This window comes from Camelus bactrianus, chromosome 25 (genome assembly GCF_048773025.1).
Source record: "Camelus bactrianus isolate YW-2024 breed Bactrian camel chromosome 25, ASM4877302v1, whole genome shotgun sequence".
Classification (NCBI taxonomy): Eukaryota; Metazoa; Chordata; class Mammalia; order Artiodactyla; family Camelidae; genus Camelus; species Camelus bactrianus.
The window spans coordinates 4,846,178-4,917,704 of NC_133563.1; the positions used below are offsets into that span (position 1 = coordinate 4,846,178).

The 71,527-nt window shown below is 43.8% G+C and overlaps 1 protein-coding gene, 1 long non-coding RNA gene and 1 other non-coding gene across 15 annotated transcripts; 1 reads left to right on the forward strand and 2 right to left on the reverse strand.

Annotated features, from left to right (window-relative positions):
* The first annotated feature begins 7,682 nt into the window (after nt 1-7,682).
* On the forward strand, nt 7,683-26,467 carry LOC105079600 (uncharacterized). Of its 6 annotated transcripts, none has more exons than XR_012502330.1 (4): nt 7,683-7,841; nt 18,490-18,779; nt 24,257-24,318; nt 25,098-26,467. It is a non-coding gene; the product is annotated as an uncharacterized LOC105079600 (long non-coding RNA). The 6 variants fall into 6 exon arrangements; XR_012502333.1 differs by having other exon boundaries at nt 25,291-26,467; XR_836279.3 differs by having other exon boundaries at nt 25,348-26,467.
* A 1,218-nt stretch (nt 26,468-27,685) lies between these two features.
* On the reverse strand, nt 27,686-53,250 carry CFAP418 (cilia and flagella associated protein 418). Of its 8 annotated transcripts, none has more exons than XM_074353216.1 (8): nt 52,964-53,250; nt 48,172-48,259; nt 42,405-42,469; nt 41,844-41,909; nt 39,512-39,553; nt 34,600-34,695; nt 30,260-30,279; nt 29,776-30,157 (listed from the first exon to the last, which is right to left on the reverse strand). In XM_074353216.1, exons 1-8 carry the CDS (start codon nt 53,119-53,121, stop codon nt 29,922-29,924), a joined length of 771 nt encoding a protein of 256 aa, XP_074209317.1. In that variant the 5' UTR covers nt 53,122-53,250; the 3' UTR covers nt 29,776-29,921. The 8 variants fall into 8 exon arrangements, with proteins under 8 accessions (XP_045361395.2, XP_010966670.2, XP_045361396.2 ...); XM_045505441.2 differs by having other exon boundaries at nt 29,781-29,918; nt 30,195-30,279; XM_045505439.2 differs by lacking the exon at nt 30,260-30,279 and having other exon boundaries at nt 27,686-29,918.
* Nucleotides 53,251-53,586: 336 nt separating this feature from the next.
* TRNAS-AGA (transfer RNA serine (anticodon AGA)) lies at nt 53,587-53,668 on the reverse strand. The gene has a single exon. It is a non-coding gene; the product is annotated as a tRNA-Ser (tRNA).
* Between the last annotated feature and the right edge of the window lie 17,859 nt (nt 53,669-71,527).

Sequence of the window (71,527 nt, forward strand, 5' to 3'; positions counted from 1 at the left end):
CTTCCTTTCTAAAAGCGGTGTTTGAGCGGGAAGCCCTGTGTAGTCACTCGCTTCTTCAACAAACGTGGCTCCCGCGGAGGGACGCTGTGCCGATTGCCCTGGGGCATGTCCAAGATGAGATCGGTGTTGGCTTTGACCTCAAGAATCTTACAGTCCACCGGTGACAAATGCCACCATGCACGGAGGTGGCTGTCTTGGCGCATGGATGCCATATGACCATTGTCACCAAATTCACAGCAGGACCGCAGACACAGCCCTCAGGAAAGCCTTTTCAGGGGAGCTGGGGGATAAACAACTGTAGCACAGAGATCCCTAAACACAGCAGTCTATACGAGGTCAATCTTAAGAGAGAATTTTATTTCTCTCTCCCACAACAGTGCGGCTGTAGGCGGCACTAGGCTGGTGGGACCGCTCGGCCCTGCGGGGTCATCCAGGTTCTGCTCTAGCCCGTTGATTTGCTCCACTGACCTGCTGGGTATTGCCTTCAGCTGTATGGTTAGAGCTTGGTCATTGCCACATCGACCTTCCACCTGGTGGCAAGGACGAAGAGAGGATGGAGAAACAAAAGGATGTTTTAAGGCGCAGACTCAGAGTGGCTCATCTATGTTGTTGGCCAGAACTTGGTCATTTGGCCACATCTAGTTACAAAGGAGGCTCGGAAATGTAGTCTATAGCCCAGCAGCCAAGTTTCCAGCCAGAAGTTCAACGCAGACAAAAGGGATAATTAGAGGGGGAGGGGTTCCAGGTGGAGAAAACAGCAGGGGTGTGGGCAGGTGCAGGATGGATTTGGAGAAAGTGAAGGTCCAGCTTCCCTGGGGTGGAGGACTCAGGCAGAGGATGGCGCAGCCCATGTTTGGGCAGAGACGGGACAGGCTTCATCTCTGTAATAGGATGCCCCGCCTTCCCAGAGAATGTGATCCTTGTCACCTGCTATCCAAAAACAAACCTCCTCTAGTCAGCCGCACAGGATGCGTGCACCGTCAGCCCTACTCAGGAAATCTAATCTTGAACGGACAGCACTCTAGATTCGATCACAATCTTGGCTCCCAAAGGGAGCTACTTTCAACAGTGATTCTTATATCACATGCTGACTGCCCTTCAATACACGTTCCATAAAGGACCCCGCCAGCCTGAGGGCCTAGCCAGAGACCTTCCCTGTGCTGGATTTTGTGTTAAGCTTTTGGAAGCAATGACCGCATGAAGAACACTTTGGTACGTTTCGATAAAACATTAAGGATGTTGCCCACGATTTTGTTCACTGAATAATATGGAATTTTTATTTGTATAAGAATCAACAAGTTATATGTCAATTATACCTCAATATAGCTGGGAAAAAAACTTTAAACATTTTAAATGTATTTATAGAGACCCTATATGCATACCACAGACTACATTTGGAATTCTTCGTTAATTTTTATATTGGTTTTTCCATTCAGAAGACATATATTTTAATAATAGTGTTCTTTTTAAAATTTCAACCTAATTTATTTTTTTATTTTTTTAAAGTATGACTTTAAAAAAATTATTTAATAATAGTGTTCTTGCTTTAGCTCATACCTTGTCTTTTTGTTTTGCTTTTCCAAAATGGCCACGTTGTCTTTCAGAGTTTTCATGATTTCTGCTGGATGTGTGTGTGATTTACTGAACAAAGGGAATTTTTCATATGTAGACATCTCTTCAATATGGAACGCTAAAAACAAAAATCATAAATAAAAAATAATCAACCAGCTGTATCTCTTAATATCTTGCTGCTCTGTGCTCGGCATTCAGCACTCCAAATGTCTGTCAAGGCGCTGTTGACAGGTACTGTGCCAGATGCCGGCAGTACAGGGAGAAGAGAGACAGTCCGGGGCCGGGGGTGGGGTGGGTGGTGTGTGTCACGGACTGATGAGTAATAAGCATTTATGATATAACGTGTAAGTGTTGTGGGAGACACTGGGCAAGATGCTGGGGGAGCCTGGAGAGGGAAGATTGAGAAGGTCTTCTGAAGGAGCTGAGTCTTGAAGGTTAAGTAAGGGTTAATAATGTGAGGCATGGATAAAAGAATGTTCCCAGCAAAGGGAACAGTGTGTGCAAAAGCGTGAAGAACTGAGAGAGGGCGGGGAGAGGTGCTTCAGGAGCCCAAGCAGGTGCACAGGGCTCTGGTTTACTTGCCGGTGGGAGCACGGCTGGAGACGTCACTGGGGCTGGTCACATGGGCTCCTTAGAGGGGTGGTCTTTGGCCCAAAGCGTCTGTGTAGTCCTGGTATGTGATTAGATCTGTGTCTTAGAAATGTCAGGCTTGTCACTGTAAACTGGGCAGGGGAGGGATAAAGAAGGGAAGTAACTGTTTCATTATTTCAGGGGAGAAATGATATGGCTTTAAAAATGTGAAGACAAGGCAGATGTAAAGAGGTGGAGGGAGACTCGAGGAATATTAAGGAAGAAGGACCATTTCCACTTGGTGACTGACTTGGGGGGGGAAGGAGGGACACCTGGGAGAGGTTTGGGTTGGGGGCTACTCACACAGAGGAGGGTTACAGGGTGAGGAGCAGGTGAGGAGTGGGAGATGCAGAGTTTGACGGTGGAAACACTGAGATGGGGATCAGGCAGGCAGGTGTGCAGGAGGAAGAGAGATTGAGGAGTTACCAATGTGCAGGTGCTCATTAAAGACAGGAGTGTGTTCAAACCTGGTGACCACTGAGAGATGAACCTGCTGTGTTGTCAGACACTTTTATTCAGTTAAAAAAAAAAAAAGGCTTAGGGAAGGCCTCCTGTGGGCAGGAACCTTCACACTTACCCATTTAGCCCATTTGGCCTGCGAGGAGGGGTCTGTTTATTGGCACCTGGCCTGGATGCAGAAAGGATTTGTCTGTGGGGATTATGATCAGTCTGACTGCACAGTGAGGTTCCAGAGAGTGAAATGAGCAGCTCAAGGTCAGGCTGCACAGAAGGTGGCAGAGGGGGGTTTGGAGCCCGTCTCCTGCGGCCTGGTCCTCACCACAACTGCCTTCCATGATGTGGGTGACCTCTGAGTGGGAGATGCTCAGATCGGGGTGGAACATGATGCCCACTCATGGGGGTGGCATGAGTCAGAGAGGCGCGGGCAACCTGACCGTGGCCTTGACCTAGGTTTCTTTGCTGGGGTTCTGCATCTGGTGTACCTTGGGGGAGCCTCAGACCAGTGATCTCCGGTGACACTCGGAGAGGGCTTGGCCCTTATTCTGCCATCCTTGTCAGAGTGGGAGGCTCTCTGCCTCTCTCCGTCCTCCACATCCCCTGCGTGCTAGCCGCTGGAGGGGAGCCTGGCACCAGGGCACACCTGTCCCAGGTAGAAGGAGAGGTTCACCAGCAGTAGATTTTGAAAGGTTTGCACAAGGGAATGGGAGGTGGGGAACAAGGTGGGGGTGGATACTTAATCATTGACATTTATTTAGTACAAGGCTGGTGGAGTGGGTTGAATTGTGTCCCCTTTGCCTTATGACAAATATGTCCAAGTCCTAACCCCTGGTCCCGGTGAATGTGACCTTATTTGGAAGAAAGGTCTTTGCAGATCTAATTAAGATGCTTGAGACGAGATCATCCTGGATTTGGGGTGGGTACAAAATCCAACGACCCGGTGTCCTTATGAAAGAAAGGAGAGGGCAATCCGACCGCATGGAAGGCCATGAGAGGCCGGAGGCAGAGACTGGAGCAATACTGCCACAAGCCATGGGACCCCTGGGGCTACCAGATGCTGGAAGGGGCAAGGACAGATTCTCCTTGAGAGCTTTTGGAGAGAGCACAGTCCGAGCAACATCTTGATTTTGACCCAGTGAGACTAAGTTTAGACTTCTGACCTCCAGAGCTGTGAGAGAATAAATTTCTGTTGTTGTAAGCCATCAAGTTTGTGGTAATTCGTTGTGGTAGCCCCAGGAAATGAACACAGCTGGCCAACACGTGCCCCAGGCGGACGTCAGTAGGCATTCTCTGCGTTCTTTCCCATGGAAACTGACACTGCCTCCATCCATCTGCAGGGCCCTCCGGGCAGCTGCCACCCACCGACCAGAGTTGACAAGCTGGATGAAACCTACCGGCATTCTTGGTTCAGCGCCGACCACCCGGCAAGGCCCTGGCAGTTCAGGAAAGGGTCTGCAGGGCCACTGTTCTCAAGGGGCTCAGAGTCTTGGCCGGTGCCGGGGTGTGGGGGTGTGGGGGTGTGGGAGTATCACCTCTGGAGCATTGAAAGCTCGTGTTAGTCTCTGAACATCTGCTCAGCCCACCTGCACTCCGCTCAACAGCTGGGTCTCCTCCAGCACCCTGGCTGCCCAGCTGCAGCTCAGTAGACAGCAGCCAGGGAGTTGTGGCTTCACCCCCACAAGGTGATTGATTTACCCACAAAGCATTAAGCAGTGAAAACCATCACTTGAGCCAACATGATAAGGAAAATGCAGGGTGCATAGATTTAAAGGCTCTGAAATTCCTGAGGGGGGCATCCTTGACTCTGGAGCCACAGAGGAAGACAGCACAGAGGAGAGGTGACAAAGGAGCTGGGCCTTGAAGGAGGAGTGGAAATTATCTAGGTGCGGAGAAAGAGACAAGAAATCCTTAAGGGTGCAGTACCCCCGCCTCCTCCCCACCTTGGGGCCTTTCTTATCCTTCTGACAAGGGCTGATTGCTCACTCAGGGCAATTTTTCTACTTTACTTCATTCCTTCCTTCACTTCTTTTTTCTTTTTTAAGTAGAGCCCTTCAATTAATTTGCATCAGAATCACTGGCTATGCTTACAGATTCCTGCATCCCAGGACAGGACCTCGGTGTCTGCATTTTTAACACCTTCCCCAGAGGATTCTGGGGCACCATCAACTGGGAATGATTGATCTGAAGGTACTTCCAACACGGCCCACCATTGCTGGCCTGATCCAAAGCACGTGTGTGTGCGCTTTGGGGAGGAGCCTCAGTCCCAGCTTGGGAAACTGGTCGTGGGATATGGAGGCCTCCTGGCCCCAAGCAACCCTGAGTGGGCAGGCCGGGCAAGGGGGCGCAGCACTTGGTGGCTAGTCTAGGATTCAGTGAGATTGACTTTGCTCCTCATTAGCTAGATGTTCTTAAGCAAGCTATTTCCTCACCTGTAAAGTGGGGCAACAACAGAGCCGACCTCGGGGGTTTGCTGAGAAGACTACGTGGGGGTCAGTAAAACAGGTGTCTCACCTGGTGCACAGGACAGTTCCAAAAGCAGAGCTTTTGTTTTTATTAATTTTTGATTTTAAATAATGATGATGAAGAAAATTAACTTGTATCTTATCCAAAAGAGAGAAAACCTGATCGAAATCATCACACAGCTCAGCTGAGGTTTGGCTTTTTTGCTCAAAGAGGTGAAGCCAGGCTGAGGAGTGCCTGGAGCTCAGCAGTGATTCTCTGCAGCAGATGACACGTCAGAGCCACTGTGTTCAAAATTATCCTTTCTAACCGGGTTCCACCTGCACCCGACCCCCATCAAACTGGGATCTCTAGTGAGGAGGTATCCGCATTAAAAAAAAAAAAAACTTTCCTAGAATCAAGAAAAAAATCACTTGTAGAAACTTGTAGAAACATTTTCCCTGACTTCTGGAGATTCTGCTGTAGGGAGTTGGGGACGGGTTCTGGAATTTGCGTTTTTATACAGGTGCTTCTTTGGAAAAGTTAGGGAAACACTAGTTTAAAGCGAGCTTGCCCTTCTGCAGGCGCCATCTAGCTAGTCAGAAGCCTCCTCCTTTACTGCCCTCGATTCTCCGTGATGCTTCCATCTCCAGCCAAGCGTCTGGAAACACCGTTCATGGTGAGGAGACCTGAGAGCTGTGTTTGGGGATTACAAAGCATAAAACCTTCGTTAGTGTGTATATGTGTTTATATACACCCAACACACTTCTGAAAACCCCCTAAGATGATGGTAGATGTCAGCCGAGGGAGGCTGACGTGGGGTTCTAGGAGGTGAGCGGCCCAAACAAAAAAATGCACGAGAAGTTGCCATGCCACCAGACAAATTTCAGCCGGAGACACCATGGGGTTAACAACACTTTACTGCCACAGGGAGATGCACACCTATGATGCACCTGTCCTGCTTTTATCTGTTTTCTGTCAGCACATGCACAGTCTGAGTTTCTTTGTTCATTAGGCTTACAGAATATCTCTAGCACATGCGTACTTCTATTTTCTTTGTTCTAAATCTTATATAATTGACGCATGCGTGGAGCAATTATTTGCTGCATACTATAAACACGCTCTGATTGTGGCCTTGGGTCCCAGGGCCTTAACTCATCTCAAGACCAGCTCACAGTAGAAAAAAAAGAATTGGCTAAAACTGTAGAAATTGGGGGCTGAGATAGCGCTCAGAGAAATATTATCTCCAACACTTAAAAAATCCCAAAGCATAAGGGGATATCCCCATGGGGAGAATTTAGGATGCCATCCTGGATGGAGGGTCCAGCAACTGAAACCCAACAGTCCCTACTTTGGTCACCTTCCAAGATGATGCAGCCTCTCAGGCTGCTTCCCCCTGGGGAGTTCTGGGAGCGCTAACCTTCCCCATGAGCGTCAAGCCTAGAAAATGCTGGAACCTGTCCTACCACTTGTGGGACAAGGAGAAGCCTGCTTGGCCAACCCTAGTGAGACATGAGCTCAGGGGAGGCTAAGGCCTTCACTCTCCCCACACCCTCTCTTTCCCAGGACTTCTCTTCCCGTTCCAGCCCCTCCTGTCCGTCTCCTCCCTGGGGCTGGCTGCCAAGGGGTTAGCTTTGCTCGCTGAACCCCTTGCTTCTGGTGCCTTAGCTTTGCTGACATGACTTCTGTAATAGGAACTTAAAAATAATTTGAACGATATCATGCTCAAATAGTCACCTTTTGTGGAACCATCCAACAAGGCATGTTGATGTTTGTAATGAACCAGTGCTGGATCAACAGCATTTTTCCAAGACCAGACAAGGATCACCAGATATGGCAGGAAATGAACAAGTCTTTGGAAAGTGATTTATGAAAACAGAGCAAAAACAGTGAGAATATGCCACTGAAAGCCATGGAGCTGTGCACTTTCAGTGGGCCATCATATGGTATGAGAATTATGTCTTAAAACTGTTACCCACCCATCCTCCCTGCAGAATTAAAAAAGTAAAATGTGGATAATGACTTCCCGAAAAGGTAGTTTCTCATTTTCAGACATGATGAGCAGCCTGTGTGGGACTTGGTTTTCTCTCCTATCCTGTTTGGAAATGCCAGCATGTGATCGTTAGCACCACAGAACCTGACCCACCCCACCTCTACAAACCACGTCAGTATTTAAGAGGGTGAGATTTGACAAATCCCAAAGAGCCAAAGAAGCTAACTATTATTTTTCAGATTGGGTTTGCAGACTGAATCCTGGCTGCTATTAATAACAGTGTCTAGGGCTTGGCAAAGAGCTCTCACATGCCTACCAAGCACGCGCCAGCCTCACACGGGAACCCTGTAAGGACGGGCTACATTTCACACACAAGAAAGCTGAAGTCCAGTGTGAGTAAACTGCCCAAAGTCACACAGCTTTATGGCCGAGCCAGAATCCAACCTCAGGTCCTAACTCTGGCTGCACAGTGCAGATATCTGGAGAGCTTTGCCATCTGCTGGTCCCCGGTTCCTGGCGCTGGAGATTCTGATTTGATGGATTGGGGGTGTGGCCTGAGCATGAGGCTTTTTGCTTTTATTTATAGCGCACAAGTGATTCCAACAAGCCCTGCCCTCCAGAGTCCAGGGTCTGTGTGGGAGAGGCGGTTCATTCCTCATAGGCACCAGGGCAGTGACTTGGGCAGCTGTCGCCGGTGGCATGACTACATTCCTCCATTTGGGGTCAACAGAGGGAAGAATATGAGTTTCAGGTTAGTAGCATGGCTGTGAGCTTGGCAAAGTCTATCTGACCCTTGACCTCTTGGCCTCCCCGCCTCACAGCTGGAAACCATGAGCTCACCCCCAAGTCCAGCGCCATCCCACCCCGAGTCCTCTGTCCACATCCCACCCCGAGTCCTCTGCCCACATCCCACCCCGAGTCCTCTGCCCACGTCCCACCCCAGTGGGGGGGAGCACACGCGGCGTCTTCTGCTCAAGAGTGTGTGTCAACAGCGAGCATTCCTGGCTGTTAATCCACCCAACCCTGTGCTAAATTCCTGTAACCAACTTTTGGACTTTGTCCTGGGTCTGCACTGTGAACCGGTTAAGGTGTCTACCCATCTGCCCAGTTCCTCTGTGAAGTCATTTCTCATGTGTGGCCCCTGCGCTTCACTCAGGGGATCTCTCTAAAGTCTTTGATCCTTTCAGAACTACAGTCGCAAGTCCGTGCCCGGCCACCACCCCGAGTTCGTCTCCCTGGGTCTGGTTTTGCACTGGCTTCCTTTGGAGCCTGGCAGGCTGCTGTCTAGGAAACGGTCCTCTTCAAGACCCCGCGCCCCCCGCGCCCTTGCCTAGGATTTATACTTTCACCTCTGTTTAGGCGTTTGCCCTTCAAAATAGAGTTGTATAGCGTCCTCTGAAGTGAAGACGAAAGTTGGGCTCGAAACACATGATTAAAATTTTCGAGGGAAAAAAGTGGGAAACTCGGTGCCCCACCATCAGGACCGCTCCGCCCAGGGCCGCTCCCCTTCCGGCCCCCCTGCAGCTGGGCCGCCTCCCCGCCCTGGGCTGGCTTCCTGCCCATCTCTCCCCAGTCAGGAGGCGGCTGCCAGAAGGAAGTTGAGGCTCCCCAAACGCACAAGTTCAGCAGGAGATGGGCTAAACTCTACTGAAAAATGCGAGCCCGTTAGACCCTTGGTTCTTGTTGACCTGTCCTAAATAGAGACCCCCTTGTGGTCCACCGCACAACCTCTGACCCTGGGCTCCCAGCCCACCTTCTCCCTGAGAGCTCCTTTCTGGGCTTTTCAGCTTTGCCTTTTAGAAACCCTGTTCCATGGATGACACCCTCTCCCAGGGCTCTTGGCAGAACCTCCTGCTCCTTGTCACTTGAGCAAAGGAAGGAACACGCTGCCCTGGGGACGGAGGCTGCCTGTTCTCACCCCCCAATTTACCTCAGGCCTGGGAGCCATTGCTGAGATAACTGTAGCCTCTCCTTGCTGTTTACAGGCAAAAACGCGTCACCCTCCTCTAGACAATGATGCTCCTTTGAAATCTGTGCCATTTCCCACACAAGATCTGTGACGTTCAGGATTAGTTTCTCTGTTGACAGAAAGCCTGAAATAACCGTGTCTCAAACATTAGATTTTTAAAATTTTTTGTACTTTTTTTTTTTAATGGAGGTTCTGGGGGTTGAACCCAGGACCTCATGCATGCTGAGCATGCACATACCACCCTTTAAGACTTCATTTTTTAACTAAAAGAAGTCTCAGAGGGTAGACGGTCCAGGGCCAGTAAGTTGGCTGCATGAAATCTCAGGACCCAGGCTTATTCCCTGTCACTGCTCTTTCTTCGATGGGACCATCGTCCCCAGTGCGCTGCACAAGCTTCAGTCATCACACCGGTGTTCCAGGCCAGCCACAGAGGGAAGGAAACAGGAAGGACTTCCAGAAGTACCTCGGGGTGGTCACCTGGCCACTCCAAGCTGCCAGCTGGGCTGGGCAGAGTGATTTGAGTGTGATGTCCTTTACTCAAGGGGAACCATCCGGGGATGGGGGTGGTACAGCACCTCACAAGCAGAGCAGGCCTCCTCTGGGGGGATCTGGGCAAGAGCAAGTTTGTAGAGCTTAGAAGCGGAAACAGGGCCAGCTGGCCAGGAGATCGGAATTTCCCTACAAGGCCAGCAGGTCCTGTTTTCCAGGGCAGGGGAAGCTGGCACTGGGTTATAGGATGGTGACTGGTGTGTTCGTTTCCTTCAGAGTGAAGGGTGTCCCATAAGTGCTGGATGACTTAGATTTGTTAGATTTGTGACCAGGGTGGCCCCCAAATATGAATTACCTTTATCCACACAGAGAGGAAGAGCAGATGGTGCCAGAGACAGAGAAGGGGCTCCTGGAGAAAGAGGGGCCAGGAAGCTAAGGGAGCAGAGAACTGCAGGGGCAGAGACGGGTGGCTGGCTGATTGCAAGTCCTGCCCCCAGGAGTCACCAGGGGAGCCCTGGAAAGACCACGCCAGTGGGCACTCTGGGCTGCTGTCCAGGAAATAGTCTGAGCAGGAGTGAGGAAGGGGAGAGGGGGGCCAGGCAACTGTGCAACACGGGGGGCTGTGAGAGGGCCTCCAGAGGCCAGTGGTCAGAGCCAGGTGCACGAGGGCTTTCTCAGTCTGGGAGAGGTGCTCACATTTATATCCAGGGAGGAAGAAGCCAACGAAGAAGACGAGGGTGAAGGCACTTGAAGTCCAGGGGCTACTCATAGGAGTGGTAATCCCCGGAGTGGGGAGATTGGACGTATAACTGCCTGCGGCCCAGCTGGCGGGGAGCTGGGGCAGAAGGGAGAGGCTAGCCCTGGAGGCTTGGAAGGAGAGGCGGGCAGAAAGTGGAGGAGGCCACACTGAGGACCTCTTTTCTAAAAACTAGGAAGCAGGGTCGTTACCGGGGGTTGGGAGGGCCTGCGGAGAGTGTTAGGCTTGAGCCAGCTGTGAAGGCAAGTGGAGGAAGAGCTGCCCAAGTCCCTGCACGAGGCTGAGGGCGGCGTGCAGGCAGCTGGCCCCGGATCACCGGATCCCGCTGTGTGGCCTCCGGGCCTCTGCCAAGGAGCAGGCTCTGAGCTGAATGCTGGAGGCTGGAGGCTGGAGGCCGAGGCAGGCAAGCGTGGGAGGGGCTGGGAGCGCCGGGAGAGAAGGGCAGGGTACCCTGCGGCCTGCAGGAGAAAACTGAGCGTAGTCAGTGCTGAGGATGCAGGGAACTCAAGGTCCCAGTGAGGTCCCGGAATAGACATGGAGGAGGTAGGAGAGTGCGGGGAAGGATAAGAGGCTGTGTTCAGAGGACACTTTGGAGGCAGGATGACAAGTTCCATGCTGTGACCGCAGGGAGGGGAGGCCGCTTGGGTCGTGGAGAGATCAAAGAGTGGGTCTCCCATGATGATGGTAAAGCTGGAGGAAACGAGCCCTGATGTCCTCAGGCTTGTGAGGGAGACCCTTGTCTTGGAAGGCAGCAGTTGGGACGGCAGAGGACGGCGGGGGAGCCACTGAGAGTTGCCTCCCAATTTCCATCCATCCCTTCTTCCTCGGTTACAGGGTTAGATTTTTTAGCTTGTTCTACATCACACTTACTAAATTGTTTTACTGTTGTCACTCGACAGTGCCTTCCTGCCGCCCCCTGCCCCCCTCCCCCGCTCTTCTCAGGGGCCATGTTCCCCAGCGATGTGTTTCACACCCAGCGGTTCAACCGCTCCCTGCATCTCAGCAGGACTCCCTGGTTTGAAGGAAGCAAAGTCTGCCCATTTCTCAGGCACGTTTGGGCCCGTCCAGGAGCCCGGTGGACAGACCCGCCCAGGTCTATTTGTAAGGGAACTAGGAGTCTCCAGGGAAGATCCTGTTTCATCCTCTTAGTCACAATCACCCAACAGATTTACCTCAGCATGTGTTCACGAGCTCTTTTCTAGGCACTGGGTGGAGGGGTGGTCAGAGGAACAAAGCAGATGGCATTTTGGTCTTTATGGAAACAGACATAAACCAGATCAATAAGTGAGCTGTGCTGTGAGAAATGCTAAGAGGGAAACTCGAGCAGGTGAAGAGGTAGGAAGTGGTGTGTGTGTGTGTGTGGACTGGTGCTGACATGTGAGGTAGGGTAATCCCTGAGCCCGTGAGCAAAGACTGAGAGGGGGGTGGCGTGTGGCCACGTGCAGGGAGAACACTCCAGGTCCAGGGAACAGCAACTGCGAAGGGCCTGAGAGGAGAGCAGAGTGAATGAGGAGGGGCATCGCAAGATGTGCGGCCAGGGTGGGGTCGGGTGGGGTGGGGTGGGGGGCAGTGGTGGTGGTAAGTCTAAGAGCACAGGGCTTTGTCAGGACTTGGGTTTTACGCTGAGGTGGGAGGATAGGAGGGGTCTGAGCAGAGCGCACCGGGGTCTGATGGAGGTTTTCCTCAGGCTACTGTGTTACAACAAGGCTGGAGGGCAGAAACAGGACGACCAGTGAGGAGGCTGTTGAGGTAACCCAGGCAAGAGACTGCGGCGGGTCTGGGCTGGGAGCAGTGGCGGTGACGAGGAGCGGTTGGAATCTGCATGGGTTTTGAGGGTAGCAGCAACAGAAAGGCGACGCTGGGCCCGCGGACCGAATGATCCAGACTCTGGGTCATTGTTTCTTGTCTATTTGGACCACGCCTTCAGATTGCACAGTCTGGGTCAGCAGTCTTCCCTCAGCGTCAGTGGTTATGGAAAGATGATAATCTTGGGGTAGGAATGGAGGCAGGCTTGGACTGGGGCTAGGGTGTCAGTGGGGCCTGGATTCCCACATGCAGAGATGCTGGGGGCACTCCTGGTGACGGTGGGTGGTGGTTGGGGTGTTGGTGGTTTTGGTGATGGTGGCGGTGGGCGCTGAGTGAGTTAGGGGCCTGGCCGGCTGAGGGACTAGGGTGCAGTGAGTTCTGTTGATTTTCAGAGAAGCCACTTCTTTTTTTATTTTATTTTATTTTATTTTATTTTATTTTATTTTATTTTATTTTATTTTATTTTATTTTATTTTATTTTATTTTATTGAAGTACAGTCAGTTTACAACATTGTGTTAATTTTTGGTGTGCATCATAGTGATTCAGTTATACATATATATTCCTTTCATATTCCTTTTCATTATAGGCTATTACAAGGTATTAAATGTAGTTCCCTGGGCTGTACGGTAGGACCTTGTTGTTCATCTACTTTATGTATAGCAGTTAGTATCTGCACATCCTGAACTCCTGCTTTATCCCCCCACCTCCCCCTTTCCCCCCAGTAACCATAACTTTGTTTTCTATGTCTGTGGGTCTGTTTCAATTTGTAAATAAGTTCATTTGTGTCATTTTTTTAGATTCCACATAAATGATATCATATGATATTTTTCTTTCTCTGTCTGACTTCACTTAGTACGACAATCTCTGGTTCATCTATGTTGCTGCAAATTTTTTATGAGAAGCCACTTCTAAGAGTGGTCATACTTCAACTGCTTGTTGAATATTTATTCCTTTCAGTGCAGACACATCAGTACCCTTGCTGGTGGGCCCTGGTCCCAGTGGGTCAGAGCTGGAGCCATAGCTCTCGGGTGGGCATTGGGACCCAGGCATGGCTCAGAGTGGTTGTTCCCCATTGAGCAGGAGCAGGGAGCGGGGAACCATGGCCACCACATGGCAGCAGAGTCTAGTTCAAGTGTTCTAGGTCTATTCCAAGTAAATTCTTATAATACTTCCCGCCCCGCCCCGCCCCGCTACACACGCCAGGGGTGTGCCCAGCTCCCTGGGACATGTTTGAGAGGGGCCGCAGTTCCCCAGGAGTGGGAAGAGCCCGAGGCAGAGAAAGCCAGTCCGGGTGACTCAGTGTCACGTTCTTCTTCACTCTGGGCTCCTGTTGCCTGGGCGGGTTGCCTTCTTGTCAGCTGACTCCTGATCCCTCTCTCCTGGCCAGTGTTCTCCCCTGACGTCCACAGCTTCTGGGTACATTGGCTTCCAATACCCAGGATCCCCAACCCCACACGTCCTAGAGTGAGCTCCTCCCCTTGTGCCCTCCCTCCCTCCTGCTCTCTCGGTCTCCAGAGCCTGGAAGTGCAGCTCGGCTCCCTCTTTCCTTTCATCTGTGACACTCAGTTAATCATCCCACCCTGCGTGTCCTCTCCTAAACACCTCTCCATCCCGCTTGCTTTTCTTCCATCCTCGAGGCTCTGGCCAGGGTCCTGGGGTGGCCCCTGACGGGTTAACCTCCCAGCCACATTCTCGTCTCCCCCCTCCTCACCCACAGCGCCCAGGGTGCCTCCCCGGGGCTGTCCCCGCCTGCTCACCTTTCTTCAGTGGCTCCCTGGCACCTTGGGGAGGACAGCTCTCCCCCTGCACGGTGCACAGGCCTGGCTGCCTGTCCAGCCTTCTGCCCCCTTCACCCCCGCAGCACTTGCCCAGAGTAGCCTCTCCGAACACTGCAGAGGTGAGGGGGGTGGAGGCTATGCCCAATTCTTTTGTTTCTACAGACTGGAAGGAATCTCAGACTCCCCCAGAGAACAGTGTGGAAGAAGCAGCCCCTCCCTGCTTCTCCTGGGGCTTGAGGGGAAAAACCCAGCCCTCTCAGCCAGGTTTCCCCCCTCCCATCCTGCAGAAACATGCATTTGGCGCTGTTGGCCAGTGTTGGCCGAGTAGGGTGGGCTTTGCTTCAGGGGAAGCGGAGGCCTGTAGTATTGGGTAGGAGGAATCCAGTTTATGGGGGACCCCTTCGAAGGCCCATTCCCTCCAGAGTGCTGTTGATTATTTCCCTGCAACCCTGGCCAAACCAGGCTCTTCCAAACATCCCTGCGTCAGCCTCTGTGCTTCTCTTCCTGAAATGGCCCAACCTTCTCGTGGCAAATTTCTCTCTTCGTGTGCCGTCTTGCTCAGGCTCTGTGTCAGCCATGGGGTTTCCCCCACCCCTTCCCAGGGCTGCAGGGCTCCTTCCCCAGGCTTCCTCCTTCCTTGGAGCATCCTTCCCGTTCTTAAAAGTACCTAACTCTACCACAGTGTTTGTGTGTCAAATGCAGGTTCCCTTCCCCTACCCCATCCCACCACTTCCTTTTCATTTTTGTAGCCCTTGCTCCTCACACAAGGTCTGGCACACAGTATTTTGCTTGGTAACAGTTACTGACTACTTCAGTTCAACATAGTCTATTCCGCATGTATTCCTTCCTAGTCTGTTCTGGGCACGGTGATGCAAGCATTGGTGTTACGGAAGCCAAGGAACAAGCACCACTCAGAGGGTTGGAGTACTCAGATTTATTATGCCGGGGGGCTCAGAGGGGCTTCTGCTCCAAAGCTCTGAGCACCTCCAAGACTTGTGCATGTGGTTTTATAGGGTTAGTTACAAGCTTGGGGTATTTAGCCAATAGGCATGGAACAGCTTTAGCAGCATCATTATCACAAAAGTGGAGGCGGGCAGGCAGCAAACCAACATTTCAAGGCCAGATATGTCTCTTTGAAAATGCAGCTGGCTAGCAAAAAAAACATGAACAGGGAATCAGCAAACCAACACTAATTAACTTAGATTTACGAGCTAGCCCAGCAGAACTCAGATCAGCAATCCGATGCTTGTTACACTTAGATTTGTGAGTTAGCTTGTTAGCCCAGCCCGGCTTCTCCTTCACATTGGAAGGCAAGAGTGAGTGAGATGGCGACCCCTGGAGGTGTATGCCCGCTGGAAGGGGTGCATGCACTGGCAGTTAAGTAATTATCAAGTAATACGATAAGTCCTCCATGAAATCTATGAAGAATGCAGCTCTTGGGCAAGAAGTACTGGATCTGGAGTTAAGACTGGGTTTAAACATGCCATCTAAAAATTGGCACTTGCCACCTGCCTCTACAAGGATGAAGTCACTGACCAGTCACTGACCTCCAACACACCCTGAAAGGAGCTCAGGCTGGAGATCAGGAATGAGGCGCTCAGGGCTCTGGGAGAAACTGGCAGAACAGGCCTTCAGATAGTTAGATATTTTCAGGAGATTTTATGAGCCCCATTTCTTGCATCTTCTCATATCTAGAAAAGCACTAAAATCATTAACAGCAACATCTGCTCCTTGTGACCAGCAGCAACCCTCTGCCAAAATATGTGCTAGATTGAATGTACCCCAATTCACCAAAATCACATATATACTGGACCGCGCCCCTCCCCCACTTTGGGGCAGTTCTTGGGGCTGAGATGCTGTCTCCTGGGCTTAGGCCTCATTTTGTTCCAAATAAAACTTAACTCACAACTCTCATGTTGTGTGTTTTTTTTCTTTTCAGTCAACAGATCCTAGCTCCATCACCCACTGGCCTCTGTTTTCATAACTGTGCAATGGGAATGACAGTTCCTATCTCCGTAGGCCAAGGATAAAATGAGATGAAGTATGCAAAAGCATCCTGTATAGTTACTGGGCGCATAATCTATGCTCAATTAACGTTTGTAGAACTGTCTGGCTGCACTAGATTTGGAGAGGGTGGCTGTAAATCACATTTCTGGACAGAGGTCCAGGAGCTAGGGGTTGGAACTGGGTGAAGCTGCAGGCAAGGGAGTTTCTAGAGGACTGGAAGGAGCAAGGGGGTCAGTGGTGATTGGCCCATCCCCACCCCACTCCCGCCCCTGCCCCAGAACTGCTGAGTCAGGCCCAGGCCCAAAGGGCTCTGTTTTATCCGAGGGAGGGGAAGCTTGCCGCTAAAGGACAGGCCTGGACCGGCGGGCTGCTGGGACTTTGTGCCCAGCTGTTTCATGGGAGCAGCTGGTGGCCCCGCCCAGCCCTTCCCATTCCTCCTAACCTTTCAGGGAGGCCCCAGGGCGCCTCAGCCCAGATTCCTAAAGTGAGTTCCAGCTGGGATTTACAGTGGGGACGTTTTTTCCTTGGGGCTTTGTTTTAGGTGCAGCCCCTAAAGCGCAGAATTCCTGCATCAGGTGGCAGATTTAGAGGAAAAGCAGCCCTGGGTGAAGTCCTAGCGCCTTGAGTTTGTAACCTTGGGCAAGTGGTGTAACCTCTTTGAGTCTAGTTCCTTCATCTGTGAGATGGGGATAACAATACCAGCCTCCCAGGGTTGCTCCCAGAATTCAGTAAGTAAATAAAGTTGTGCGTTTTTACTTTGCACAATGAAGACCTTCAGACCTGGCATTTATTATTCACAGTAGCTGCGGGGGAGACTCACTCTGACCTGATCAATCCGGGAAGCCCTACAGACTCCAGTGCTTCTCAGATTTTCACATTCCAATCAGAATCGCTCAAGGGTCTATGAAGTGCAGACTCAGATCCAGCAGGCCTGCGGGGGAAGCTGCGAGCCTGCATTTCTAACGAGCTCCCCGGGGAGCCCCTGAGCCCCCAGGACCAGGTGTGACCAGGCGGTGGGAGGTTTTCTCCCCACCCTCGCAGGGCCCGGCCTGGCTGGCCGGCCCCTCCAGCCTCCCCGCGGCTCCAGGCCCGCCGCTCACTCTTGTCAGAGCAGCCTTCCCGAAACGGAGGAGGAAATTTCTGACGTGCAGCCCCGAATGACTGCGGGAGCCATCACGGCAGGAGAGGGAAAGGACAGAGGCGTTGTCTTAGGAGTGGATGACCTTTATCTAGCAAAATGCCTCCAAGGCTGCTTGGGGTGTGGGAGGTTAGTCAGCCAGGGCTTGTTTTAAAGAAGATTTTTAGGTGATTTTAAGTGGTATGGGGCTTAGCAAGAAAGGTGGTTGCTTTAGACAGGCCCTCCCTCTGGGTGGGGGATGGTGGCTGTCAGGCTATCAGGTACGGGACTCAGTTTCTCTGCTGGGAAAGGGCTTAGCAGATGCCCGGAAGCCCTGGCTGGTCGGAGTGAGGAGTGCCTGCCCCGGAGGGAGGCCCAATGAAGGGCCGGGAGCACCCTCTCTGCCCCACCTCCGCACACCCCAATGTCAGTGGGGAGGAGGAGGGAGATACAGTGGCCTAGCAGACAGACAGGTCAAGGCCCGCTTCAAAGAGCCATCTCCATTAAGTGCCCTGAGATACTCTGGAGAAAAGAGGAAAATGGGTAGATGAACTGAGGAACAGGGCCAGTAGCCCCGCTGAGGTGTCCCAGCATTGCCGGGGCTGAGTCCTGCACGGGTCTCCCCTCGGGTGGGAGGACTTCCCCAGGTTTCTGACAGCCCTAGCGTCATCCAACAAGACGCTCAATGTGGGCTCCACATAAGTTCTAACGTTGAGAAATGTAAAGTTGTGATTTACTAAATTGCTTGAAACTGAAGGAGGAGCGGGGTGCTGGGAGAGTCTGGCGCTGGAGTGGAGATGCTGCCACTTTGGGTTGCACTGGGTGAGCTCTAAGGTCAGATGCTACGAGCAGATCCGGAGGAGTGTAATTTTCGAGCCGATGAATGAGAACATGCAGATGGCAATTACTGCACATAAACCACATTCAAGAGGACATTGGGGCCCCTGTGAGGCTGTGTGCACTTTTTTGGTCTTGCATAAAAGAGATGATTGGCGTGAGCCTGGCTGGTCTGTTAGCTAAACACAGATGTGTGTTTGCAGCTGTGGTTACACTTGCCGGGCTGTCAGGAGGAAATTGTGTATTTTGCATTAATGAGCAACTGATCAAATAGAGGAAGCTGACTGTCCACCAGTGGTGGCTCTGATTCCACTTTGACAGCATAGACAGGAGATAAGGAAGTACTTTAAAACAAGGGAGGGCCTGGAGTCGACCTATTGCAAATTATTTTACACCTATGGCATCTCTGTGGAATTAAAAAAAACCCGCTTTAATATTCTTCTTTCATTTATTTATTAATCTATTTCCAGAATGTAATAGAGGCAGCTTATAATGAAAAACACCTATGTAAACTGGCAGGAAGACCAGAAACCAGAGGGGAAGTGGGGAAAAAATTCTGCCCAGAACCTAAGGGAAAAGGTACCTGCCCCTAAGTAATAGGTCTGAGGCTCTCTTGTCTCGCTTTCTCCACCTTCCAGTATATGAGACGCTGAGGAAGTTCCATTCCCTGAGGCTCCTGTCAAAGAAGTCATGGAAAATTTCCCCAGGAGTTCAAAGCTGGAGCCTGGAGCAGCTGTCAGCAGTTTTCAGAACCTGGAGAGCACTCAGGACCATCCGTTTTGGCCCTGTGGCCCTTGCTCTGCGGTCCTCTCCTCGCCCTGGAAGGTCACTGCTCACTCCCCAGGTTTGTTCTGGACTCCAGGCCCTGTGACAACCCCTGTCTGGGTCTCAGTTCCCAAGGCAGGTGACCAGCAGAGAAGAAGCCCTGGTGAGTAGAGTGAGGCCAGGTCCTGACAGGCTCTCAGCTGGTCCCCCTGCCGGGCCGGATTCCCCTCCGAATACTCTGCTGAATTGGCGGTGTGGTTCCAGCAGTGCAGGGATTAGCCAGGAATGGGAGAGACAGGAGGCTGGAGAGTGGGCAGGGGCTTGAAGGCCATACTGAATGTGAGATTCGGTGTTTTAAACAGGGAAGCGACCTGGTCAGAGTTATGTTCATACTCACACAGCACTGGGTTTCCGACTGCTGTGCAGGGTGACGGGCCTGAGCGCAGGGAGTGCCTCATGTGTGGAGCTGGGCAGTGGACCCCGGCTCGGGTTAAATGTGGCACGTCCATCCTATGGGCTCCTTTCCCATCTGGTCTCAGTCACTCCCCACTCCTGCTCTCTGAGCTTCAGTCATATTGTAGATCTTCAAGTTCCAGGAAAGGGCTTGCTTCCCTTCCATGAATATAAACCCACAAACTTTACTTAGCTGAGGCCTGCTCCTTCCCTAGGGAACTCGTCCCTGACGTCCCTGACGCCTGACCCTGGGGCAGGCTCCCCCGGGGCACCCTGCAGTTCCCCTTGGAAATATTCACTGTGCCTGTAGTCACACGGATGGAGTAGATACTCCCTATTTTTGTGGCCCAGGCCCCTATTTTGTATGGCTACACTACCCTTGTTTTATTTTGGGGTACTACCCTTCCTTCACTCTCCACCTATGTGCTTTGGGTCAAGTTGATCCCCACCCCTGAGAGCTGAGAGTGGAACATGTGACCTAGGCTAGACAGATCAGTGCAGTGTGTCATTCCTGTGGGCTTCAGTGATTGGTTCAGGAGCGGGAAGGTGATAAAATTAAGCCAATCAGGGCTAAGGACACTCAAGCCCTGGATAGTTGGGTTTTGGGGATCACTGACTCACTTCCTGGATATGAACTGGGTTTGCTTGGACCACCATGAGTGACAATGGAACCAGGCCGGAGGGAGCAGAGCCAAGAGATGTTTCCTGGTGACACTGCTGAAGCTCTGAATCAAGCTATACCTAAAGCCACCTCGATCTGTGCACATTTGTTATGGGAGCTAATCAATCTCCTTCTTAAACACATACCTGTTTGAGTTGGATTTTCTGTCAGTTGCAATTGAAATAATCGAAACCTTAGCCTTGGTCTCAGTGGCCTTTTGCCTTGAGCCCAGGGACTGTGTGTGTCTCCAGGGCCTGGCTTAGTGCCTGGTCCACGAGAGATGAATCAGCAAGCGAAGGGAGGTCTCAGAGCTTCCCCAGGCTCACCTTCGTCCTTTCAGACCCGGGAATGGGGCAGTGGGTTGGGGTTCTGTCTGGGTGACGATCTTGTTACAGAGTCCCACTGGAACCCATTTTCTTTAGAGCGGGGAGCTTCAGCTACAAGAAACAAGCCACTTATAAGCCATGACAAAAGAGGCCCTGGGAAAGCCCTGTTGCTCGATGAGGTATTCAGTGTCTCAAGTTCTACTGTGAGCAAGGTCCCTTTGGCTTACAATTATGAGGCCTCTTAGGAAGCCTATGTAAATATGTATCTGTATCTGCTTACATGAGTATAAAGACACTCTGAAGACACACAGGAAACTAATACAAATGGTTGCCTGCAGAGAGCTGGGATGGGACTTGGCTCAATGCAAAGCAGGCAGGTGTAGGAATGAGAACTTTTACACTGGTTGAATTTTGAGCCATATGAATGTATTGCCTTTTCAAAAATTAAGTTAAAAAAAGAATGTCCATGAGGGTGCAGAACCACTGGAAGCACTTACCAGCTCCTGACAGCTGGGGTCAGGGGCATTTATTTATTAGCTCATCTTTCAACTGGGGGAGCTGGTTTCATTGGGGGAGGCCCTGATATACTGGGCAGGAGTGGTTTGTCCTCGTTGAGGAAGGGGAGGTAGAAAAAGGGATGAAGAATCAGGGGACCATCTGGAGAGGTCTGGCCTGGGCAGATCACACACCTGACAAGGTGAGAGGGAGAGGAGTCAGGCAGGCCGAAGGGAGAGGAGGAGCATCAAAGGTACTCTTTCCCAGGGGCCCACCTGTCCCTGGCTTGGCTTGATAATTTCCAAGACTCCTTTTATCTAAAAAAACTCCTGACCCCCACTACCTGTGTGTCTGTATGTAGGCCTGTCCCTTCAACTTTCCATGCCTGTTGTCTCATCTATAAAACAAAGGGGCTGGATTAATTATCTAGTCCGAAGTCCTTTCCAGTTCTGATGCTCTTATTCTAAGATGCTGTCTCCTCTGTGCTAAAGTCCGGTCTATATTCAGAAAAGACTTCAGCTGTAATCAGGGAACCACACGTATACCTTGAGGATATGCCAAGCTTAAACACTGAAGGGTGCCAGGGTGTCAGAGCATCTAGTGAGGGCATTTGCAGTTCCTTCCTGTGTTTACATGTTGCTCGTTGAAGTTGTGGATGAGCAGGTGATGAATTAGCTGACTGTGCAGTTGACCTGCTTCCTGCCCCGCTCACCCTGCACCCTCGGGAGCTCCCTGCAGGCCCTCTAATGCCCTCCAGATGCAGCACGCTCCACCACTGGCCAGTGGAGCTCTGCACAGCTGAGGATCTGTGCCGGTGACCGTGCCCCTGGAAAGGCTGCTGCCCCTCACCCCTGTGAGAACCAGGAAGGCCCTTGCCCCAGGAGCACAGTGGTGGCAGTTGCTGTGCTTGTCAGTGGTCAGGGGGTGGGATGGGCAGCATTTCACAATGACCTGACACGGGTGATGGTGGAGCATACAGGCTGGTCTGTGGGGCGGGAGGGTGGGCGTGGCCCTCAGGCATGGGCTCTGTTGAGGGGCAGGAAGACAGGAGGCCCAGTGGGAACATTCACCAAGGGCTCAGCTTTAGATTTCGGTATTACAGCCAATGAGACAATAAATACAGGACAGAGATGCAGTGACAGCACTGAAAGTTGTCCATCACATCACTTAAAACTGGCAGCTCCTGGCATTCAGCTCTTAAGGTGGGGCAAGAGCAGCAGCAGCTGCTCACAGAGGGGTGAAGAGAGTTGGGGGGGCGGGTAAAGATACGACAGAAGCTCTGGAGAGCCTACTGCCTATAATGCACTGTAAAAGGGAAAATACAGACATACAGATTCCATATTACATACACTATATACATCATTACATTCTGTAATTACTATATGGCTTGTACTTTTGGGTTAATATAGTAATTTGCTCAGTGTAGTAGTTCAAACGACAGCAGTATTCGCGTGACACCATTTTGGGCCTTCGTTTTCTGACTGACTGGGACTGTCAGTGCGTGGAGGCCCCTATTCCCCGGGGGCTCTGTGGGGAGCCCTCCTCTGCGGGTGCTGGGCTCATGGTTGCCCAGGCAGCCAGCGGGGAATTGGAATAGCACCTGAAGAATTGACTCAGCTGTCCTCTGGTGTCCTGAGCACGGGGCTCTGAGTCTACCTGTATCACCTGCCCCAGGTGAGGAGCGCACAGCTGGCTGTCGGGTGCCCGGGCTTCTGCACTGGGAGCTCTGTGTTCCTGTCGCCCGGCGGCTGGCACTGGACTGCCTGAACTCTTTGCCCTGGCGGTCGTAACTTACACATCTATTTCTTTTTGGAATATGACTTTGGTTGGCTTCTCATACTTCGCATTTCTTAGATTCATTTCTGCTTTTCTCCCTGACCACCTCCCATTCTTGATCTTGCCAACAGGAACCTCCCTGCCCCATGTCCTGTCCTCTTTTCCCATGAAGCCCCTGGTAAAAGAAATCTGCTGATTTCAAGGTTATGGCTTACATCTCGCCTGCTGCAGCCTCTGGTGGTGCCAAAGCAAAGGCCGTGGGAAGGCGAGAGCCGGAGGACCAGCCGGATGTTTCTTTTTCTTTTCCTTCTTAGTTCTGTGATCTTTAGAAGCTACTCAGACAGTATGGCCCAAAGTCTGAGACTTCCACTACTATTTACCTACAAGTTGAATTATACTCTATGAGAAGGGAAAAGTTGGTAAATGAAACGAGTTTGGGCTTTGAAGTTAGACATATTTGTGTTAAAATCTTAGTTTAACAACTTAGCTGAAGTGGACAATTTTCTGGAGAAAAAGTTATTAAATTTGATTCAAGAAGTGAAAAAAGTATGTATGAACCAATACTTTACCCTGTTCTCTGAACTTTCCTGTATGTTTGAAATATTTCATAAGAAAATATATTTTAAAAAGCCAATAATGATCAACAAATATAGACTCTTCCTCCCATTCCTTTAGGGAAGAAAACAGTCACTCTCACCCATCGTTTGTACTAATATAAATTACAATCTTGTAAAAAGGGTTATTTGACAATATCATCTAAATTAAAAATGTGCTAATTTGATCAAGAAATCCTAATTTTTTTTTTTTTTTTAAAACCACTACCATTTTATCTCACAACTTTGTGGACCATGAATTCAGACAATGCTTGCCCGGGCAATTCTTTTGCTCCACATCAACTCTGTCACTTGCTAGTAATTAGATGGCAGATGGGCTGATCTGGAGGGTCTAAGCTAACTTCACTCAGTAGGAAAGGCTGGGCTCCATTGGCACTATCAAATAGAGTGTCTACACATGGCCTCTCTGGCATGTGGATGTATCTCAGATAGCTGGACTTGTTATGATGGCTGCTTAAAGTATGGTCCATAGACCAGCACTATAGGCATCACTTGGAAGCTTCTTAGAAATGCAGAATCTGACCAGAAATCCCACTTTTAATAACCTGTAGGAGATACTAGCAAGTGTGTATCTGTACAAAGATATTCCCTGAAGCATTAACAGAAAAATATTGAAACAGAAATTGCCATAAATAGAAAAATAGTTAAATAAATCTTGGAACACCCATACCACGGAATACCATGGAGCTATTATAAATGAGAAAAATCTATGTATAGATGTCCATGATATACGCTTTGGTAAAAAGAGCAAATAGCAGGATAATATATCTGTATCTATATACCAGGTATATCTATATACCAGGCCTCCATTTTTGTTAAAAAAAAAAAGTCAGGAAATATCTCTATCACCTATCCATCCATCCATCCAGAAGTCCAGAAGGATGGGCATCAAATGAACAGTGTTTACCTTTTGGGATAGCGGAGAGATTACTGCATTTTTATATATCGTATTTCAATGCACAAAAAAGTGAGAATGTGAAATAATTTTTTATTTTCTTTTTTGCCTTTCTGTATATTAAAAAAAAAAAACCCAAATCACTGTACTCTGGGACTATTTGTGCTGAACAATCATGTTTAAAGGTCAGGAAGATACGGTTCCCGGGTCTCAGAAAGCCTGTCAGCACAAACTTACCCCCCCCCCCCCGCAGTTTCCTCATCACCCCTGCCAAACGCAGCACCTTGACTTCCCATCTTTCGCTGTGAGGAGCCATTTCATGGCTCCTCTTTGACTTTATATCCACTTGTATTCCTTGACGTGCTTAAGGAGTTGATTTTTGAAGTGAATCAGTTAAAATGTTCCACTTTTCTTCCTCAGGTGGGGCCACAAGCTCCAGACAACACGTGCGTCCGTGTAGAGAGGGCTGTGGAACCTCCTTGGTAAGCCTGACCTAGCGTTTGGTGCCGACCCTTTTCTCCTAAGAATACTACGAACAAAGGTGGTTTAGACTAGGGAGGATTCCTATTTCCAGCCAAAGAAAAACATTTAACTCCACTCCTATGAGATATCTCTAACAGCAGCAGGCGGATTTTGGTGAAAAGTGGAAGGCATGATGTTTAGGAGCGTTCTTCTGGGTGCTTTTCCCGGAAACCAAAACCCAACAAAGAAATGAGATCTGGTCCCCAGTGCAGGTGTGCCCCCTATGGGCTAGATTCTTAATTTACCAGTTTCACTAAGTCAGCTGTACGTGAAAGATGGGACTTTAAATCCTCAAGTCCCTGGAGCAAAATTTGTCCCTGTCTTCTCCACTGTGACTAGCTGTAGCCACGTGAAGGCTTCCTCAGGACCTCCTCCCTTTGCTGGTCCCTCAGGCCTCAGGGATGGCTGGTATTGGGCGCAGACTGTGACTTGATGCTAGACAGCTGACCCAAAATTGCAGCAAGAATTTTAGACTATGAAAGAGGAATTTTAAGCCAAGTGCTTTCCTTTCTCCCTCCCTGGGAGCAGTGTATGTTTCTAACACAAGAACTGACACATGGGTTAGTTTCCATTTTGGTCACATTAGAATCAATGATGAGTAAACTGGGGATGTCCAGTGATGAATTTCCCTAGGTTGTGAAATTGCCTAACTGTACCAGCTCTGCCTGGAGATGTCTGTATTGTGATGTTTGGTGTTGACCGGAGTCAAGACACCTAACCAATTATGATGATTCCTTAGGAAATGACCTATGTGTTACCAACTCTATTCCTGTCTGAAAACTAGCACCTCTGTGAGCTGTTGCCACAAACTTGGCACAGTGCAGGTGGGCACTTTGGGTGAAACGTGCCTGTGCTTTGAAGAGCCCTTTAAATGGGCCACTTCGGGTCTCCTGCTGTAAGACAAAGCTTTGCGGTATTAAAACATGTTTAAGGCAAAATGAAGACTGCTGACGGAGAAACCCGTGATGCCCGGGACCTACTTTCTACAGGGCCGCATCTCTGAGACGCTGCTTCTAGCACGGAAGGACCTGCACTGTCCACACCTGGAGGCTGCTGTTCTACGTAACGTGAGTGATTATGGGACTCAAACATGAACTCAGCGTTGACCCCATGCTGTTTCTGGTACTAAGAGAAACACTGATGACAATACACTCTGACCCTAAATGAAATAATTACTTTAAAATGATGACATCATGAAAGAGATCCATGAAAGTTTAATCCTGGAAAGGACATTAAAAATCACTTAGTCTAACCTCATATTTTTATGTTGGCAGTGAGGGCTCCTAGCAAATATATATATATATTTTAAACAAGTGAGGATATTGATGATTCCTTCCAAAGAGTAATGTGACATGCCCAGTGTCATATGACTACAAGATTATCAACCCTGGCTGCACACTGAAATGACTGGGACAGTCTTTTAAAACCACTGATGGTTGGGCACCACTAAACACAAATTAATCAGAATTTCTAGGCCTGGGGCATGGGCACTGGCACTTTTTGAAGCTCCCCAGACAATTCAATCTGAGGCCAGAGTTGAGAACCACTGAGCTGGACAAGAACCCAGGTCCTAACTCCTTCCCAGGGTTATAAAATTCAGGGTAGCCTCCCTTTCCTCATCCGTGAGCCCATGGAAGACCTGACTAATGGATTCTGGGACTCTTTCCTGCTGCTTCTAGCCTGGCCTCCTCCTCACGTTGTTCCTGGAAGCTACCACCTGTCCTTCAACATTGCAAGACAACCCGAAACCCTGCTACAGGCGGGCACTGTATCTTGCTTCCTCTAAACAAAGTCACAGAAAATATCCGAAAATATTATTCTTGTAAAGTTGGGGCTGTATACTCTCACGGCCCAGCGCATTTATCAGGCAGGCTAGCAGAGCTCTGCTGGGGAACACCCGGGCGAAAGCCCAGGGTTGCTCAACCGCTGTTCTGCTCGAGCGCACCCTGCGGGAGGCAGCTTCTGCTTCCCCTTTACACACAGGTGCTGGGTCAAGCAGCTCTAGGTCTGACTCCGACTCCACTGTTTACAACCTGTGGGACTCTGGGCAAGTTATTTGTGTCTGTTTGTCTGTTTCCTCATCTGTAAATAAGAATAATGGTAAAACTATCTTGTAAGTCCAGCCTTCTTGCCTCTCCTCTGGTATTGATCTCTAACAGAACTAAAGCCTGGCACCTCAGTCTTTCCCAGTCTTCCTCATCTGTTTGAATCTCAGTCCTCTCAGGCTCCTGATAATAACTTGTTCTGACGAATAAATCCTTGATAAGAAAGGCCTCACTCATGAATATTCAGAGTTCCTGTAAATGATGCTTCTTTTTTCTTTTTAAAATTTTTATTTTATTAAAATTTTTTTATTTTTAAATTAAAAAAAAACCCTTTATTGTCGTATACTTCCTGTAAACTACACACATTTCAGATGTACCATTTGATACAATTGATGAATTTTGATAGATGCATATACCTATTAAACTACCACCACAATCAAGATAGCTAAGATTTCCATCACTTCCCAAGAGGTGCAAATTTTGAACTCCCAAATTATCCCTTCCAACCCCATTTACCCCCAGTAGCCATAAATCTGTTCTCTATGTCTGTGAATCTTTTTGTAGATAAGTTCATTTGTGACTTTTTTTAAAAAAAGATTCTTCATATAAGTAATATCACATGGTATTTTTCTTTCTCTTTCTAGCTTGGAGGACAGTATGGATGTAAAACTAAAAATAGACTTACCATATGATCCAGCAATCCCACTCCTGGGCATATACCTGGAGGAAAATATAATTCAAAAAGACACATGTATTCCAATGTACTCACAGCAGCATTAATGTACAATAGCCAAGACATGGTAATAACCCAAATGTCCACTGACAGATAAAGAAGATGTGGTGTATATACACAATGGAATACTACTCAGCTATAAAAAAGAATAGAATAATGCCATTTGCAGCAACATGGATGGACCTGAAGATGGTCATTCTAAGTGAAGTAAAGCAGAAAGAGAAAGAAAAATACCATAAGATACTGCTTATCTGTGGAATCTAAAAAAACCGAGACAAATGAACGTACTTACAAAACAGAAACACACAAACATAGAGCACAAATTTATGGTGGCGGTAAAGGGGTAGAAGAGGGTAAATTGAGAATCTGCACCTCTTGGGGAGTGATGGAAATGTTAGCTCTCTTGATTGTGTTGGTGGTTTCACTGGTGTATACATCTATCAAAACTCATCGAATTCTTCATCTCAAATATGTGCAGTTTACTGTACACGAATCATACCATAATAAAGATGTTAAAAAATAAAACAAATTACCAAAAATTATTTCAAATTAATCCCCATATGAGTATTTTATTATTAAACAAAGTAACTATATACAGAGTAAAACTATTATTTATTCACTTCTAGGCAAGGTAAGGGCCTGAGTACAATACAGTTCAAATTAAATAGCTACCTGGCTTGATAAAAAATAGATACTTGCTAAAGGTAGAAATGATAAATATTGAAAACAAATCAACAAAATGTTCCAAAAGTTGTACAGATTTTGCATTTTAAAATTATAGTTGATTAGCAACTATACTTTTCTTCTACATTGATACTAAAATAGTTGCATTTTGGCTTAAATTCAACTGGTAATAAAGTTTATCCATTTGTATAGAAATAGTATTCTTTCTACATTTTAGATTAAAAATTGGACAATATTCAAAAGCTTATAAAGTAAATTGCCAACAAAATGTGAACTCATTTATACATTTCTGACATTGGGGAATTATTATAATTATCCTGTTATGGAATGCCAATCATGGACAACACATACAAGTTACAGGATAATTATGATGAAATAATAAAAGAGGAAAATATTTCAAATCCATAATTTAGTAAATTTGCTCATTTAAACTAAAAAAAAAAATCACCATTATGATTAAATGTGCCAAATTCCATGAGGTTCTCAATGTGTGGATCTTGTTGCTCTGCTGATTTTTGAAATGGGTGACTTCAATCCAAATTCCCCTATGTTCCTGATACAATTACAGATGAAATAAAATTTTAGGGAGTAAAAAATTTTTATTGAAAGTTAAGGTCTGTAAACATATTCTTAATACAAAAATATGAGCTTCTGCCACAATGAGACCTGTCTGTTGGAATTCTAGACTTAACTGGCTATGCAAATGTGTCATGGGTAGGAGGATTCTAATGACCAGATCTTTCTTTGTTTAAGTAAAATGGCTGGAACAGATTCAGCATAAGACTAAGCAGATCATAACTTCGCTTCAATTACCCCCTTTCAGCAAGCCTTCTGTCACACATCTGAACCACATGAGACACATGTGGTAAAGAGCTTCTGGCAGATTGGAAGACTGGAAAGCCCCGAGAATCTCCTGATGGGGCTGAGAGCTGGTAGTTTTGAGGCAATTGATTTTCCGAGTGTGCTGCTATTGCAGGGTTCCTCAAGTCGTGGTGACATCAAAGAAGGAGCCCAGCAGGCTACCTGTTGGTTCAGCTTTGCTTTATTTCTCTTTTCATGCACTCCCCTAATAGTGTATCAGCCTGATCCTACCAGAAAAATGCACAGGCTGACTGAGAAAATATCTTACTTGCTGTTCACTTTATTTGATGGAGTTTTAGGGCATTAAAGAATGTACTTGGAAAATCCAACAGTGACCTGTCTGTATTAGAACTTTTCCTTGTGATTTTAGGTGTGTCAAATTTTTCTTATATATAAATATCTGCTAAAATAGCAAACTAAATTAACTTTTGATATCTAAATGAACAAAAGGAGAAATAAGCTAAAACTGGTAATATATACATATTATTATGCATAGTACCACTCTGAACTGGTGAAGTAAGATCAGATATAGGCAGTGTTTTCATTTACAATGTACCTATACTCTCAAAACCCTTCAATTAGCCACTGACCACACGGTCTCTGACATACCTAAGTTATGACCTTTGATAACTGCAGATGTGACCGGAGGAGGTGATGTACACACCCCTCCAGGGCCTCCCTGCATGAGCCGGCTTTATCCCCTTTAACTGCTATAGACGAGGAACGTCTATGCTAAGTGTATTAGTGGTCAGGAATACTGCAGTGGCTACTGAATGGCTATGTATGAAACTCCACAATTAAACTTCTATTTAACAGGAGATAGGCTAGCAAAGTACTTGGATAATGTGTTATCTTACTTACTAAGTGAAATGTCCATATAGCAACAAGAAATAATTCCAAAATGTTAAAGCACATTATCTTCCCAAGTCCATCTGGTCTTTGAAAAGCCGTACAGCCATTAAATGAAATTCCCTGTCTGTTACCAAGGGCATGATGTGGCTGTGCACCTTTACCCAAATACTGCATGATTAATGGAGACTGCTCTCATGGACGCGTCTGTCTGAATGTGAAGAGTCTGTATTCTCAGTGTTTACCACAAACCCAACGAAGCTGATGATCAGTCTGAAGGTCAGTCAGGTCCTCAATAGTTCTCCAGCTACACTGGCAGGCATATGCCCGTGTTCCTTTCTTCTTTACCAACTTTGTTTTTAATTTGTGGAATTCTGGCATATTGTTCCTATTAGTAAAACAAGAAGGTTTCAGCATAGTGCCTTTGTTCAGTGCTTAATGACTTAAAAAAACAAAAACGAAGTTCTAATTGCTTTATTTTCCTATCTTTACAACATCTGAACACTAAACTACCTGGTGCCCTCACACAAAAAATAGAAGATATACTTCGGTGTTCTCTTTCTGAGGGTACTTCCTTGGTATTCAGTATTTTAAATGGTGGTCCTCTGGGTCTGTTTATTAAGGCTCCTGTAGAACACAATGACATGAAGAGCTGAAGACTTACCGATCTGTCCCATCAGAGATGACACAGCACGAGTGGTGGCTTCATCTCCTACCTCATATACTCACCTGGGCCATGTTTTAAAAGCCTGCAATGTGCCAAATGGAGGGCATGTAAGAGGCATAAAGATAACAGGCTTCTGGTGGATCAACTATAGAAAATTTTCATTAATAGAGTTAAAGTGCCTGTTATTTCTATGTGTTGAATTCACACTGTATCTCATTCATTACAGTGATCTGCTTATTTACTTACACTATCAGAAACAAAATAAATGCCTAGCCTGAAATAAATGTCAATAACGTTAACATAATTAAATCAACGGGCAGGAACAGCATAAAAAAGATAACCATCTGACTGATGCTATTATAAAAGAAGACTACAGAAGTTAATTTAAGTTTAATTAATTAAAAATCAATTATAATATTCATGATAACTGAATTTGTGTAAATATTCCATGGCAAAAGAAAAATGAAAAAATTCAAAGTGAATTGATGAAGAAGAACACATAGGGAAATGATGAAATACAGTGTAAATTGTAAAAAAAAAAAAAAAAAAAAAAAAAAAAAAAAAAAAGAAATACAGCGCTATCTGTTACTTGTTGATGTCACTGCAATAGAAGGCAGGACGCAAAGTGCCCTCTGGTGGCCAAATGGGCACCACATTTATTGTTGCACAAAATTCAGGCACAATTTAGAAGATTAGAACCTAACAAAACCTGAGAGATTTTGCAGGCCAACTGTGACTTCAGGAATAGAAACTTTGACCAGCTACGTGACTTAGCTAAGGTTACAGTGAGATAGGGGAATAACTGAGTAAGTTTTATCAGAAAGAAAAAAGCCAAACAAAACTAATTGTGTTTAATGGAAACTAAATGGTTAAAAGAAGGAGTGTACTTTATTCAGTCTGCAATATATTTTGACAAACTTAATATCTGACGCTTGATTGAATCCTAGAGATTTTAGGAATAAAAATCAAGAATAGCCAAGGAACTAATGAATACATTTCAAGTAGTACATATCTTAAAAGCTCAGAAAGAAAATTTCATTATTTCCCATAAAGGAAACACATGATTTAACAGGAAAATAAGAGCATTTTACTTAGCTATTATGAAAGGATAGTCAAGTATAGCTTGTACTTCTTTTAGAAAATTCTAGAACTTGTCAAAGCTAGTATTCACTTACTGCTCTCAACTGTAAGATAAGAACAATAAAACAAACTTCTAAAAAGGGTTTCACTGTATAATCAGTGTGCAGACTGGCACCACGAAAAACAAACAGCTCCCACGTTTTGCTGGGCATTCAATGATAACTCTGCAAACCTTTTAACTTGCCTTAGGTCACCACCTACTTCTGGTTTCCCCAGCGATTATTCCCTCCCCACCCTTCTCAAGTGTTGCAACTCCCCTCTATTTCTTTACTTTCAAGCAGATCACATCTTCATTCACAAAATCAGGCCATGCGATATGAAAAGGCTTCCATTTCCTAGCTCTCCTCCTGAACACATGACATCAGTATCTGACCTCCTTCCACCCAGGCACAGAGGAGGCCCTCCTCCTCCTAACCAAGCCTCACTTTCCTTCAGCACTCTGGACCCAAAGCCTCTAGGACCTTGTTACTCACATAACCTCCCCTTCCCATGTCTTCCTTACCCCCCACAATATAAACATCAAAGCATCTCCTATCTTAACTAAGTGGTCCTTTAACTCTGCATTCACCGACAGGCTTCCAAGTCACCTTCCTGGGTTATCATCCAGTTTCATGGCTTCAACTACCATTTTCCAGATTATATTTCCTACCTGAGCTTCGGAGCCACAGGTTCAACAGCTCCCATAATGAACACAGACTCTTCCTTCAAATCTGTTCTTAAATTCCATCTAGGACAGTATCATGGCCCATCTTTGTAAATTAAGACAGAAGTCCAGGATTATCTTGGGTGATACATGTCACTCAGCTTCCATTCAGGACTGCCTCTAAAATCTCTCTCAAACACATTTACTCCTGTCTACCTTCCTCACTGCTGTAATTCAGATCTTTCTTTCTTTCCCACTGGGTTGCAACCCTTCACCAATTCCCATGATTCTAAACTGGACTGGTTCCCATAAGTAGTCAGTAATCTTCTAAAAAATGCAACTATTCAGATCTCTCCCCATTAAAAACCTTCGATGGTCACCCACTGCCTGAAGAATCAAGTCCAAACTCCTCAGTACTGCTTCCTTGGCTCTGCTCTTTTTGATTTTTCTCTCTTACTTCACCTCTTGCCAAGTTCCTCTCTTGTATCCAAAACTTCACACAGTCCAAACTGCCTGTTAGGTTGCCAAACATGCCATGTGGTTTCACCTGTGCCTTTGAAAATAGCTCCTAAAAGAATACCAGTGTCCATCTGGTTTGCCAGGCAGACTCCTGTTCACTCTTGAAGACCGGCCTCCCCTGCCACCTCAGGGTGAGGTGGCTCCGCCTTGTCCCGTGGTCCTTACTCCTCCTCCACACTGATCACAGCTTAACAGGATGGCCCTGCTTCTCAGAGCTGTGCGTTAGTTGAGAGCAGATATTGGGTCCTTTTCATCTTGTGAGCCCAGTACCTAACAATGCCACAGACTATGTACTAAATAGTGTCTGATTTGAAAAAAAATGCTAATAAACTCTACAAAAAATCACATCAATGATTTCTATCCTGATGGTGAACGACAGCCTTTTTGCTGGTTCCATTCTCTCCCCCCAAATACTCCTAAGCATCACAGGCCCCGAGATGGTATTTTCTACTGACTTAAATAATTACTCACTGTTATTAATACTGTCTTCAGTATAGTGTGTAAAACAAGTAACAATAAATACTGTGACTTATTTTTAATAGTGTATTAAATATTCTAGTTCTCATTATTTTATCTGAAAGTATGTATTTTTTTAGACCGGGCTGCTATCGACCTAGAGCAAACCAACCGATGTTCTTGGTAACACTGAGGTACCTCACGTACCAACTGAATCACCAATAAGCTCACTTCACGCCTGTGCTCACCACAGTTTTGATGGGGTATGCATTCTATCATCTTGTACTAGTTTTACAAAAATTGATGTTTCATCTTGGTGGCATATGTGGTTATTGATCACTCATTAGATTAAACAGAAGAAAATATATAGCAGAGGGTTTAGAGAAGTCAGAAAAGGCAAAATAGACCTGAAATTAAAAGTTAACTTTTCCCACTACAGGATTAAAAAGTGGGCTAACACAAACCCAGAGACTAGGAGCTCCTGATCTGGGATTTTGGGACTGTAATAGGTTTTATTTGTGTTGGGGTCTTTGAAACCACTCAAATTGTAATTTTTCTATGTATTTGCATATTTGAATTTTTCTGTGTGTGTGGAGAGGACTTAAAGTTTTCATAAGATTTTTCAGAGCAGTTAATGTGAAAAGTTGAAAAACTTTTATATTAACAGTAGAGGGAACTAGATTTACGTGAGGCTTCCAGAAGAGGTGTGAAGAAAGCCTCTCACCCTTTTCTTTATGTTATTGAAGAGTGCTGCAATAATTCTGATTAGTTGTATCTGAAAATAGTCTTTTTTTAGGTACAGATTTGGGGGGCCCAAAATGCATGATATATGTACTTCACTAATTTTTAGCCCTTAATTTTTATTTGAAAGTGTGAATGTATAGTTCAAATGTATTTTCATAGCTTAAAAACGTTAGGTGTTCACTGAACGTCTACAATGTACAAATTACAAAAATATGAGTAAGACAGTATCCCAGCCACAAGGAGGGAGGCAGACACATAGCAACCTAAGGTTTTCAGCCTTCTGTTACAGTAAGTGCTGTCATAGGTACAGGTGCTGTGGACACACGGGAAAGGATGAGTCCACTTCCAGGTTGAGACAGTGGTAAGGGAATCATGGAAGATGCGCAATGCATTGTCCCCTAGGGACAGGTAAGGTTTAGGGAGATAAAATGGTGGGAAGGTACCCCGAGAGGTGGAGAGTTTGCACAAAGTCATAGGGAAGGGGAGCACTGACTGCTTTGGCATAGCTAAAACCTTGCAAAGGTAGACAGACCAGACAAAGCTGGCTGGCAGGTAGATGTGGACTGGATCTTGGAGGGTCTTGAATGCCATGCTAAGGAGTTTGGACATCGTTCTGTTAGCAGAAAGGTTTTGGGCAGGAGAATGGCATACTCAGAGTTATGCTTTAATTCCCAGCAAGGGAAGGGTGGCCTGAAAGAAGAGACTGTAGGCAGGAAAATCAGTGAGAAGGCTACTCTGTACTTTGCCCAGAAGTAACACATCCTTAACCAGGCTGACAGCAGAGAGATGGAGACCACAGAATCTGGCCAAGTCCAGCAAGAGACATTATAGCTCACTAAGAAATACAAAGTTGTAACAAGTACATTTTTTTTCACAGACTGAAGTTCTTTAGAAACATACCTGAAAAACAGGTAATCGCATGATCTGTCCCACCTGTGGTCATCGTAGCTTACTACCCAGAAGTCGCAGGCTACACAGCGCAAGCGGTCACACGCTCTGGTCAGAGAAAAAGCCCTGTGCGTTAGAAATCACTGGTGATTACACATGGGAACATGCTGATTTACTCACAGAATACACCGCGTATTACAGGTTACTGAGGAAACCAAAGGAAAGCAAAGATGAATCTGACTATAAATTTTTACAGTAAAGGACAGATGATCTATTTGAACTTTCAGGTTAAATTTCTGCATAAACCTACGTATTTAACTAAGATCTTGCACACTGATACATATATGCATACATGTATATTTAGACATAAAAAAAAAATGGATGTGTAGATCTTTTTTGGGGCACAGATTTTGGGAGCCCCAAATGCATGAAATACATAGTTTCCTAATTTTTAGCCCTTAATTTTTATTTGAAAATGTGAATGTATAGTCAAATACATTTTTCAATGGTTTTCAAATTGTGTCTGAGGGAGATATTCACTTAAGCCAACTTTCTTAAATGCTTCCCTTCCTAATGAAATTCTCAGGACGCCTCTATTAGAATTTGCTATATTTTACTGAAATGAATCTGTTTCTCCCATAAGCCACTTAAGTGCTGGGATAGTATCTTGTTTGTTTCTGTTTCCCTACTACTTGGCATACATGTATTCATTCACTCATTTAAAAAATATTTACTGAAAGCCTACTATGTGCTGGTGAGAGTCTGTCCTCACAGAACTTAGATTCTAATGAGAGAAGAAACAAACAATACACATAATAACTAAATGATATAGTATGTTAGAAGGTAAAAAATGCTTCAAGTGAAATAAAAAGTAGAGTGAATAAAATCAGAAGCACTGGGAGGAAGTGGGTTGTAATTTTAAAGGCCTCACTGAGAAAGTTCACCTAAGCAGTTTCTTTAAATGGAGGGAAGTAGGGTTAGGGGAGGTTATATTTAAGAAGGAAGGAAAAAGAGCATGTTTGTATGTTGATGGCAAAGATGCTGTGAAGAGCATAATGCTGCTGAGGAGAGAGGGCAGGGCTTCTAGAACATACTCGGCACATGACAGGTACTCAGTGACTCCCTGAGGAATTGAAATGCCAATCTCAAGATTCACATGCTACATAGTAACTTTAGGAGTAAAATGACAGTATAGAGTAAGTTATGAACTGCTGCTGGAAACAATTTGATTTGTATAATAACCATGACTTACTTTAAAGAAATCTCCATTGTTCGAAGTATTTAAAAGCTATTATTAACATACATACATTTGATCATCTAAAAATTAAAAGGAAATAAGTTTTTAAGATACCAAAAACAAAGTGAATAGATCAGTAATAGGGTGAAAGAAAACATTTTCAACACATGGTCAAATACTTAAAAGAGAGAGTGCTTACCAATGACAACAAAGAAAAAACCCTAAAAACATACTCAGTCTTACTACTACAGGCAGCACAGATTAGCAGTTAGGAGCACAGATGAGACAGGCTAGGTTCAAACGCTGATTCCACTATTCACTAGCTGTGTAACTATAGTTAAGTCATTTAACTGTTCTGTGGCTCATTATCCTTATCTGTAAAATGGGGATAATAATAACTTACACACCTCACAGGATTATTATAAGGAGCCAACTGAGTTAATATTGATAAAGCGCTTATAATAGTGCCTGGCACAAAGCATTTGTTAGGAGGTTAAAATATTACTAAAGAATTAAAATTTAAAGCAACCATGAAATATGTATTTAAACCAATTAACTTGGCAACAGTTAGCGCTCTCAGACATGTCTGGTAGGCATGTGAACTGCTATAATCTTTTGGGAAAAATCTTGGCATTATTTTAAAATTATAATTGCACCTAGCTGCTGCACTAGGAAGCCCAGTGTGGGGAATCTATTACATACAAATAAAAGCACCATAATATAGGCATACCTCTCAAGAATTTCTACTGTAGTATTGTTGAAGGGGCAAAAAACATGAGACCACCTGGATAGCTATCAAAAAGGAAAAAGACCGAAAAACATGCAGTGTATTTAAACCATGGAATATGAAGCAGTTGATAAAGAGAGTTAATTAGATTTATCTACTGACCTAGAGGTGCACAAAGCAGATACACAATAATATATGTAGTATGATCCTATTCTTAGTAGTAACAACTATTGAAAACAATTTCCTGTATAGGTGTTTTTAAGTTTGTAAGAACATGGAAAAAAATACGGAAGGTAAATGCCACGTGGTTAACACTAGCCACCTCAGGAGGGGTGGGAATGCAGAGGAGGGAAGGAGAGTATGATCTTCCTCCTTAAACATTTTTCACTTTTGTTTTAATTTTTTTCAATAAGCATATAATACTTCTGCAATTAAAAAATAAAACCCATCATTAGATTTTTTTCTCTTATTTCTCTCTAAAATTCAGCTACATTAACTTTGAAATTGCAAATATACTAGCCTGAAAGTTTAAGGATAAATGCTTTATATTTCTAAAAATATTAATCACAATAACTAAACATCTAAAATCTATACAAGTTTCCTAAGCAATTCCATATTTTCTTTTAAACTGTTAGCAATTTATGAAGTTGTATTTGTACATACGAAAATTCAACACAATTACATATGTACACACTTGAACTTGGATTTTGAATGTACAAGTCAGGAAATGTACAATGATGGTTCCCAAAGCTGCCATAACTTGCTTTCTTATGCATATGTAGTTTATTACATGATTGCACAGGGTGTTAACTTTAATGCCTTAATACATATGTGCAATTTGGCTGAATTACTGCTGTGGTGGGAACTATAATTTAGAATTTCCTGACATTTTGTATGTGTAAAATTTCAACCATAATGTTAAATACAGCTTTTTAATTTAACTTAAAATTTAGTAGTTTATTCAAATCCATTCACACTACCACATTTTCCTACAAACACTGTCCTTTGAGAAAAATAAAACTGACTTGCAGCTAAGAAATCATTCTGCTGCTACGATTCACTCTATTAGATCATAATTAGTACCAGTCTATGGAATAATCCAGTCTTGCAAGTAGTTTAAAAAATAATTAGGAGAGTAAAATTCAACTTGGCTTGAAAACAATGCCTTGGTTTTATCTGTACCTTTTTAACGCTACCAAGCTTCCTGCTACTACTTTCTCCTTTCCACAAAATGGGTAAAAGACTCAAATCCTTACGTCTAAAATCATTCGGGATTACTCTCGAAACAGAGCTTTATTCAGGAATCAAACAAATATAACACATGAAAATAGCAGGACAGACTCAATTTCCTTTATGCCTGGGCATGTAAATCAGTACTTATTTTCAGGGCTTAAATAATTTTTTCTTCTATAAAATATATATTAAAAATATACCTAATATAAAATCATGATTACCATGAAAGTCAGAACTTTCCTCTAAAATGTGGAGAAAATACAAACATGAAGGTGTCACCAACAGCTTTGTCTTTTTATCCGGATAGTAGTAAAAAATCTTTACTGTTTTAAAGATGTTTATGGTGGGAATGCCCAGAGTACAGCCCAATACAGTCTTCTACACAGACTCCGTGGTTCTCAGTTAAACCCTGTCAGATCTACACAGCGCACTAGGGAGTCTGGCGGTTTGGGCAGTTGGAAAATAACAGTAGTTACAACAGCAAAAGCAGCTAAGATCCTTCCCTCTTATATACGTTACATGATCTGCAAATTGGTAAACTAGAAAGCACAATGGACTAGGACTCAAGTTACACACTAGAGTCCTTGACTTGGGCAAGGCACATCACTTGGGAGTCATTCTTGACAACTTTCTCTCTTACCTCCAGCAGCCATTTAATCACTGAATTTTGTAAATCTTGTATTCTAAATATCCCAAGTGTCACACCTTTTCCCTACAGTTGCTGCCACCACTCAGGTCACAGCTGCCATCGTCGACTCTTTCCTGGACCACTGGTAACTACCACCTGTTGACTGGTCTGCCTGTGTTCTCTCCTGTTTTGCCCCTCAAATTTCCAATCTATGTTCTATTCAGGAAGCAAAATGGCCTTCTTTAGAAACACAAATAGGATTTTGTCACCCCTATTTGCTTAAAAAAAAAAAAGCCAACCCATTGTCTTCCACTGCATATAGAACATACTTTTTCTAAAAGTCTCCAAGGGACTCCAAACCAAATGTCCCTTGACTACCTCTTCAGCCCCATCGGGAGCCACTCCTTCCCCATCACTATACTCCAGCTCACCTGGCTGCTCTCTGCTCCTCCAACACCCTGGCTCCTTTGAGCTCAGGGGTCATCTAACATGGTATGTCCTCCGGCTCCAGTGGTCTCCTCTCTGCTTAATTCCTCTTCATTTGTCATATCATAATCTGATTAAGTGTTATTTGCTTAGGAAAGCATTCCCTAACCCTTCATATTGGTTAGGATGCCAACTATCTATGCTTATAGTATCCTGTACTTGCCCTTCACATTACATATTCTGTGGAAATTAAATAGTTATTTGTGGAATTAAAGTCTTTCTCCTCATCTATACTGAAAGCTCACTGAGGGGAGGGAAGTGTCTATTTATGTGTTCACTCAAAACCTAGGACTTAGCATGCACATGGTTAATTAGTGTGTGATTGATGAATTTAACACTAGGACCTCGATTTCCTCAATTATAAGTAACATGGGCTTAAAAATTCTTGCTCTATCTGCATCTTGTTTTTTCCTGTGAAGCTGGTGAACCAATATACATACACATATACATACGCTCTGGGTAGTATGAAGTACTTCACACATACAGTATTTTACATGCACATGAACATATATGTGTTTATCTTTCTGTGGGTGCTGATCTTTACCATGAAGAGGATAGGTGATGACTAGTATCCTTGTGACGGGTGAAGAAGAAAAGAACTGTGAACATTTACCTGTGCATATATGCAAATTCCATGTGTTTTCCCTTCTTGTCTCTGCAGAAGGTAGGAATGGGGTTTGACAGATTTTGGCATTCTCATGGACCAATATTATATGATAGGACACATATTGCAATTCCATCTACAACAAGACTCTTCCATGCTAGAACTATATCAAAGTACGTGCGAAAATATGCTGTATAAAAGAAGAGCTTAACATTCACTCTTTGGTAGTAAAACAGAACATATTATCTTAAAGACCATTTTTAAAATCAGAAGGCACCTGTTAGTAAACACATAGGTGTTTCCTGAGATAAACTGGAAAAGTAGAATACAGGATTCTTGCAGCTGAGGTATAACATGTGAGGCATTGCTAACAGAGGAGAAATTTCCACGAATAATGATAAACTAGTGTACCAACGGTAGCCAGCTGTCTTTTTCAACACAGGCATAATTTTAATGTATTATTTCATTTAACCCTTACAATAGCTCCATAAAGTATGTTTAGTTTTTATGGGTGAGGAAACTTAGGTTTTATAAGATCATATCCCTCTTCAAGGCTTCACAGCTGATAAGAGGCGGAGTGAATATCCGAACTTACGTATTCTGTCATCAGAGCCTTTTCTTTTCATGTCCTGGGTACAATCATTTGCTTCTTTATCAGTTTCTCTACTGGTCAGTTGTTTTATCTTTTTTTTGCATCTAGTCCTTATGACACAGTGGGCATTCAGTGAATATTAGAAAAATAAAAGAAAAAGGAAGTTCAAATAGAATGAGAAAATGAATCTGCAGTAAATGAATTAAGAGGTAAGACAGTGGGGACATGCATTAGAAAGGGGTGCCATTCTAGACAAGGAATAAATGTAAAAATATTCAGAGGCAGAAAAATACAAGTGGGAAGTAGAAGGCTAACAAGGGCTGTAGTGGAAGCAGTGTATCTGAGCCAGGTCTAACTGCAGGTCAAAGAACTAAGAGAAGGGAAAGAACAAGGATAAACTGGTGAAGCATTAAACGATGAGTTCAGAGTTAATATGAGGCAGATGGCAACTCTCATTTTCCTTCTGTTTGAATGGGGTGAGGGTGCTCAAAATAACACATTAGGGGTATTATCTTTAATACCTCTAAGTGGGTGAGACTACAGAAGGTGGAAGTGGATGGTAACTGGGGGACCGCTGCTGGAGTTCAAGGGTGACTGGAGACAAGCCTGGATTCGAGGCAGAGTGGTCTGGCAATGACTGAGACAAATCCGACTGGGCTGACACAGGTCAGCCGGGACCGACAGCAACCAGGCTGTACTCGTCTCTAAGGGCAGTTTGTGTCTTTTTAGATCCCATTTCTATTATTCAATACAACAGCTGTCTCTCCTGAAATGTGGTCAACATCCAATCATATAGCTCAGTCTTCTTTCTTAAAAAATTACCATGGGGGGAGGGTATAGCTCAGTCGTAGAGCTGCATGCTTAGCATGCGTGAGGTCCTAGGTCCTAGCCCCACTACCTCCTCTAAAAGTAAACAAACCTAATTACCACCCCCCAATGAAATAATTAAATAATATAATAATAGATAAAATATTTAAAAAAATCAGAAAATGAAAAAGTGTTTTAGAAATAACTAGACAAAAATATAATAATCTATTTAAGTAGGCCTCTGTAAAAATAGAGTCAGAAGTATCAGGACAATAAAATGGTTTGTTTAAAACCAATCTCTTTCCCCACTTAATGACAATGAGAATGGAATATGCTAGGAGTCTGAGGCTGGTATGCACTTGGGGTAGGTGGCATCAGGACCATAGGACTGCCCTGAGAGGAGGTACTGAGGGAGATACTGGGTGAAAGGAGGGTTGGGGAAGTGACAGCAAAAGGAGGGTTTCTGCTTTTGAAATATGTAAAATCAAGCGACTATGCTTAAGAACTCTCTGGTCCTAAAGACCAGCAGCCTTGCGTGCTGACTGGCCAAGGCAGTGCGGTAACGCGTCATGTGGCCGCATGGCTGCACTGGTCACCTGCCTGACTCATTGCCTTCTACTGCCCGGAAGGAAAAATGACAAGGTGGAAGCTCACTCTCCTGGTGTCCTCTGGAAACCAAGCTGGGATGGAAGTGATCCAGGCACTTCAAGTGGAGCTTAGAAAAGTGTCAACACAATGAACAACACATACCCACTGTCACAGCCTTCAAGAGCTTTCACCGAAGAATAATAACCACTTTGGTAAAGTGTTCTTAGATTGGCTAATAAAATACACCTTTCTTTATGCAACAGACTGATGCCAAGATGATAAGAATTATGTTTTAACAGGGTATCAATTTGGAAAAACCTAATAGGAAAGTATAATGTAGTTCTGACATCTCACCTCTGTGAAGTATTTGTTCCAATCCCACACGGAACAGCGCTTCCACCAAGGTACACTGGGCTGCAACTAGACACGTTCAACAGAGGGGAGAAAAGAAACTTGAGAAGTTAATTGGGCTCATTGACTCTATATTCTTGTAATGAAATTATATATTTTCCTGAGCAAGCCAGCTATTTCAAGGAAGATGTATTTATTCCAGGATCAATGCTTTATTGGACATAACCTGTAGAATTCAGGAACACTCAAGGAGTTAAAATGAGTCACAAAAAATGTGTTTGCCAAATAGTGTAAGGGACAAAGTAAATACTGAAGAATGTAACAGAACATTAATTTTGAGAAACTGTTCACACTTTTTTTTTTTACGTTGCAGAAAATTATTTACAATAGCAATAACCTCTCATTCAAGTTCCTTTACACTAAGGGGTCACAGACCATAAGAACACTGAAAATACTGCTATTGGTCTTTCTCCTGCTTTGTTGTTTGATGTTGTTAAACGGCAACAAAATCTACTAGACCACGCTCACTAGTGTGTATAATTCACCAAAGCAATTCCAACTTACCTCTTACCAAGACCTCGGATGGAAGCTCTGACAGATGTGTTACCTGAAGATTTAGATTTTAATTTCTGTTAAAAAAACAAAACAATAAAAGGCCAAAGGTAACTCAGAGAACTGTAACATGAAAACTAATATTCTTTATTTTATAACAAGAATATTTTTAAAAGGCCTAACTAAAAATTTTGTTATCATTTTAAGATTTCTGAAATAAAAACAATGATCAAAACATTTTAAAGGCAAAAGGGAAGTTGCCCTCCCTGAGGAATTTGCAAATTACTATGTTAACTTTTAGTCTAGAAAATTGATATATTGCCATTATTAGCATGGTAAGATTTAGAGTCACTTTATAACTTTTCAGTTAATACTGGAGTTCAATGATTTAATATGAAGGATCTGCTATTTAAAACTTCATCCTGGAAAAATTCAATTGAAAAGGGAAAAAAAACCTCAGACTTATTTTTAAAGGCTGTGAATGGTACTCACCTGAACTAAAAATAAACTAACCAAACTCCTGGATAACTTCAGGAATATTAATTTTGATCAAATGGAATGGTATCAACCATTAGACTTTCAAGGAAAATGTAGAGCCACCTAGGCACAACCATACAGTAGTTCCTATACAGTTACCTAACATCATCGTTAGCAAGCATTTATTAAGTGTTAACTGCTCTACGGTATCAGACAACACGAGCCAACCACATACTAGGACCACCGCCAAGGAAAGGAAGTGGGATGGAGAAAAGGCAATTTAAACTATGCAGAAACATGCCTTCATTTTACCCAGTAGGCGAGGAAACTGAATGGAGGCAAAAATACTTCTTTTTACTATTTCTCTTTACCCTTTTCTTTGATGTTAAACAGAACTGGAAAGAATTTTGGCACATATCTGACAAATAATAATGTGCGTAAGTCTGTTTTTGGGAGCATGTTCCATGTCCCCTCTAGGCTCGTGCTCATGACTCAAAGCTGGCACGCTGGGACATCTGCTGTGGTTTTTGGGCTTTCCTGTGTGAGTTTGAGAGTGGCTAAGAAACACAACAACCTAAACTAATATAATACTGTAAATCAACTTTACTTCAATTAAAAAAAACCCACACATACAGCAGAATGGGAAAGCAATAGGAAAGGGAGCAGTACTCTTAGGAGCACAATCTGGCCGGCAAGGACCAGGACTGGCCGTTCCCAGACACTTCTTTTCCTCCCCTCAACCAAGGTTTTACGTAGATCTGCTTTCCTCTAGAAGTTTATTTGGATTGCTTTCTCCCTTGTAGTCTGGGAAACTGGATAAATGCCTTCAAAAAGGGAGTTACAGAAGAAGCGTATTAAGTTTATTTCACGATTATAAGAGGTATTTAATTTCAATCTAGTATTCTTCTCTAATACTTCTATTAGAGAAGTATTTCCTTCTTTCTGAAATGCCTTGAACTGAAGAGACAGTGCCTCACACGCAGACACGCACCCTGTAGTGCTTATTAAATAGTGAATGGCTGAGATGATCAGTGAATAACAAGAACATCATATAGTTTTTTATTTAGTATTGTTATTTGGCATTTATGATGCATTCTGTTCAGAGTATTCAATACCATTGCTACTGTGTTGACATATTATTCAACTAAGCTATTAGCTTATTTTTTTAAACACTTTTATTATGGTATGTTTTCTGTCCAGTTAACTACACATATTTCGGGTGTACAAGTTGATAAATTTTGACAGATGTATACACCAATGAAACCACTCACAATCAAGATAGCTAATGTTTCCATCGCTCCCCAAGAGGTGCAAATTTCAAATTCCCAACTTATTCCTTCCCACTCCTTTTACATCCTGGTAACCATAAGTTTGTTCTCTATGTCTGTGAGTCTGTTTCTGTTTTATAGGTAAGTTCATTTGTGTCCTTTTTTTTTAGATTCCACATATAAGTGATACCATGTGGTATTTCTCATTTACCTCACTTAGAATGACAATCTCCAGGTCCATTCATGTTGCTGCAAATGTCATTATTTTATTCTTTTTTATGGCTGAGTAGTATTCCATTATTACATACATATATACACATACACACATATACACCCCACATCTTCTTAATAGACAGCATATATATGGGTCTTATTTTTGTATCCATTCAGTCTATGTGTTTTGGTTGAAGCATTTAATCCATTTACATTTAAGGTAATTATCGATACCTATCTTTTTATTGCCGTTTTGTTAACTGTTTTGGGTTTGTTTTATTAAGTCTTCTTTTTTTCCTCTTTATTCTTTTTGGTCTCTTTTCTTGTGGTCTGATGGCTAGAGAAATTCCCTTAACATTTGTTGTAAAGCTGGTTTGGTGGTACTGAATTCTTTTAGTTTTTGTTTATCTGTGATGCTTTTGATTTCTCCATCAAATCTGAATGAGAGCCTTGCTGGATAGAGTATCCTTGATTGTAAGTTTTCCCTTTCCTCACTTTAAATATATCATGCCACTCCCTTCTGGTCTGTAGTTCATGCTGAAAAATCAGCTGATAACCTTATGGGAATTTCCCTGTATGTTATTTGTTGCTTTTCTCTTGCTGACTTTAATATTTTCTCCTTATCCTTAATTTTTGTCAATTTGATTACTATATGCCTTTGTGTGTTCCTCTTTGGACTGATTCTATGTGGAACTCTCTGGGCTTACTGGATGTGGATGACTATTTCCTTTCCCAAGTTAGGGAAGCTTCAGCTATTATCTCTTAGAATATTTTCTCAGGTCCTTTCTCTCTTCTTTTTCTTGGACCCCTATAATGCGACTATTAGTGTGCTTCATGTCGTCCCAGAGTTCTCTTGAACTAACCTCATTTCTTTTCATTCTTTTTTCTATTTCTGCAGTAGTGATTTCCACTAATCTGTCTTCTAGCTCTCTGATCCACTCCTCTGCCTCATTTAGTCTATCTTGGTTCCTTCTGGTGTATTATTCATTTCAGCAATTGTATTCTTCAACTCTGTTTGGGTATTCTTTATATTTTCCAACCTTCATTTCCCTCTGTGTATCTATACTCCTGCTGAGTTCTCTGAACATCTTCACCATCATTACTCTAAACTTCCTCAGATAGATTGACTATTTTTTCCATCACTTATTTCTTCCTCTGGGATTTTATCTTATGCTTTGGCCTGGAAGATATTCCTCTGCCACCTCATATTGCCTATCTTTCTACTTGTATTTTTAGGTAGGTTAGTTATATTCCTCAACCTTGGAGAAGAGGCCCTCTGTGGGAGATGTCCTATGTGTCCCAGCAGTACACTCCTCTTGTCACCCAAGGGCCAGGGTCCAGTCGGTCCCAGGGTAGGGTCTGGCCTGCGTTTGAGGATTCCTTCCACAAGCTTTAGGATTGTTATTTTTTCACTTCTGGTATCTGTCCCCTGGTGGATGAGGCTGACCTAGAGGCTTATGTAGGTTTCCTGGCAGGAGGAGTTAGTGCCTGCCCACTGCTTGGTCCTAGCCCTTTGGTGGGTAGTGTCTAGAGGTGGCTATAGACTCAGGAAGTCTGCTGATAGGTGGGGCTGCATCCTCACCCAGTATGTTGTTTGGCCTGAGGCTTCCCAGGACTTAAGCCTACAGGCTGTTGGGTGGGACAAGGCCTTGGTGCTAATGATCCAAGCAAGATGTCAGCGTCCAGGAAAGCTACAGATGAACATTCCCTGAATGTCTACCACCAGCTTTTATGTCCACAGTGTGAGCCACAGCCACCCTCTACCTCCCCAAGAGACCTTCCAAAACCAGCAGGCAGGTTTGGGCAGGTTCCTATGAAGTCACTGCCTCTGCTCTTGGACCTGGTGCACACAAAATTCTGCGTGCACTTCCCAAGAGAGTGAAGTCTCTGTCTCCCCTAGTCCTGAGGGGCTCCTGGAGTTAAGCCCCACTGGACTTCAAAACCAGATGTCCTGGGGTCTCCTCCTCCTCCCAATGCCAGAACTCTGGGCTGCGGAGCCTGACATGGGGCTCAGAGCTCTCACTCCTAGAGGAGGGTCTCTGTGACTTAATTATTCCTCAACTTGCAGTTCACTCACCTGGGGGATATGGGACCCGATTATATCTCAAGCATGCCCCTCCTACTGCCCTGCGGAGGTTCCCTCATTATGTTTCCAGTTGAAGAGGATCTTTTTCGCCAGGTTCTAGTCTTTTTTTCCCCGATGGTTGCTTAGCAGTCAGTCGTAGTTTTGTTGTAGTCATGAGGAGAGGCTAGCTCATGGTCCTACTACTTGCCATCTTGACTGGAACCCAGCCGTTAGCTTTTTAATTTACTTCCACTGAATTGAAAATGTTAAATTTAGCAAAATACAGAATTTTTAACTTGTTTTTATTTTTGATTCTTTTTTCAAAAGTTGAAGTATAATTGACCTACAATACCATGTTAGTTTCAGGTGTACAACATGGTGATTCACTATTTCCATACCTTATAAAATGACCACATTAAGTCTAGTCACCATACAAATATATTACAATATTATTGACTATATTCCCCATGCTGTAAATCTCATCACTGTGACTCATTTAGTTTGTACCTCTTAATCTCCCTCATGTATTTCATTCATCTCTCTCACTCTCCTCCTCTCTGGCTTTGAGAAATACAGACCTTAAGATCTATACCGGTCATTGGATTTTTAGTCTGACAAAAATATAAGTGGCCATATCCATATCCTTAACATCACCACTACCTAGGTATTTTCAGTACACTGTATTATATTTATTTGTTAGATTTTTTTCCTTTGTGGTCCTTGTAATTTAGACTTCCATTTGGTCTCTTTTCTCAAAATCTAACAAATAAATTTTGCACCCACCAAACTGGTAAAAATTAAAGTATATGAATTCTCATACACTGCTGGTGGGAAGAATATAAGTGAAACACTCTAGAAAACACTTTGGCAATGGGTAGAAAGTTGAAGATGAGCACACCTCAGAACCTAGTAATTCCCATCCTAGGTTTATATATTCTAGAGAAACTCTTGTACATGGGTTAAAAAAAAGGACTTGTAAAGCTATCTCATGAAGCACTGTTTGTAAGAGCAACAACTCAGCATAATCTAAAAGTCTATCAGCAGGGAAGTAGATAGACAAACTCTGGCAGTTTGATAACAGACGTTAGATAACAGATACGTCAGTTAAAATTGCTTATGGTTATATACACAAAATTATAAAAGTATGAATGGAAAGGATAATAGTTACCTCTGGGAAGGAAGGCAGTAGAGTAAGATTTGGAGAGTTCTTAAAGTATAATTTTTATTTCTTTAAAAAAAATCAAGGAGCAAATGTGGCAAAATGTTAAGATACATTCAGTATGAGTAGTAAATATATAGGTAGCTGTTATTTTATGAGCTTTTATAAAGTTGATGTAGATATATAAGCATTAAAAAAATTAAAATATTACCAACTTATTCACTAGTTCATGGGAGAAGAGCAATGGCAATGCATCTGCGATGCTGAGCACATTCCTATAATGAAAGCTGTTTTCAGTCTTTTAGAAAAGTATTCTCAGAGTCTATGAATAAATACAGGTAGCCAGCTTCATCTGTAAGTTGACTTTTTTCCAAAGCTTTTCTAATTTCTCATTATTGCTAAGAAATAAATAGCAAAACATACACTTAAGAGTTTTAAATATTTTTTCTCCTATAAATCTAAGTGGAATAATTTCCTTTGTATTTCTCAGAAATCAAAGGACTATAGATAGTTGTGCATTCTGTAAGTTTTCAGACTATTCTAAACATGTCTTGAAATAAGGAAAGCATTACTGTACATTTATAACACTTGACTTACAAAGTGTTTTTTGTCAAAGTTGGGCTCTTCAAATATTTCATTAATAAGACTGTCAAGATCATCTTCTTTTTTAAATGCTTCTGTTGATCTGAAAAAATAAACAATAAACAAGATAACAGCTGAAGCTTAAGTGCAGATAAAGTCAGCCAGTATCAGAAGAATTTTGATTAAGTAACGCCCATTATTAGAGTTGCTAAGAGGACAAATGTGATGTGAATTTTTTCCTGCTATGGACATAGCCTAAGTTTGTTGAGAAAAAGATGTAGTTTATCAGGTACAAATTCACATATGTTCTTTTACATATTTAAAATAAAACATTTGGGGGGGGGAGGGTATAGCCCAAGTGGTAGAGCACATCCTCAGCATGCACGAGGTCTTGGTTTCAATCCCCAGTACCTCCTCTAAACAAACAAACAAACAAACAAATAAATAAATCTAATTACCTCCCCCCAAATATCAAAAAAATTTTTTTTAAATGAAACATTTAAAACTATATATTGTATTAAAGAGAAAGCTGGACATGTACTTCTCTAAATTACATCAACTACTTATTTAAAGAATACAAAATATGTACAATTATAAGTACAACCTGACAATTATAAACAAAGATAATTTTAATATATCTAATTTTCCCCTTAAGGGTTCAACCGTTAAGTCAAATAATCATATCTCTCTGCTACAGGAGCCAAAGCTTATATAATCATATGACCAATACACACACACACATACACAAAGTGATACCTGCTTGACAGAGTATCTCAACTATCTCTTTACCTTCTGCAGGTAAAGCCATCACACGATTACTGATACAAACTGTTACTGCATGGAATTTGTATTTAATGGCTAACATTACTGAATACTTACTACACAGATGAATAAAAAGGGACTGAGAGGTTCAGAAACTTGCCCAGGGTCATACAAATAGTGGGAGGAGAGACTTGGAATTAAATCTAGGGCAATCCATACACCTAACACTAAACAAGATTAAATCTTTTTAGAGTTTATATGTTACATATGCTGTACATCAGCTTCATTAGATCATTAAATGATTTGTTTTAGAAGACAGGTTTTTCAATCTAACTCTATTTCTAGAAACAAATTTGCTCTGAAATCTTTTACATCAGGACTACAGCCCTTCAATACTGCTTAGAGTAAGATACTTAACCTGATGTAAGAAAATTCAGAGGCTGCTGCTTAATACTGAACGCCTGATTCCATCTATGTCCAGGTTTTACCTCTTCAGTTCTTCCCTAAGTTTTTTTCTCAGTATCTTCCACTCTATACTGGTTTCTCCCCTTGACTTACAAGTATGCTAAGTATGCTTTCCTCTTCAAAGAAATACCGCCCCGCCCAAACACTCTTGAAGCTGCCACCCTCTCTCGCTCACTACCGAAGAGTAGTCTATATCCATTATTTCTACTTCATTATAAGCGTACTGGATTTGGCGTCAGCTGGTGACCTGAATGAGCTTCTCAACTGTGGAACTACCGACATTTGCGGCCAGATAATTCTTTGGTGTGTGTGTCGCAGGGAGAGGGAGTGGGCTGTTCTGCACTGTAGGATGTTTTACAGCATCCCAGACTTCTACCCACTAGGTGCCAATAGCACACCCTTCCCCAGTTGTGACAATCAAACAAATCAGGACATTGCCAAATGCCCCTTGAGTGCTAAAATCATCACCAGTTGAGAACTACTGACCTAGTTTAAATTAATGTAACTTCTCTGAACCTCAGACATTTTATATGTAAAAAAAGGAGATCTAAACAACTATTTAAAACTTCTTCCAGGTGTAATATTCTACCTCTGGCCTTCACATCCCTCTACTCCAGTGAAACTCTTTCTTCCAAGTGACTACTGCCCAAATCACTACATTCAATTGCCTTTCTTAGTTCCAATCTTCTTTAACCTTTCAGAAGCACTTGACATTTGGGTACCAATTCCTTCCATTTCTTTTATGACAGTATTTTGCAAAGATGGCCTCTAGAAACTCTCTCCTCTGGTTGTCATGATGTACTCTCTGGGTTCTCCTCTCATGCAATTTCATAATTTTGAGAATCAGATGCATTCAAATCTTACCAACCTAATCACTACTGTTAGGTATCCAGCTACCAGCTGACATAAGATTCTGGTCTGTTTTTAGACCACACAATTTCATAATGCCTTTGCTTGCTTATGCTTTGCTATAGAAATGGAGGGAAAATGTTATCATTTTGTTGAGAAAGCATACAAATTTTAAAGGACAGTGTAATTTTTTTTTTTGGTCTTTTTATGCTATAATACAATAATCTTAATCACAGGTTAATACACATTTACTGGTTACTTCCCTAAATTTGCTTCTTATATTGAATCTTGATTTAAAATACAGTTTCTGTCAAAAATAAAAGATACCCTCTAAGTAAAATAAATCTAAACACTTGAAACCCACAATTAAATGTGAAAGGTATATATAAAAGCTTAGGTGTGGATGTACAATGTCGTGGTGGACTTGGTAATATGACCTTGGGCAAGTCAACTATTTTTCTAAGTCTTGGTTTGGTCAGTGAAATGAGGATAATAATATTATTCACCTCACAGGGTTGTGGAGATTAAATGAAATAACACATATAAGGCACTTAGCATACAGAAGGACTCGATAAATGTTGGCTATTTTATAGCTTATTATCTAGGATATTATCTGTATCATCCTGAACCACTTTATTCTTACTGCAGTTCAACCCACATCAGGCTTTAAAAAAAAAAAACGAATTGCATAATTCTCTTTATCATTTTGTACACTTCATCAAATTGCATGCGTTCTGACCATTTATATTAGCAGTTGTCCCTGGTATCCAGATGTGGCATGGTCATTTATTTTATTATTTGCAGAGATACCATTTTAAGAGACAAAAATTTCAGAATTTTAACTCTTATAAGAAAAAGAGATATAAGTTATATCAATATACAAGTGGCAGATCGTCTCCTATTTAATACATTCATAATATAAAGTAGTTCTTAACTTTCATGTATTAACTTTGGCTCAGGACAAAATTTTAATGTTTTTGTTTGACATTATATACCAGGTAGGAACTGTATTTGTTATTAGGTTTAGGATCTTTGTTGCTGCTTTTTGCATAATTTATCTTTACAACTACACTGACAAATGAAAAGTTTTAACACATGAATGACAACAGTACTGGTTTGCTACAGCTTTTATAAATTTATTATTGAAAAATCTGATGCAGTAAGGTGGCATGGGGGTGCTAGAAGCATTACGGATAGATTTCAGTAGTATAACAAGAAGCTATGGAGAGAGGCAGAGAGGCGTAAGAGGATCTGTGCTTGGAGAGGATCTGTCCACCTTAGTAACCCTTTCCATTTTGAGCAGCCTGCTCCAAGACATCCTGCTCCTCTGCACCAGTTCTCCTAAGATGAACAGGCTCTGGAAGGCTCTTTGATAAACTCTCTCCATCCCCCAAAGGAATGAATAAGAAGACCAAAAGAAATTGCCGGTAACGTTGTGGGACAGGGAGGACAGATGTGCTGGGAATGGGTACATAAGGCACCTGCAGCACACAAGACAATAATACACAAATTAATGAGAGTGGTATTTACATAAACAGTCTAATGAGCATTAGCCCAGTCATTTTAGCTGGCTCTACATTTATTTTTTTAGAACACTGCCCAATACTCAACTAACTTCCAGAACTTCTGTTTCTGAACCTTACTCTTTCCAACGTTTTTATCTTCTGAGGGTGAATTTTTATAAACAAGCAAATGTCATCAGAAGTAACTGCGTAGCAATGGTGTTGGGTAATGCTTCTGGGAAATCACAGATACACAAAACAAAACAAAACCCACAGATGTAGCCATAAATGAACAAGAATGACTTTCTTGGGTTGTTCCAAAGCTGCCACAAGCATTATCAAGTGATTCAAGCAAGAGTTACCGCAGAGGCTCCCAAGCCATCACTTTGAAGGACGATACTCATTCTGGCAAAAATTTTGTTTTTTTTGGATTGAAGGGAAATGAGATAAAGAAGAAAGTCCTATTATTTTATAATTACACATAAGAAAAATGACTGACAAACTTGAAAGATAGTTTTTTGGATTAAAAATCAAGGCTTAAGAAAATTCGTCACATTTCAATTTGGATGCCTGCGACCTCCCCGGGGACCCTTAGCTGGGGCCGTGGGGAGAAGAAAGGTGGCTGAATTAATAGAGACAGTGTTGTCAATAATTAAACCCTTTTTATCATAAAGCTAATCTCATCCAATTCTCTGAATTAAAAAAAATTAACTAATGATGCAATAAAATGGAATCTTTTCTCCAACAATTAGGCCAAGGATTGCTCTGCCTGGAAGATGGGGTCAGGGGAACAGGATGAGGTTCTTAGTCCGGGCACCCCAAAAGGGGATGATAACGGCTCAGACAGACGGGGGCCAGGGTCACCGTGACGCCCTCGGGGCTCACGAGGGCCCAAGCTGCAGCCCCCCTCACCCAGCGGAACTCCTTGGGGTTTGTCGGGGTGAGAGACAAGGCAGCGTGAAGCCGCGCGGGCGCTCAGAGGCGGAGCCAGGCTCTGGGGCTTGCCCGGGGCGGAGTCGGGCCCTGGGAAGAGATGCCAGGATCCTCCAGGTAGGCGAGTGGAAGTGTGAGCTACCCCAGGAGTGGGGAATTGAGGGTCTGGGCCCTAACAGGAAGAGGAACTGGACGTCGCGGGCCGGGGTACGTTTCTTTGGGTAAAGCGACGGAGGGGTGGCTTTGGGGCCCGGAGCAGGCTTTACCGGAGCAGCCCACCCCTCCCGCCCGTTAACCTGAGATTCTCTTTCGCCTCGGCCCGGTTCCGGTCGTTGCTCAGGACGCCGCCGCCGCCGCCGCCTCTGGGCCGCTCGACCATGTCCAGTCTCAGTGGGTCTGGACTGCAAAATTTGGACTCGACCTCATCCAAGAGCTCGTCCAGGTCCTCCGCCATCTTCAATCGTCAAGTCCTTACCCGACTCTGGTTGTAGAAGCGCCGGGTAGTTTCCAGGGGCAACGCTAGGTCCCGGCGCGCGCGCCCTCCCCCCCCGCGCATGCGCGCGCCGTTCCGCGAGGCTTCGGCGCTGACGCGCTCGCGCGAGAGGACGTGGTGGGTTCGCGAGGCCCCGCGAAACCCGGTTTTCCCCGGGGAGCGGAGGTCGTAGCTGTGCCTTCCTGCGCGACGCCGTGCTGCCTTTTTTTTCCTTCGCTCTAGATTGTGTGGCGTGTTTTGTCCCAACTCTCCCTGCTGGGCTTAGGTGGTAATCACAATCACACGGCTTCCCAGGTCCCTCACTCACTCCTTTTCCGGTCCCGTTGGGGGGTCCCCGTTAGATTCCAGTCATTCATAAATTCCTTAAATAACTGTGGAGAAGCCTGCAGAATGAAAAGGAGAATTCGTAGCAAAAGCTCATTGTTTCGTAGTCGGCAGGATTCGAACCTGCGCGGGGAGACCCCAATGGATTTCTAGTCCATCGCCTTAACCACTCGGCCACGACTACTGCTCATGTTAATTTTGGCCATGAGATCTGCCTAGAGTCTGCACACAAATGTCTGCTACAGTAACAGGTATGTTTGGATCACGAGGAAGACATTACAGAGCTGTTCTGTCAGAATATTTGAATGTTATGACAGTAATAATTTTAGGTTTTTGAAGGGCTCTTAGAGCACATTCTATCCAACCCCCTTTTTTTTCCCGTCAGTAAAAAACGAAATTCGAATAAAATCGCTAAAGTTAGAGTCAGAAAACAGGAAGAGAGGGAGGAAAGCCCAGTACTGATGTACACCTGTTTGCAGAGGGATGGAACCATTTCCAGGAGGGAACCGGGGACCCTGGGGCAGCCGACCAGCCTCCCGGCTTCCTTACCTGGCTCCCAGCTCCACCCCTCCGCCTCTCTCTTGTACAAACAGCTCCCAGGAATCTCTTTTCACCCACCAGGCGCTAAAATGCTATTACCCACTGAGTTAGATTCACTATGCAGGGTTAAACTGTCCCACTGCCATAAAAGCACTGCTTTGAAAACTGTAATGCGTGACACAAATGGAAAGTATTGTCATTTAAGGGCACTCCTGTTAATACTATTCACAGTGAAACCTGAACTTTGAGTATTGCTAACGTGGGATAGATAGGTTAGCAACCTCGGAAACTCTAGAGATAGTTTGATCCAGGTAGATTAGTAGCTTCATTTATTTGGTTTGTTGTTTGTTCAGAATATTTTTGATGTCCCTGAAGAGCAGCATGAAGTGGTGTGATGGAGTGAATGCACCTGCTGGTTAGAGCCCACCTTTGAATTTTCATGAATTTGGGGAGCGAGTCGTTAACTGAAACCATTGTTAAAAATTAAATTATGTAAATTTACAATGAAATGAACTATATTAAAAAAAGGAATACTCCAAGTTCACAGTCTAGTTATTTCCCCACATTTTACTATAATTTAGGCCGTTGAGGTTATTTACATCTGTTGGATCTGCAATACTATACAATGGGTTGCTGTTGTGAATTTTGTCTTAACTTCCCATTCAGTGATGTCACTTGGGTAGCTTGAAGTCAGCCTTCCTGGGTGTATTTACACCAGGGAAATTGCAAATGCTACAAAACATGGCTTTTCTCTCTAGAGCTGGTTGTCAAACGCTTGCTAGCAAACCACTAATGTTACCATCAGACCAACCTCTGAATATTCCCAGCAGGGCAATGGTTCTCTTACCTGTAGGACTATCCTGGTTATTCTCCCTGCAGCTTTGTTTTAGCTATGAGGATCCTGGCATTTTGTATAATTTCCCACTCAATATTTTAAAGTTTTGTGGGTTTTTTTACCCCCAAGTTGCCTCACTGGGTGATTATACTTGAAACTGGCCTCCAGCGGAAACACAGGAATAAACCACTTGATACTGAAATTGCCCTTACAATATGGTTCCGGGGGAGTAATGCATAGTTGCCAAGCATTTTAACAGGCTTAAATTAATAATTTTATTTTTCTCTAAAAAAGATGAAATCTGAGGTATACCACCAGTAGTTGAAATAATCTATTAGCATGTAGAAGATTTGCATGAAGGACTATGAAAATATAAAAGAAGGAATGTTTCTAGTTGTGTATTTTGTTTTATGGGTATTGGAAAAAAACTGGAGTTTGTTTCCTCCTTCCTCCACTCCCACCCCCCATTTTAATAAAATGTCATCATTCAGAGGTTGGTGTTTTGAGAATTTCACTTACAGCTCATTCAACTCTTCACTGGGTCTTCTGACTTCAGTTGTGTTGCCTTTCTGGTTTGCTTTAGAGAGGAAAATCAACTTCAGTGTCTACAATAAGAAATGCCACACATCACGTTTGTGTATGGCTGTATGATAAACTGGAAAATGATAGATAGTGCACTATTAAAAATCTCCAGATATCAGGAGTGATACCAGGTGCACTTTGCTGGACTCTATAAACAGTGGAGGTGGATGTACATGGTGAATGTATACCTGACTTTGGAAGATTCTGCATTCATGCAAATCATATTAGAAGATAATTAAAAAAAACCCCATATATATTACTTTGGTCTTTTTGGTTTTCAAAGTGAAGAATCTTATTTATTATCTCTAGAATTATTAATATTTTTAGACAATGATGTGAATCCTTGTCCCCTGTCTTTCCCAGCCCTGGAAGGCACGCCGAGCCTCAGATGTTTCATAAAGGATGATAGCCAGGAGTCTTTAGATGACACAATTTTTAAACATACTAAATAAAAGTGGCATGAAGTGTCTTATTACATTTACTTAGTATTCCAAGGAAATATTTTGGGAAAAAGTGTCCAAAATAAGAAAAGAAAGCTGTGTTGGCTATCCCAAGTTAGCTGAAGAATGCTCTGAATCCGCCTTCTTGCTAGCGCCATTCTAAACGAGTTCACCAGAGGTGGTGAAAGGACTGCTTCTGTGGTCACACACGGCTCCAGGCCATCCCCTTCAATGACAAGGCATTTTATAATCCTCCTGGCTATTCACACAACGAATTGCAAGGCCTCTGTGGAGTCCCACGTACTTGGATTTGATTTTCACGGCCCTGCTTTCCTCCCCACACATCACACACCTTCTACATAGATACCCAGAGCTGGGCAGTGACAGTGGTGTGAGGGGAGGCATCCTCGCAGAGCAGTTGCCAGCCTCCCAGCAGCTAGTGTTGTAGAAGAAATGGAATAGCAATGAGGCAGCTCTGGTTCTTTTAAGTGGTGCCTGAGTCAGGCCTCGATGCTGTGTAGGTAAATTCAGTCCAGAACATGCAGAATCTTTATTGGAATTTGTACATGCATCTCTCACAGCTGTGGAGAGTTTAGACTAATCACAACTCTCACTGGGATACGATCATCTTTGTAATTTGAAAAAGGATCAGGAGCCTGTAGGCTTGGAACATCTTGAGAAAACTCTGGCCCTGAAATACATCATCACACGTGGGGGACACCACTTGCGGCATCATTGCAGAGAGCTTAAGAATGCTGAAATCAAGTATTTCTCTGGCGTGATTTCAAATGGCCTGAGAAATCCGAGAACTGTTTTTTTTTTTTTTAGCTGCAAAACAGATTCTTTCGTCTTCCATCAACCCTGTTGCTGTCAATGTGTCCAATATTAGGTGCCAGAAATGAGCATAGCCTTTTAATGATAACAATGCCAAGGTGAACACAGCTGCTGGGGGCTCTCTCAAGAATCTCTGTTAGTGTGTATTTTGATCCGCAGACACGTTCTGAAGGCATGCACCTCCTTAGTCTTTCTAGTCTCAGTACATTTCTCTTCAGCAGACTGGACAAAACTGTCACTTTTTGCCAGATCTTCTCATGCTCTCGGGCCCCTTGGACGCTATTTTTCATGGACGCCCATGTGTCCAGATGGTAGGATGAGGCTCAAAGTTGGTATTTGGGAAGCAGCCTCTGACAGCACAGAGGCCTAGTGAACTCCAGTCATTTGTTCAAAAGGCCAGGACTTGCAGATGTGCTCTGAGAGGGTAGCACAATTTTTGACCCCACCCAAATGGTTATTTTATCACCATCCACATAGCAACCAACGAACAGATCAGCCTGAGGAGGCAAGTGCTAATGTAGGTAATGGTTCAAACCCATCAACCCTCCAAGGAACCAGTAGTCCAGCCTTTGTCTGAGGCTTTGACAGTTAAAAAAAAATTGTTTCACTTCTACAGTCTGTGAGTCCAGCTCCCTCTTCTCTCCTCCTTGTTTCATACCTCTCCCCCCTTCTTTCTTTCTTTCTTTCTTTTTTTTTTTTAATGGTTTTCAGCTTTCAGACAGTTAAACCTGATCCGAGAAAAAGAAAAAAGGATCAGTTGGGACCTGTGTGGGAGGAGGAATTTCAGCTAGGCATTATCATGAAAGTGAAGTGGGAAGCAAGCTGACGAGGCCACCAGAAGTGTCTCACAGGCCTGAGCTTAGGTTCAGTACCTCGTGGCCTTCCATGTCCCCAGCTGGCCACAGCGCCTTCCACTTAGGGAGGGACCCAGGGTTTTAAGCCAACCAGTTTGCTCTATTTCCTCAGTCACTTTTCCACATGTCAGCTAACTGTTTATAATTTTTAAAAAGATGCCTGCAGGATTCTAAAAATCCCAAAACTCTCTACCCATATGAAAAGCTCATGGAAGCCCCTGAGGATAAAGCCAACAGAGCTACTCCCTTACAATGAACTGCCCAAGGACTGTTTGGGGGCTGTAAAGCACTTTTGTGATTGTGTATAATACACCTTCGTTTCACAGATGGAGCGAGCAATCAAAGACAGAGAAGTGAAACAATTTGGAAATTCTTTGATTATTAAGAGATTTTCATTGCAACTGTTACAATGTCTTATTTCGTTATCATGCTGTTTATTCTGGATAAGACAATTTCTAGTGTGTAAGATTAATGATGTAAATTTAATATCAGATTGCCACATTTTGGAATCCTTTCACGCCTGGATTGACAAATCAATTAAAGCTGTCTTATCCCTGCAAGTTCCTTATCTCTGATTGTCTGTATCATTCTGAGGTACCCACTGCTCTGTAGTTTTAGTGATTATGTTTAAACTTCGTATTTGGGGGCTAGGGAATCCCCATTGTATGTTAACAGTAAAGCTGATTCTATGACCTGTGAGTTGGAAGCTGGTAGAGATGGAAAATTCTTCCTCTCCCTGATTCTTACTAACATGGGTGAAGAATGGTCTGTTCAAGCCACAGAAGTGCTTGGCTGCAGAAGAGTCTCCTTGAGTGTGCAGGGACGTCTCAGGCCCAGGAGAGTCTGTGGGGGCCACAGAGGAGGACCGGGGGGCCAAGGCAGACCTCGAGTGTGCCTCTGCGCCCCCGGTGCTGGCATGTGCCTGGCCCTTGAATGAAGAGACAGATTCCTTCCTTAGAAGGAGCAGCGTATATTCTGGCTTTTTGTTGTTTTTCTTCTGAAACAGACATCACCTCAGATTGCATGCCGCCGGGCTCTATAAGATATTTCTTATTTATTGGCAGAACGTCTCTGATTGCTTTGTCAGTTCTTGTTTGCCCTGCTTACTGAAATATCCTGCCTGCAGGATGAACCCCACCATTCCCTGAGCCAACCCAGGACTCACTCTTCTCCATCATGGTTAGATCTGGAATTGGTCTGGGACAGCCTAAGTCTGAGCAAAATGCCACTTTGATGCTGCCCCATGAACCCCTGTGTGATGGACTTCTGGTCTACTTGTAGACTGAACTCTGGTTATTTTTAATAGAAGCAATTAAGTCTTTGCAAAATTAGACTATCTTTACTTTTACCAGTTGTGGGTCAAAAGAAGCAGGAGCATTGGGCATCCTGTTACTATCTCAAAAGTTTGAGAGTTTGAGTTCCAAAAGGTGTGGCTCTGAGATTTAGAAGCACCAATGGCAATGTTTTAGGCAAGGTATTTGGAGGGCCTCTGTACATTTTGCCAACTGAATCTTAATAATGCCATTAGTGAATTTGCAAAACCAGAGGATTGAGGGTGGTAAGCATAATGAAAGTGTTATAAAGCCAGAAGACAGTGCAGACTCGGTGAAGTATCTGACCAGTAAAATGGGTTCCTCAATCACCATAAAGGTTTATAGGCAGGGACAATCTTTTCCAAAAGAACCTTAGCCACAGGAGATGCAGTAGTCTGAAGGGGAAGGCTTCAGTCCAGTATGAAAACATACAGACCAAGACTAAAACATACTTACATCCAGACAGCGGGAGTTTTATGAAATTCATTTGCTAGACCTCAAATGGTCCGTTAGGCTGTTTAAAATGTGTGGGAGCAATGTGAACAGCTTCCCTGGATTGTACTTGAGACAAGTGGGACAAGTAAAGTAGGCACTTTGTGTGGCCTTGTTAATATTTCCCCACCAATTTTGGTTTAAGAAGGCTATCATTTTGTCAGTTGACCAATGATTTAATGCAGGTACAGTGGTGGAGGAGTCTCCAGTAGGACTGGCTTATTATTTGGTCTAAACTAGATCTTTCTCTCTTTTATCAAACCAACAGTTGTTGAATTTCCAGTCTTGATTTTTTTTTTTTCTTTTTCCCCCTGAGGCCAAAGTTGGGCTTCTCTAAGCCAGTTTCTCTAAATAATCATTTGGGGAAATAACCCTTTGGACCACGACAGGTTTGGCTGTTGTTGGTCCCTCTAAGGGCAGCATTCCTTGAGGAAATGTTAGCAAGGCGATTTCCTTTAAATTCTAGAGAGTCAAGTTTAGAATGCCTTGGAATCTTAGTAGCAGGCAAAGTGGCAGGGAAAGGCATTGCATTCAATAATTCCTGAACATAGGCGCCATTTAAAATTTTATTTCCAGTGGAATTAAGAAAGTTACATTGCTTCCGCAACATTCCCAGATCATGAGCTACTCCAAAAGCATATCTACCATCAGTGTAAATATTGGCAGTTTTGTCCTTGTGTAAAAGCAAATGATTCAACCTGTTGGGCTGGAGTAGCCATAGGTGAAGATGTTGCCCCAACAACCTCAAAAGGAGTTGCAGTAGCACACCCAGCACAGTATTTGCTGTTTTCACCTTTTAAATAAGGGACATCAGTGAACCATTAGAAGTCAGCATTATCTGAAGAGTTTCTTGTAGATATCACGGGGAATCAGGAAGTGGTCCATCAGTACTAAGCAGTCGTGAGGAGGTGAGGCAACTGTATGAGAAATACTGAGTGTGATGAGAATTCAGGAGGACTTCTGTATGAGGCACAAAAATGGTTAAAGGGGATCCCACAATGATTCTCTCAGCGGCCTTAACCAGAAGGGCAGTGGCAGTAATGGCTTTAAGGCAAGGGGAGTAGCCACATGTCACAGGGTCCAGTCACTGGCTGTAATACCCTATGGGTAGATGGTTGTCCCTGTGTTTTTAGGTGAGTACCCCAAAGGCATTTCCTTCTTTTTCATATACAACAGGGGAAAAGGAGATTTGATAACTGGGATGCTCAAGGGCAGATAGTTTCATCAGAATCTCCTTTAAGGCACTGTAGACTATGTCTCTGGTTCTTCCCATAAAATTCTGCCAGGGTTGTTATTTTTGACTAAAACATATGGAGGTTTGGCCCCAAAAGAGAGAACTAATTTCAGTAATAACTAACTAGCCCAAGGAAACCTTGAAGTTGGCCCTTAGTTTTTGTTTTGGGAAACTTAGGACCCCACAGCATCTATCTGGATCTAGATGTAGCCTTTGTTTTAATATAAGACCCTGTAAATATTGAACCCTTGTTTGGGCAACCTACAGTTTTTCCTTGGTGACCTTTATGTCCCTTTAAGGTGAAAAGCTTTAGCAACTAGATGCTGTCTCTCTGTTCGGAGGCCTGAGAAGGAGAGCAAAGAAGCAAATCATCTACCTATTGCAACGAGGTAGAACCTCTAGGGAGCTTTATATCATTCAGGTTAGCCTTCAGGATTTGCAAGAAATAAGAAAACCTTGAGGCATTACTGTCAAGGTGAAGTGTTTTTCTTCCGAAGTGAAGGCAGAAGGTATTGGCCAGCGTCATCAACTGGAATACTAAAGAATGGACTGCATAAATCAGTTATCGTAAAGAATTTGCCTCTGGTGGGAATAGATGTCAGTCGTGTACGAGGGTTAGAAACAACAGGATGTCGAGGGATAACAATGTTGTTTATTGCTTGGAGGTCCTGGACAAACCTCCACCCGTAGCTCTTAGGTTTCTCACCAGTAAAATGGGAATATTGTGGAGACTAGTACAAGGGATAATGAGGCCTTGAGCTTTGTAATCGTCTATTATGGGTTTTATGCCTTGAAGGTCTTATTTACTTACAGAGTATTGGCTAATTCTGGGGAGAGATTTTGAGGGGTCTGTTTGAATCTTGATGGGAGGTGCACTGTGAATTTCGCAAATGTCAGCTGGAGATTTTGCCCATAAGGAACGTGGTAGCTGATTCAGTAGGGACAGATGAGCAATATTTCCTGAATCAGCTCTAACAACATCAGAGATTGAAGAGATTAAAGATGTCAAAGGGGCATTTAGTTCATCTGGTTGGTTACTTTGATGACTACTGTAATATTCTAGAATAATTTCTCCCTTTTGGGAGAAAGAAATTCCAGTATGACACTTCCCTAAGAAGTCTCGGCCTAATAAATGAGTAGGGGCAGAGGAGCTAAGGAGAAAAGGGTGTGTGTATCTTAAAGGGCTTAATCAAAGGGAACTAGTTTGAGACAGCAGCCTCTTGAGGGTCATTAGAGATCCCCACTGTTGAACTGTTATTATTCCGAGGCAGGGGCTACTTTATAGTATTAGGTTGAGCACTGAGAGTGTGGCTCTAGTGTCAGTTACAATTGGAAGAGATTCGTTCTCAATCTGGAGAAATGTTTCTCAAAGCTGATTAAGAGGGAGAACTGGGAAGAGCCCATGCAGTTCCTCAGAGGCCTGTTTTTGAGAATTGGAAGGTTGTTGGAAAGGCTAGTAAGGGGGCTGAAGCTGCCTAAAGTGCTTAAATACGTAAAAATCTCTTTTCCAATACTCTGGGTCTTTGCAGTAACAGCAGAAACTAGGAGTCCGTTGGTTTCATTTAGGAGCCTTCATTTGTTGGAGCTGAAGATTAAGAATTTTTGTGGTCTTCCTCTGAGGTGATTTATCTAGAATGTGAGAGAGCTGGCTTGCCAGATTAAATATGGAGTAGAGATAGCTTCCCATTCCTTCCTGGTCCTTTTTACTAGAAGGGAAAGGTCCTAGTTCAGCCCACTAATAAACATAGAGTGAAAGCTACCTTGGTGGACTGAACATCTGAAGAAAGATCAGAATTTTCCTTAAAAATAATCTGAAGTTGATTGTAACAATTATGAACAGGTTCATCAGATTTTTGTGCGCAAGCCTGAATTTTATTCCAATCAATAGGCTTTGGGAAAGCCCTAGGAATTGCTTGATGAAGTTGCCTAGCAGTTGCCCAAGCCGGACCATAGAATAAGCAGGCTGGTCTCCCAGTTGTAACTCTAGAGACTTTCCAGGATTTTTCCAGTTAGCAGTTTCCATCCCATGGTGAGCCTGGCCTTTACCACCACGCGTATGTACTAGGTGACATAAGGCAGAGAAACCAGGTTGGTAAGTTTGAATGACTATATTAAATTTCTCAGCAAATCTGTGAGGATTTTTGGTTACTTTGGGAAAATCTTTGACTATGGGTTGCATTTTAGTTTTAGTCTACAGAGTAGAAGAAACTAAAGGTTTAGCCCCTTGATCCTGAGAAGGCTAAAATTTTAAAGGGACAGGCTCTGACAAGTTCAGAGGAAAAGAGAGTGGGGAGAACTTCAGAGAAAAGGGGGAGTTTGGTGAGAGAATTGGTATGAGGGGACCGAAGGTAAAGAGGAGGTGTAGAAAGGAAAGAGGAAGATGGTGCTAGAGGCAGAGCCTGAGGCAAAGAAGCTGAGGAAGAAGAGCTTAAGGCTTTGGGAACCGCTTTCTTCCTTTCTTTCTTTTTAAACTTTCTTTATTTTTTAAAATTGAAGTATAGTTGATTTACAATGTTGTGTTAGTTTCTGGTGTACAGCACAGTGATTCAGTTACACATACGTGTATATTCTTTTTCATATTCTTTTTCATTATAGGTTATTACAAGATACTGAATGTAGTTCTCTGTGCTATACAGTAGGACCTTGTTGTTTATCTGTTTTATATACAGTAGTTTGTATATGCTAATCCCAAACTATTTTTCTTAAATCGATTGCTTGCCTCAGTTAATCTTACAATTTTATTTCATAGAGAGGCAATTTTACACCCCTCATAACATTGGGAAGTCTCAAAATACCAATTGAAATAAGCATTCCACTTGGTTCTGGAAATTTTTGACCTATTGCAGTCCCATTTGGCTTTAAGGAAATTAAGTTTGAGGACTGCAAAAAGTTCCCCACATTGGCCACTGATACTCTAGATTGCCTTTGGTCAGGTTGGTCCTTTTATAGTTAGAAATGTGCATGAGGAAGGACCATGGTTCTTAAACATTAATTTGGCTGGAGTCATTGTGCATGTGGGAGGCACTTCCAAAATATTTGGATAACTGGTATCCCATTTCTCAGAAGTTTTCCTCTAGAGTGAAAGAACAGTTTTCGAACAGTTCAAACAGTTTGCAAGCCTGAATACTAACCAATTCAAAGGAAACAGCTTGGTCCTGGAGGAGCCAGGCTGAAGGCTTTTCCAGCCAGTTTCCAGAAGACAGTCCCCTCCTAAGGAATAGGCTGGAGGCTGACCAGCCACAGTTTCATGTGAAGCAGCTTCCTCCTGAAGGATGAGCCAAAGGCATTTTCAGCCACCTTTGGTTGAAATAGTTTGACTTCAAGATCAGATCAAAGTGCTAAATGAGTACTCATATACAAAATAAGGACTTAACCAGAAAGATGAAACCTTAAAATAGATCCCAGGTAAAACCTGGAAATCTCTGAATGCAAAGATGGAGTGAGCTTGGATTGAGGAGAAAGGCGTACCTTCAGACTGCAGGATTGGTGAGAAAAGTAGTGGGTGACAGTGGGCTCGATTGTGGCTGTTGCACCTGTTTGCTCACCAGACCCAGAGTTGTCAGGGGTCTTCTCTGGTCCCCGTATGGGCCACTGCCAGATCTTTCTCCAGCAAAGGTAGGTTTATTCAGGATCAGCAAAAAGTTGCAATGCAGGGACTGCAACCACCGTGAACCACGTGCAAGTCCCTTCGTGGGGAGGGAAGAACTCTTTTATGTAGGGGAAAGGAAATTGGGAGGGCTAGAGTAAACAAAGAGTCCATGGATTTTGACTGAGTTCTTGCCAGGAAAGAAGAGTCGTTCTTGTTCCTCTTGGGCTCTGCTATGGTCGCCCCTTCTGGTCTTTCAACTCTATTTAATAGAAGTTTTTGTTTACTAACTTTTTTATAGTGCACAGTGAATAAAAAGTGCTTAATAAAGGTTAGATATTATTATTACTATTATTAGTCAGAAAGACCTTGTTTGAATCCTGGCTCTGTGGTCATTGAGACTAGGGGGTCTCTTAAACTCTCCATTTCTAAAATGATAAACAGATAAGGTTAATGGTATTTGCCTTGAGGAGATGTTAGATGTTTTTGAAAACTGCAGAGATGATGTTTTTAAAATGGTACCAGCCCCTTTAATATCCAGCAACAGCCTTGGAGCAGATTTTTTGTTATAATAGGAAAAATCACTTGAGTGCATCCCTTAGTTGTAAAAATGTAAGGCCAGTAGATACCTCTTATCCCTGCAGTAATATTCTCAAGGGGTTTTTGTTTAGGGTCTGACAAAGGTAGCCCCTTCACCGTAGCCCTTGGTGTATAGAACTGGTCTTGAATAGGAGCTGGTAGTTTTTCTAGGAGGCCAAGGAACGCCCTGGAAGGAAAGGCATAAAGTCCTTGGCTCTTCTCTTTTGAGTGCTAATGTCATTAGACACTGAGGTACTGGGTGAAATTTGTTGGAAAGAAAGAACACCAAGGGTTCTTGAATGAAATTCACCATAGGCATGTCTAGTCTGGACTCAAGGTCTGGGTCAGGGTTTCATGGGACCCTGGAACTGTGGAAAGGGGTAGTTCCAGAGCAATTGCATGAAACAGGACCTTTCTACACCCAGTCAGCTGGCCATAGTTTCACGCTTAGGGATGATGACCGAGTAGATGCATTTGACTTGAAAGGGTGGGTGGAGGTGTGACTGTGGCTTATGAGAAGCAAAGACTGCTTTATGGCAGGGATAATCAACCACTGGACTGGGTGGGACCAGTGTCTTGTATGCCCATGAGTAGCCACCAAAGCAGTGGTACTGGTGAGCTAGTGGAACTTTCTAGTTTTCTCTCACCTGGCATTTGGAAGCATGATTGACTGTTTAGAACTGAGAAAGGCCCGAGGATGTTGTACTGTATAGGGATGAAAGAATGGGAGAGGCCTCAAGGAAGGAATTCCAGACTTTCTGCTGGTATGACCTTTGAGCCTCAAGCAATTTGCTGGAAGAATGGAATGAATGGAACAGTATTTGTATTCTAAGCTTGTGAAGCATATATCCTTTACTATATAATTAATGATAATTATTTGATCATTAATGCTTAATGATAGCTCTAATCATAGCTATCATTTATTGGGCACTCACTATGTTCTGGCATGGAGACTGATCTTTGTTCACCAAAATCTGTCCCCTCCTCCTTCCTGGACATGACTAAACTAGCTTTCCCAACATCCTTCGAGTTAGAGGTGGTCCTGTGCCTAAATTCAGAGAAGAAACATTGTGTAGCACTTCTGGCCTTAGGCCTCAGGACGACAGAGGGTTTTCCTCCAGCGCTCTTTTCCTGCGGCTGGTTGGAACCCACAGTAGGTCAGCTTTGATCAGGCAGGTGCTAGCACTGTCCTAGAGGACGACAGAGCAACATAAAGCAAAGTGCCTGGATCGCAAATGACTGTGTGGAGTAGGACTTCCCTGCTACCCTAGAATGTTAGCCCTGGAAGTGTCATGTGAGGAAAAATAAGCTGCTTTGTTATCTGAACGTGCATTTCTCATACTTTAATGGGCACAAGAATCACCTGGAAGTCTTGTTAAAAGGCAGATCCTGGTTCAGTGGGCCTTGAATGGGGGCTTATGTGGGGCTTGAGATTCTGCATTTCTAACAAATTCCTAAGTGATGTTAATAATGTTGGTTCAAAAAATGTACTTTAAGTCCCTCCCCAAGGAATTCTGATTTAATTAGTTGCAGTGGGGTTCTGGAACAATTGAAAAAAAAAACCAAGAGCCCAAAGACCCCCATCTGGGTGATTCCAACCTACAGATAGGGTTGAGAACCACTGCATGGGAGGAACATTTTCTGAGGATGCAGGAATCCTTTCCCGTTGCCCTTCAGCAAAGAGACAGTTCCTTGTAGCTCTTCTAAACAGCCTTGTCATCCTACCTTCTTATTTATTAACTACTTATGGATAATGCTTCTGGTTGCTTGTCTGCACTGCTGGAAGTACTCATCTTTCTAAATTTCATTTCAGCCAGAAACTTTTTTTTTTGTGACATCTCATTTGACATCTTGTTTTGGATGCTGAGCTTTGTCTTTGAACAAAATAAGTCAAGATGATGATGTAGAGAGAAGCTGATTGTTGGCTCTTCCCAAAATCAGCCTTTAGGGACCACAGATCAAACATTTGATCTTCAACACGGCAGCAGCGGTCTGACTTGAGGTTTCGGCCCTAGGACAGACAGACGCTTGCCATTACTGAGATGGATGATGTAATAATTAAACTGCTATTTTGTGCAATCAGTTTCACTTGAAGTTTCCAAAGCCTTAAGGACATCTGGTGGCAATTTGTAGTTAACACAACATTATTTTGCATTTATTAAGTGTTGATAATGCAATAGGTGTTGTACAGAATACAATCCCTGTTCAGAGGTCAAGAGAGGGCAAGCATGTCCCAAAAGAAAGAATATGAAGCTGATAATAGTTAGGGATTTTTCCTAAAAACCCCATCTATCAAGGTTAGTTAAAATTTTATAATTTTGGAAAAAGCTGACATTTGAATAAATTTTCTGAAGTTTATAAAATGTTTTTACGTAGATTATCTAATTTAATCTTTAGCCTTGTTGCCTTGTGATTTAGTCAGTAGCAAGCAACCGAAAGCCTAACTCAAACTGCATCAGACAGTAAGAAAAGTTACGATTGCCTTAACTCTAAATCCAGAGGTGTCCTGGTCTCAGGGTTGTTAATCCAGCAGGTTGGTGAGGGGACTCAGGTCCTATTCTCTCTCTTTCTACCCTGTGAGCCAGGGCATCAGCTCAAGCCAAGACTACTTTTCCCCTCGTGGTAATAAGAGCTCAGTTATTAATACCTGGGACTACCTGTCTCACTACTCGTGTCTAGCTCAAAAGAAGAAAAGTTCTCCTTCCCAAGTGTGGGAGAGAAGTCCTTCTCTTCTCCTGATTAGTCAGGTTAGGCAATGTGTCCATCCTATGGTGCAGGGGCAGTTGGTGGTGACCCATAGTGACTGGCTTGGGTTCCCGGGCCAATTACTGGCAAGAAAGGATGGGGTGACTGTGATTGGCACAGAACATAGATTGGAGCTGGACATGGAGTCAGTTTCCCCTGGGTCATGGGGAGGGGCTGGATGAATGAACAAAGTCAGGGCTCCGTTAGGAAATAAGCAGAGGGGGAATGGGCACTGGTAGCACTCCATAGGGTTTACTGCAAGTGTTTGTTGCTGAGGTACAAAGGAAAAACCTGAGGGTTATGGAAGTTGAATGACTGCCCAAAATCTCAGTTAAGTGGGTGACGGAACAGACACTTCCAATTATAAATCCATTGTCCACCTTAGCAGTAGAGCCAACCCAAGATGACACTCAAAGCAGAGTTTGTCTGCAGCACCTCCCTCTCCTCCTCCTCCGCTCTCATCCTCTTCCCCTTACAAGTTATAAAAAAGTATTCGCTTGCCTTGTTGGGGGATCTCAGCCTACTGACAGCGGTGCCCTCTGCTGGGCACCTGAGGCACTCGGCAGGCCTCACCACAGTACTTGTTGAGCCCCTCAGACATCCCCCTAAACTGGACCAGTGCTGTGGTTGGATCAGTCCTTGTAGGTCTTATTGTAAACACAGGATGCCCTCAGTCAAGCTATCACTGAACGAGATTTGTTACTTATGAGTCCTGGAGGGTACACAGCACACCTGAAGTCTACTCAGCCATGTGGGAGGTGGGTGGAGAGAGAGAGAGAGATAGAGAGAGAGAGAGCGCGTGAGGAGACCTGGGTCTCTGCCTTTGTTAGGGCCCAAGGGTGGGATGTCTAGGGTTTTATAGGTTCACTGCTGGCTAATTTAAAGCATAATGGGAGAGTTAGGGCACAGGAAAGGAGACGGGAAGTCACTCAAGTGGTCGGTTACCTAGGTTACCCAGGGCTTTCTGAAAGGAAATTTCATGGGTGAGGGTGGCCTAACTCTTTATCTGAGTTTTTTGTTAGTAGCTGTGTCATTCAACTGGTAATGTATTTATTAAAGATGGACGTCTTTGAAATGGATGCCTCAGCAATCAAAAGCTCAAAGTCCGGCCCTGACACTACAGTAATGAAGATCCTTTTTCTGCGCTGCCCTGAACCGTAGAACTTTGGGCTTCAATTTCTTCAAGGAAGACGTTAGAACTGTTGTGGCATCTTTTGCTAAGAACTCTAATTTTCATGAATTTTACAACTCTTTTCTCCCTCTTCCCCTAATTTCCCTGGGGCCTCTGCTTATTAGTGGTTTCAAACTTTTTTTTTGGTTAAATACCCATGGTAAGATGTGTATTTTATCTAACGACCTAGTGCACGCACACACAGACACAGGCACACACACCCTGAATTAAAAGTTTCATTGAACAATATTTATCCTTAGTATAAAATGTGAGGCACACTTCTAGTATAGTCTACTGTAGTCTGTCTTATTTCAACCTACCCTTTTTATTTTTTTTAATTATGGAGAAATAGGACTACATTGATTTCATGACCCTTCCATGGATCTCAACCCTTAGTAAAGCTGTCAGGGTTAGCCTCCAGCGGACTCATTGGGCCTTAGCTTGGCAAGTCTTCATTCTCCCAATCTCCCCATCCATTACCTGACTCCCAGTAAAATTTCTCAGTCTTAACATCTCATCTCCCTGGGATCCTGGCTCCTGCTTTCCCCTGTGACGGTTCAGCAATTAGATACTCTTGACATTGTATCTCAGCCATGTGCTAACAGTCTTTATTCTGCCAAACCCTCTCTGCCCCAAGCGATTATGAAATCCACTGGTTGGATCTGGTTGGGTCCTCACAGGGTCTCAAGCCACTGCTGGGCCCCTCTTGACTTCTATGCCCATAAGTCATAAATGAGACAGTGGTAAGCTATCCTTTTCTAGGACAGAGATAAAGACTAGAGAATTTTAAAAATGAGCCACTTCTTTCCTCTAGTTTCTATACAATGAGATCCTCTCTTCTCTTTCTACCTCTCCCTCTTCTCTCTCTCCTTCCTTCCCTCCCTTCCTTCCATCTCTTCTTCTCCTCAGAGTGAGATGCTCAAGTCTGAGACTTAGCAGTGGTTTGTTCTAGTTAAACGCTAAACCTCATCACCATGAGTGTTTGCCGTTAGCTCTGCCCATAGAACTGTAAGTCTGCCCAGAATCCCTGCAGAAATGCCAGACTCGTGCAAGAGTACCAGCAACTTTCACCCCTAGAAATCGAGTCCAGTGTAGCTATTCGTAAGTACATAAATCATTTTAGGGGAGGTGAAAGTTCACCTGGCCGAATAGTTCCCCTCTGTTTTTGGTTTATCTTAATCCCGTGTTGCTGTTTTTTCACCACACCCTCAATCTTTTCTGTCTCCAAAAGAAGCACAGCTGCCCCTCCTCAACTTTTACAAATTCCGTGAGAGCCACTTTCTTCGATAACCTGTTCCATATGTTGCATACATGAGCTCTATCAGGATCCTCCCTCCCCCACCCGCGTCCTCATCTTCGTCTGGCTTCCCTCCCTCAGCGTTTGAATCATTACAAGTAAAAGGAGAAAATACTCTCCGATCCACACCAGTGGGACCTTTCTCTTTGGTATGTTCAGTGTGTTGCATCATTTCAAAAGTTTCGTGGGAGTTTAACCCAGTGAGAAACAGCTGTCTGCCTTCTCTTCTCCATCCTTCTCCTCCTTCCCTTGGAAGCCCCATGTGGCTTGGGTGGTGCTGCCCTTCCCTGCTCAGGACACCGTGCTTCCTGGAGTAAAGGTTAAAAAAGGCCTCCATCTTCCTTAGTGGGGACCAGTAATAACTCTGAGTAGACAGAGGACACCTCTCTGGTTTTTACCATCAATTCCTTGTAAACGTACTCTTGGATTTCAGCTGTTTTTTTGTTTTGTTTTGTTTTAGTGGAGGTAATTAGATTTACTTATTATTACTTTTTTTTTTGTAAATTAACAAAGGTACTGGGGATCAAAGCCAGCCATTAACTCATGCATGCTAAACATGCACTTTCCCACTGAGCTGACCCTCCCCCCCTGGATTTTAGCTGTTTTTAACTGCAGCTGGGCATCAGGCTGATTATTTTTAAATACGATTTTTTCCCCCTTTTTCTAAATAATCCACTTATCTCCATTCTGGTTCTTTTTCTGATCTGTGCCCAGATTTGACTGTTCTGTGAGAGACATACTTTGTTGTCAATTCTTTGCTCCCAGACTAATTATTTCACGTTTCACTAATAAGAATTACTTTTATCTTTGTTGACCTGACCAGTTATTTCGTAGACTGCCAGACATTTCTTCAGCAAAGATGGGTTTATTATGGATCAGTGGAGAATAGCAATTCAGGGTCTACAACGATGTCCAGCCACATGCCGGTCTGCACATAGAGAAGCAGACCGCTTTTATAGAGGGGAAATGGAGGTTAGGAGGGCTGGAGTAAGCAGAGTCCGTGGCTTTTCATTGGCTGTGCCCTTATCAGGAGAGGAGAGGAATCCTCTTCCTGTTGGGCTTGGCTATTGTTACAGGGTATGGGAGCGCCCCCTTCTGGTCTTGAGGTTTCTGTTCCTCAATATTTTTACACCTTTCAGGTGGATATAGCTTTACTTTGTGATGAGATCTTTTCTTTTCTGTGCACCAATAGGCTTTTACACCTTTTATTTTTTCCCACATCTCTCAGAAACAGGAGAGGGGGCCTTGCCTGCCTTGTTCTGGGGTCAGGGTCCTACAGGTGCTAGGACCTGCAAACAGTTCACAGAGCCTGGCGGGGCCGTGGGTGGGGAGTTGCACTTCATTATTGTTGATTTGTAAGTCTTTCTTGCAAAGGTAAGCTGCCAGGAAGCTGCTTTAGAGTGTTTGCCATGCCTTGCAGGCATGGAACCCTGAGGATTTGGTCAGCCTGCAGAGGCTGTACCAAGGTTCACGAAAGGGAGAGTGATGCATAGTAATTTTTCACAGTACCGACTTCTCCCCCACCCCTTTTTCCAGTCTTT

Excerpts from the sequence above, each read along its gene's own strand:
- CFAP418 (XM_074353216.1), bottom strand. The coding sequence starts at position 53,121 with ATGGCGGAGGACCTGGACGAGCTCTTGGATGAGGTCGAGTCCAAATTT. Across the intron at positions 42,470-48,171 it reads ACTTTGACAAAAAACACTTT|AAATTAAAATCTAAATCTTC; the intron begins GTAAGTCAAGTG and ends TTTTTTTAACAG. Across the intron at positions 39,554-41,843 it reads GGAACAAATACTTCACAGAG|AGACAAGAAGGGAAAACACA; the intron begins GTGAGATGTCAG and ends TACCTTCTGCAG.